The following is a 72,089-nucleotide window of genomic DNA, read 5'->3' on the forward strand; positions in this document are numbered from 1 at the left end:
AGAAACTTGGAGATGGGGACTGCAGCAGAGGATATGGAAGAGCATTCCTTACGGAATTGTTCTACACAGTTTTCTCAGCCTGCTTTCTTACACAATCCAAGACCTCCAGCTCAGTGGTAGCACCCATGGACTGGGCCCTCTTGCATCAATGATTTAAAGGAAATATGGCCACAGACTTACCTATAGATCAACTGAGGTTCTCTCTTTTCAGGTAACTCTAGTTTGTGTCAAGTTGACAAAATGAACCTCCACACTCTGCACCATTCAGAAAATTTTCAGCTTGTACATGCATATGCTATGAAAATGAAATCACACAGTACATATTGTTTGAAATAATTTTGATGAATTGAGCATTGGTTTTGTAGACATACATTATTATAGTCAGACAGCATTCTAAGACTTGACAAAAAGTATCAATTATCCAATTGGAGTTTAAATAAAGAACTGCAGGCAATTAAGGAATGCTGAGAGTGGAAGAAATGGTCTTCCCCAGGGGAAAGCATACCAATTCATTATCTAATACAAATGGGCAGCCCAGACAATATACATACAAGTAGTGAAGTATAGGCTGAATAGTCTGTGTGTATATATTTTGAAATGTAACAATATATAATAATTATTTTTAAAAAGAGAGACCATGAATTTGAATTAGAGCAAGTAGGTATACATGAGAGGCTAGGAGGATAAAAAGAATGATGTAATTATTATAATCTCAAAAATATAATGTTTGTGTGCATAATTAAAAGAGTTATGTGAAAAAATAAAATTAAAATTAAAAATAAAAGAGCTATGTGATAAACCTGAAAAGATCTTTAGCTCCTCAAAATGCATTCGATTTAAAACTCATCAGAGATGTGCAGAAATTAGAGCTTTTACCACTGTCCAGAAACATGTAGAGACGATGTCTACCCTAGAGAGTGAGAACAAAGGCAGCAGAAAGTAGCTTTCTGGGAGTATCTCTCTGGCCTTCTTATCAATGCACCTCAGATCTCAGGATAGACCAAGGACACATGCAAGTCCTAGCAAGCAACTGATACATTACCAAGTGTTTACTTAGTTGTTGATCATTTTTATTTATATTTATTTTTAGTCATTCCTTACAAAAATTTCTGGACAAAGACCTTGTACATGATAATCTACTTTAATCAAATATTCACCCAGAAAGTAGAACTTGGGTTTTTGGAATACTGTTGCCTTATTAATGGCATTTCTAAATGAGGTTTAGAATACCTGTACCATCTTGCCGTTCATAAAGGTCAGATCTGTTTTTGCCTACTCATTCATAAATTCTCCTGTAACATCACACACTCTGACAATTCATGTCTTTTTGTGCTTCTGGGAAATCTATCACACAGAAGCACGAGCATATACACACACAAATGCACATGCGTGCATGTACACACACACACACACACACACACACACATGCGCACGCGTGCATAAAGTTCTCTTCTGTGTTCTTGTGGCCCTTTCTAGTACCTCTGTTCAACAAATCAAATTCATCTTTTAAAATGTGTAGGTCTTTCGGATCTAGGTTACCTCACTCGGGATATTTCTAGTTCTATCCATTTGCCTGCAAAATTCATGATGTCCTCATTTTTAATAGCTAAATTGTATTCCATTATACAATTCTGTATCTCTTCTTTGGTTAAGAGACATTGGGTTGTTTCCAGTTTCTAGCTATTACAAATAAGGCTGCTAAGAATATAGTGGACAACATGCCCTTGTGACATAGTAGAACATCTTCTGGATATATACCCAGGAACAATATATTTGGGTCTTCAGATAGAAATATTTCCAATATTTTGATGAACCATCAGATTGATTTCCAGAGTGGTTATACCATTTTGCAATCCTACCAGCTATGGAGAAGTCTTCCCCTTTCTCTGCATCCTTACCAGCATGTGCTGTTGCTTGAGTTTTTGATCTTAGCCATTCTGATTGGTATGAGGCAGAATCTCAGGGTTGTTTTGATTTGAATTTCCCTGATAGCTAAGGATTTGAACATTTCTTTAAGTGCTTCTTGGCCATTCAAGATTCCTCTGCTGAGCTCTGTACCCATTTTTAATTGGGTTATTTGGTTTGGGGGAGCCTAATTTTTTGAGTTCTTTATATATTCTGGATATTAGTCCTCTATCATATGTAGGGTCAGTGAAGATCTTTTCCCAATCTGTAGGTAGCTGTTCTGTCCTATCGAGAGTGTCCTTTTCCTTACAGAAACTTTTCAGTTTCAAGAGGTTCCATTAGTCAATTGTTGGTCTTAGAGCCTGAGCCATTGAAGTTTTCCCCTGTGCCGATGTATTCAAGGCTGCATCCCACTTTCTTTTCTATTGGGTTCAGTGTATAGGGTTTTATGTTGAAGTCCTTGATCCACTTGGACTTGAGCTTTGGGCAATGCTCAAATATGCATCAATTTGCATTCCTCTATGATATGAACTCACTGATAACTAGATATTAGTCAAAAATACAAAATACCCAATACACCCCACAGAACCTAAAAAGTTAAACAAGAAAGCCCAAATAAGAAGGCTTCAATCCCACTTAGAAATGGGAACAAAATAATCATGGGAAGCAGAGGGAAGGAGGGAACTGGGTGGGAGAGAGGAAGGGGAAGAGAAAAAGGGGCAGGATAAGGTATGGGGGGGGGCAGGAAAGAAGTCCAGAGGAGCAGGAGAGTGAATGAAAATATGCAGCTGCAAAGGGTGGTGGGTGGAGGCAACATCTAGAAAGAATCAGAGACCTGGCTTATGAAAGGTTCCCAAGACTCAATGGGGGTGACTTTAGTCAAAATACCCAATAGTGGGGTGATGGAACCTGAAGAGAATTCCTCTTAGACAGGACCCCCAGTGGAGGGATGGGGATACCAACCCACCTTCAAAATATTTGACCCAGAATTGTTCCTGTCTAAAAGAAATACAGGGACAAAAATGGAGCAGAGACTAAAGGAATGGTCAGCCAGTGACCAGGCCAATCTGGGATCCATCCCATGAGCAGGTACCAAACACTAACACTATTACTGAGGCTATGTTGTGCTTGCAGACAGGAACCTAGCATAGCTATCCTCAAAGAGGCTCTTACAACCAAGCATTGAACTGAGGACAGCAAACCCTATGGAAGAGTTTGGAGAACAATTAAGAGAGCTGAAGGGGAAGGTAACTCCATAGTTGAACAGCAGTGTCAACTAGCCTGGAGCCCTGGGAGCTCCCAGTGACTAAGTCACCATTCAAAGAGCTGATGCAAGGCCTCCTGCACATACGTAGCAGAGGACTGCCCTGTCTAGCCTCAGTGGGAGAGAATGTGCCTAATCCTGTAGAGGCTAAATGCTCCAGGAAAGGGGGAGAACACCCTATCAGAGGCAAAAAGGGATGGATGGATGGGGTGAAAACTCGGAGAGAGGGAACCGTGATAGGAGGGGCAAAATATAAAGCATGCACTGATCAAATAAATAAATAAATAAATAAATAAATAAATAAATAAATAAATAGATGTGTAGGTCTATGTACATACATTCAGATTCAATTGGAGGCATGAAGAAAGCATCAGATTTCCTAGAACTAGAGTTACACGGAATTGGGAGTCACTTGGCTTACATGGTAGGAATCGGTTCTCTAAAAAGGCAGCCCATATTCTTAATTCTGGGCCAACTTTCTAGCCCCAATCAAGCTCATTGTGGTCACTGACAGCATTTGCCCAGGAAACCCCAGTGCCAGACACTGTACCAAGCATATTAGGTTATGTTATATCATTTGAATCTAAATTCAGCTTTACAATGTAGGCGCTGAGTCACAGTTTAGTGATTATATGTTGTAAAGCAACTAGGCAAGCTAATTCAGAGGTCAGCTGTTTAGAAACATAATGTTGCTGATGATAGCTGCTTTCTTGCTCCTTACTTTTACTTTTCTTTAAAAACCATGCACAGAGTAGCCATTACAAACCACGTTTGCAGAGTATATCATGACCACCTCGAAATAAATTACTGCATTCTTTCAGCATTTCCACTGATTAAACCATATGTAAAAGATCATTGCTGCTTGATAAATATGTGATATATCATCAAATACAAAGATGCAGCCTGGCACTCTGCTCTGTCTGCATCTATAGTCAACAGCGGGGGGTGGGGGGCTCTGAAACAAAATGGGGTAGGTTGTCCTTCTCTTGCCATTACAAACATCTTGGATATCTCAGGAGAATCTTGCTGATCCATTAAAAATATTAAAAATACAACAGTAAAGATAATAACATAATGACTCAGTTCTGGTATGCTGATCATTTATAATTCCATGCTTCATATTTTCCAAGTCCTTTAGTGATCTGGGAAAGGTAGAAATAATTAGAGATTCAAACTGAGGAAAAGAACATTCACATAACAATTAGGAATCTACATGAATTTAGAATGGAGGATAGAAATTGGCTCAAAACCAAACATGTGTCACTTCTCAAGTTAGGAAAACAATAATAAGAGCTTGTGGTAATAAACATGATGTCATAGTGGAAGCTAGCATAGAAATTAGTCTAATAAAGTGAGAGACAGATTTTTATAGTGATTGAATTCAAGGACATGATGGTGATAATGATGATGATGGTGATGATGATGGTGGTGGTAGTGGTTATGATGATGATAGGTAGTGCAACTGAGGACAAGTAGATAAATAGAGGTGGAAGTTATGATCACAAAGAGATGATGGTGAGATTACTGAATCATTTTCATTTCATGAAGAGAAATACTACACAGCATAAAGTGTATTCTGAGTAGTCTTAGTTTGGTGAGTATTTCCATGAAAGGCTCCGTTCTCATTTCTTTCTTCCTGTATCTTTTCCCTCTGGTGGGTTTGCTATCGGCAATTTAACAGGATTTCAATTCGAAGGACAGGACAGTGGAGAAATTGCCCAGTGGAGACAGAACGCAACTGAAGATCACTCCTCACCCAGCTGAGACTTTAAATCTTGACACATTGGCAAAGAACAAAAACCTTCCATGGTTCCCTTGCCTTCACCTTCGGCAGTCACATTACAGTGGGTAAAATAGATATTGGCCTCCATTGCTTCCCAGCTTCCACCAAAGTCAAGAATAGCCTTCCCTACAAACTTACCCAAAAATTGTCCTCTTCGATGCGGTATTCACTCCTTACTCCAGTGAAGACAGCACTGAGCATATACACCCACGCTTTTGAATAGCCCATAAGCACTGGTTATTTCCATTGCCACAGGCTTTCTCCGCTGATTCAGAGTAAGTCAAGCACATTGCTCCTTCACCGTATGGGTCATTTTTTTAGACTATTGGGTGAGCACCTGTTAGGCTCTTAAAAATTTGCAGTATGCCAAAGCTTTAACCATGTCTTTTCTACATGGAATGTAATCCAAAGGAAAGAACACACCCAAGGGAAGACGCAAGAGTCCGTCACTGTTTGGAAGGTGTGGCAGCTGAGGAAGTTCTCTATGACAGTAGAAGTGAATGACATGGCTTGTTCACACCACGACAAGTCAAGAAGCATAGTATTCGAACCAGAACACATATCAATAAGTCCATCTAGCTATAAATCCCCAGGGAACCCTCTTCTGATAATTAGACATAAAACCAAAATTTAAATACTCCAAAACAACCCTACCAACTGTTCTGTTGGTAAGCAAACTAAGTCTTTAAACATGTCATCCATAGGTGGGCACTACATGTGTATTTAGGCCTTAGTGACATCACCATCCACTTCTGGCTCCATCTTCTGTACAATCAGAACCCACCTCAGAATCTCTCTTGTAGCTCAGATATGCCTTGTGCCTGCTACCCATCTTTGTGTCCCATCCTGCTTTGAATTTAATCCTCACATTCTGATCTTCCTTTACCAGCCACAGCAGTGCAGTTTTCCTCACGTCCCCAGAGTCATAATAGTCTCCACTTCCGTTGAACACCTAAATAAATTGATAGATCTATCGATTTCTTAGTTGTGTATCTTAAACTGCCATAACAATATTTCACTTTTCCTATGACTATGTTCTTTCCTTCCAGTTTTGTTTGAGATGACAAGATCATTGGGAAAGGTTTTGCATCGTTCACAGTCACAAGAACCTATAAGGTGCTCAGCTAAAAGTCTGAAGTGAACTTACGTTTCCTAATTATTCATTTATGATATTTGAAGGAATGATAATGGAAAAGAAAATTTGAAACACATAATTCATCATCCCCTTCATTGTGATTCACTGAAGAATTTTAATTAGAATGACTCTTAGTGTTACACATGGCTGTTCAGAAAATCATAAAGGAATTTTAGTTCAGAGTTTAGTTTAAGACTGAAAGTAGATGACTATCTTACGTTAAAGCAAGCATGTATAGTAGCTAAAAAAACCCTACTTTTGAACTCTGTTCATTAATGCTTATCACATCTAGCTGGGAAGACATATCACAGCAGTACAAATCTGACAGTCCATTTTTCACTACCATTCCCTTCATCTACTGCAAAACAAACAGGGATGTGCTAAACTGAGTTTGCTCTCTCAGTGAAACAAATCTGGCAATAGTGGAATTTCTCAAAAAAAACATCTGTTTCTTCAAAACCTGCAGAACATATCACATCCAAAGTCCTTGCACCTGGGAAATGGAAAATGAGGCAAAAAGTCAATTTTAATGACTGAAATTTCAGAACACTAAAATGCAGCAAAATAAATCAGGAAAGCAATCCGTCAGGGAGGGTTGTTAGAATCACATGATGAGCTGTGGTTGACAAAAGACTACACAAACAGATTCTGTAATATACCAAGCCTTAGAATTTGAATATTTAACAATCATAACTTCATTGCTGTGCCACATTTATGATTCGATACAAATAACATGCAGTCATTCTCATATTCCAGAAGCATATGCTGCATCATAAGTGCTGAAGTGATTGCTGGGATTTGCATGATTTTGTTCAGTTTCCAAATGTCTTTGTCAGATGGGTCATACAACACCTGACCTTACAGCTTTTAAAAATGTAAAAATTTTAAACTATTAATTTGGGCATTCCCTTCCTAGACTTGCCTGCTCTACTCCAATGCCAGTCTAATTCCCAAAGCAAGGCATCTCATCCACGAGCCTTGTTAATGGGACTTTCTCTTGTCTTTGGCTTTTGCAATGATTCATCAAGTTTTCTTCTCTTCCACATGGGTAAAGATTGACACTATCACAGTAGGGGATTCGTGTTATTTTATTTAGGAACAAAGTTCACCCTGTTACTGTAAAGCTGGGATCTGAGTCTCTAAAGTTCATGAGCCAATTTGCATGAAGTGACAAGAAAAGAATGGCAGTGGAGGCTATAAGAGTACTCAGAGAAGGGCACATTCTCCATGTCCAGGCTACTTTGGTTTAGGTAGGCTCATCCAATAAAGATGAACACTTGTCATTCCAAAGACTGCAGATGCTTCTGAGTGACTCTGAGATATGACTAAGAAAACACCTGGAAGAATGCAATCTCTCCAGCTGCCAAGCATAGGTGGATAGTTTACTCTAGCTGGTGACTGGGTAGTGTCTATTGCCCTAACCATACCCACCAATCAGTTTAGGGGCTGGAATTTGAAATCCACTATAAATGAATAAAGGCTGAGATAAGAGTATCATTATTAAAGATGGTGCAAGTTGCTTAAATGATACCAATTATTGCAAAATCCAGATGGGCCTGATGACTACCTGTTCTGACCCTATGTCCCAGCATGAGATAGCACATATAGACATGTGTATTAGTTAGGATTCTGTGAGGAAACACAGTTAATAGAATAAACATGAAGTGCCAAGAAACCAGTAGTTGTTCAGTCCATGAAAGTAGAGGTCTCTGCAGTCCCAATCTGGTGCTAGAATCTTGAAAGATTCCTGGAAAGCTGTAGGCCTTTGGCCTGTGTTGAATACTCAATAAGCTGGATTTAATGCTTACTGCAGCAACAGATGAATCTGCCAGCAAGAGTGAGAGCAGGCAGGCAAAAAAGTAAACTTACCCTCTTCCACGTCTTTTCATGTAGGATGTTACTGAGGTGCACCCCAGACTTAAGATGGTCCTTTTGCTACAATTAATCTGACTAAGAAAATTCCTCAAAGTAATGCCCAGCATCTTGGGTTAGTTTATCCAGATGTAACCAAGTTGACACACAAAATCACATCACAGACATCACAGAATGTGACTCTATAAACAGACCCATTGTCTTCAAAATTCTTCTCTAGAGACTGAGGATCAGAAACAGCCCTCAGAGCTTGGTTAGCTTATCTCCAAAAATTAAACTAATCTATTTCTTTCTAACCAGGCACTTTACTCCACTTTTGTCAGAAAGAGATAAAGGGAGGCTAGGACAAGATTTCATAAGAGGCTGCCTTGGGGAAACCACTTTTCACAGAAATTAGAAAAAGAGAACAGTATTGTTTTGCCACAAATGGGCTTGTCACCTAGGAAGACATGCTGCTTCCCACAGATCAGCCCTCAGCCACTCTACAGCTGTCACCCTATGAAAGGGGATGCATAGTACAACCTGTGACTTTACACCCATCACTTCTGGGTAAACAATAATTAAGAATAGATGTGAAAATTAGAAAATATAGACATCTTAAGACCACTTTACCTGAAGGGGCTTTTATATTTTCTGTTTTATATTTAGTAAGAGTAAGGATGTGAGTCTTGTGTGAGATACTTTCAGTCAAAACAGAAAGAAAACAACTGGACGTGCTCAGTATATTTAGGCATGGAGAGCAGCAACATATAGTTATCAGATTGTGGTGGTTTGATTATGCTTGGCCCAAGGGAAGTAGCGCTATGAGGAGGTGTGATCTTGTTGGAAAAGGTATAGTCTTATTGGAGAAAGTGTATCATTGTTGGGGTAGACTTTGAGAGTCCCCTTGAGGCTGCCTTCTGATCAAGATATACAAGTCTCAGCTCCTCTGGCATTGTGCCTTCCAGCACAGTCATATGCTTCCCACCATGATGATAATGGACTGAACCTCTGAAACTGTAAGCCAGCCCCAATTAAATGTTATCTTTTATCAAAGTTATCTTGGTCATGGTGTCTCTTCACAGCTATAAAACCCTATCTAAGATACAGATACAGCTTATAAAACAGATTAATAAAAAAACATAGACCATTTAATTGAGAATAGGCTTATATTACTGTTCTCTAAGATAATTATTAATGCTAACCCCATCTCTAGGTTTCCTAAAGACTAAGTCAAAAATAATTTTCAACATGTGAAAAAAAGAAACTTCATGGGAATGAAATCCAGTCACTTTATGTATGACATTACTCTAGCTATTAATTTGCTGTCTCGTTCTGAAAGTTGTAATTTCTTAATTTAGAGATTTAAAAGGAGGAAATTTTCTGGATCCAAATTTAATAGTGTTGAATGTCCTCCTTGACTTTAAACTGAAAATCTCTGGGAGCTAAGCTAACATTCAGGCCACCAGGGTACAATTTAGGAAATTATTCCTTCATAGCCTCCAGTTGTACCCCAGTGGAAGAAAAGATTACACTAAGTCTATGCTTTATTAAACTGCACCTTGGAGTTATGTACTATTGGATGATGCCCTTCAGGTGCTGGAATTTACCTGTTTGTTATTGGTCTCTATAGGGCTGAAAACAATTATCTATTAGGACAAGCTTAGAAGACAAACATTTTTTAAACAATCTTGAAGAAGGAAAAAAGGTTAAGTCTATGAACAAATATTGTGTTCCTAATTTGCTTCTTACTGTGTAGTATTTAATGAAGCTAAGTATAATAGATTAATTTCTAAAAGTGAGTTAACATTTAATATACACAAATGATTAATTGGTAAATTGAGATGGATTTTGTTTTGCATTTTAAGGACCTTGGGCTAATGAGATCAATTTGCTTCCTGGCTCTAGGATTCCACAGTATAACCCTTAAATCTACATGTGAAACTAACATTCCTAAGACTAGAGATGGATTTTTCACTACTAATATTGAGGATCCAGGAAATATGTTTTTCAAATTTAACTAAAAATTAATTACAGTTATATAAGACTTAAAACCCCAGTTCAGTTGTCACTATGCTATCATTTCAGGCTCTCAGCAACCTTAAAAACTATTTGGCACTATATTGCACAGCATAGGTGTCACCATTATGAGGTTCTGTTGACAATATTATGAAAGTCTGCTCTGTGTTTTAAAAGTAAATGCTTTTTAGAACAGAGGCAGAAGGAACACCCATTCAGAGCCTGCCCCACATGTGGCCCATGCATATACAGCCACCCAATTAGATAAGACAGATGAAGCAAAGAAGTGCAGGCCGACAGGAACCGGATGTAGATCTCTCCTGAGAGACACAGCCAGAATACAGCAAATACATAGGTGAATGCCAGCAGCAAACCCTTGAACTGAGAAGGGGACCCCCGTTGAAGGAATCAGAGAAAGGACTGAAAGAGTTTGAAGGTGCTTAAGATCCCATATGAACAACAATGCCAAGCAACCAGAGCTTCCAGGGACTAAGCCACTACCCAAAGACTGTGCATGGACTGACCCTGGGCTCCAACCTCATAGGTAGCAATGAATAGCCTAGTAAGAGCACCAGTGGAAGGGGAAGCCCTGGGTCCTGCCAAGACTGAACCCCCAGTGAATGTGATTGTTGCGGGGAGGGTGGTAATGGGGGGAGGATGGGGAGGGGAACACCCATATAGAAGAGGAGGGGGAGGGGTTAGGGGGATGTTGGCCCAGAAACCGGGAAAGGGAATAACAATCGAAATGTAAATAAGAAATACCCAAGTTAATAAAGATGGAAAAAAATAAAATAAAAGTAAATACTGATATATTTAACAATGAAGCAAAAGTGAATTTTATCTGTTTATTAGCTCTTAAAGACTAGAGAATTTGTTTTAATTAAACATCATGTTCAGAATTCTAAGTTTACATTCGTTCATTCTGAATTTATAAAGATCTATCCTGGAAAACATACAATGCTCTTGATTTTATGCTAAGTGATATAGGAATGAGATCAGTCTAGTGGCAGAGATGGTCCAGAAATAAGTGAGTACAGCCCCACTTAAACAGAAACTACAAAAGAAAGGTGCAGATGTATGAACTGTGAGGGAGTGGGGGTGATGAGAAAAGTGATATTCAAACTAAATATTCAATAGGATTAGGGTTTCCTGTATTCAGTAAGAAAGGAATTAGAGGAGAAAACAGTCTGTGCAAATAATGGAGATACCCATGACTAAGACACACTTGAGGACTATGGGAGCCTTTCCTTGTCACAATGAAAAACACACATGAGAAAAGAACTGGACAGAGGATTTGTTTGGGTTCAGATTGTACAGATCTCAGCCTGTAGACACTTGGCTCAGTTGTTTCCCATTTGTCATGAGACAGAGAATTATGACAGAGTGCGTATGATATGGTCAAAGTGGTTCATGGTGGACCAGAGAGAAATAAAAGAAGTGCTGTCTTGGACAAAATAGAGGAACATATCAGAAACCCACTCCCTCCTCATCATACTATAATGCATTCAGCTATGGCTCAATCCACTGGTGACACGACGGCCCCTCATGATCCAGTCAGCACTGCCACCTGTGTCTGAATCACATGAGCCTGTCTAAAACCACACAGGGCTAAGCAGAACAAAGGCCCAGGAGCAAAGCACTAAGGGAGAACAATGTGGAATTTGACAAAATCGGAACTGATACTGATGGTATCCTAGTTTGTACTCTGTTACTGTGATAAAAAACCACTGACTTAAGACAAGTTGGGGGAGAAAAGGGTTATCCAGCTTACAATCCCAGATCCCAGTCCACCACTGAGCAAAGTCAGGACAGTAACTCAAGCATGAAGACAGGGGGTAAGAAGGCACACTGCTCGCCGGCTTGCTCTCCAGGCTCACATTCAACCACCTTTCTTATACTCCGGAGGACCACAGTGTGCTCGACCCTGCCACATAAATCATAATAATATATTTTTTAAATGCCCCCACAGACTTACCTACAAGCTAGTCTAAAGGAGAGATTTTCTCAGGTGATATTGCCCTCTTACCACATAACCCTAGTTTATGTAAAGCTGCCAAATAAAGAAAGTAAAGAGCACAGAGTGGAACAGAAATCTGTGGCACCATGAAGACAAGACTTGCTTGTCAGGGACTAAGGAACCGGTGAAGCTCATGACATAGTTTAAACATGCCCTGAAAAAAAAAAACGCGTTTATGTCACATAACACCTAACTAACTTAAGACCCACCATTTTACAAACATGGTTAAATGATAACATAAAAATTTAAAGGAAGTACAAAATTTGAATCTGGAGAGATGGCTCAGGAGTATATAATATATATGAGTATATAATGATCTTGTAGAGGAACTGGGGTTCAGTTCCCATCACCTACAGCTCAAGCCACATGACTCTAGCTCCAGAGAATCTGGCTCCTCTGGCCTCTGTGGAGACCTGCACATGTATTGTGCATATGCATGTATGCACACATACTTAAAATATAAGAAATGAAATTATTATAATTTTTATCTAGAGAAAAGGCTCTGACACTTGGTGATTTTATGTTTGAAGTATATGCACCCGACAAAATATTTAAAATAATTTAAACAAAGACACATCCTTCGAAAAGGATGGACTTCATGTTCTGAATTTTAACTTTCTTTCCAAAGCCCTACCTAGATGACATGAAAGTGAAACGATGCCTTACAGATTCTTTTCCACATTCACTTCGTTCAGCCCCCAATCCCACCCAGAAGGCAAAGAAACCTCTAAAGTCATTGTGCCTTCCCTTCAGGACTTGATTGCAAGAGCAAAGGTCCCTTAGGAACTCTAGTGAAGCACCAGGGGTCCCGAAGCATCAGCTCTGCGGCTAATTAGGGCAACCTGAGGATGGCCGTCAGCTCTGTGGGGAAAATTAATACAAAGTAGCCTGGGAGCTGGAGGATGGAGTGGTGGTGAAGAAAGAAGACATATAAGATAGTGTGACAGAAGGATTCCACAGTATAACCGTCACTAGCTGCTCAATTTTAGGGACTAGGACTGCAATGGTTTGGAAAATTTGTTGCTGTTGTTGCTGTTGTTGTTGTTGTTGCTGCTGCTGCTGCTGCTGCTGCTGCTGCTGCTGCTGCTGCTGCTGCTGCTGCTGTTAGTGCTACTGCTGCTGTTGTTTTTTGGGTGTAGGGGGTTGGTTTGCTTTGGTTTGCCTTATGTGAAGCTGCACAGGAAAATGTCGTCGAAGCGTGGCTGAGTACTGGCAGCACATTGGCAACTGCTCTGAGTGACAGCTTGTCTTCTTCAGTAGTTTTTCGGTAGTGAGGAAGGTCGTGCCTTTTGAGATTTCCTCACTTCAGAGTTAATTATATTGAACCAGAACTTGGTCCGGAAGACATCTAGGTCCTCCTAGATATCAGGGGATTTTATCACCTCTTAGACATCAGGGACCCTGCCACCCATATGTCCAGGTACCTTGCCTCATCAGATGGTAGAACTCAAACACAAATATCTGCTCACCAAATTGCAGCTCCGCGATGCTAGAAAGGTACGTCAGTAGAGAAGCTGGGTACTACTCCCAGGTGCAACCCCTTGTAAGACAAAATTCAATATACCTTGTTATTGGCATTTTGATCTTGTTCTCATGCGCACAGCCCTTCCTTCCTTGGATTGTAATAATCCAGCATCTCCATGAAACTTGGGATAATTCATCATCATTAATCAATTCTGACCTCACTCCTAGGGAGAAGAATTAATGTATAATAATATTCCTATACCTGAACCAATTATAGCCCAACACAAGAATCTTAGCTAAAGAAACACATAAGTTCTGGAAGGAAAATAAGTTTAGAAGAAGGAATGACCATTATTATAAATTCCTGTGTGTAGATATTCACACATGCGTGCATGCATGCACACACATATACAAAGGAGGGTGAAGTTTCTTTGGTATAGGAAATGTTATTTCATAAATGGCTTTGTATTAAATCTCTTCCAAGATAGACCTCAAATCCCACACAACCTATTACTTTGATTTAGAATTAAATGTCTTTTCATTCTCTCCTACACAATCAGCAGTGTTGCTGGATATCCTACAGTGTGCCATGTACCAGGAGAGGGAACGAGTTCTTGGTGAGAGAGAAATGTGTTAAACATTGGTCCACAGTCCGATGACTAGAGTGCAGGGGAGAAGAGAAGGAAGCCCAACAGTTTCCCAGCTTTCTGCTTTCCTATTCTCTCCATCATATCACACCGTCCTGAGCAACTTAGGAAGAAATCACTTCCAAGAAACAGAAGTGTAGCTAACAATGCTCTCAACCAAGGGTCGTATCTAACTAAAGTTCTGGAATTAGGAACTATCTCACCAGCTCGATGCTCAAGGCTAAAGTTGGATTTCTTTTGCTTTTTTCGTGTTGATTACAACAGTTCATCCTTTCCAGAGCAGACACAGGAGTGGAACTAAAGAGCCAGCTGCACATGCACCATCATCTGGAGCAGAAGCGCTCCTTCAGGAAGGCTGCACAGCCTCCCACTCACCAACTCAACACCCCCCCACTTCACGGTGCAATGTTCGGGCATTGTGAGTACAGTAGTTCCATAGTACCAAATCCCTCAGAGCTCCGCCTCACCTGTACAAGGGACAAGACACAACGAGCAATGGTTTTAGTTGCCTATTTTGTTTTTGATGAAAAGTCTCAACAGCAGACCTAAAATTTCAACAAAATCATATCCTATTTATCCCTCTTTTCCTGTCTCTTTTCCCTCCTCTAAAAGTTACTCACTAATGTGTGGAAAACCCCTTGCTATAGAATCAAGACAGTTTTTCAATTTTATAAGGAGGTAAATTTATTTTTGTGCGTGGATTTATGCAGGTGAATGTGTGTCTGTGTTCACATGTGTGAGGATATGCATGTATGTGTCTGTCCACACATGTGTGTTTTCATGTTTTAAGGTAGAAGTCAGCCTCCTGAGGAATCTCTCTGTACATACAACTTTCCTTTTGAAATGATGTCTTTCATTGGCCTCATTGATTATATTAGGCAGGCTGGCCCTTGAGCTTCAGAAAGCCTTCTGTGTCTGCAGCCCTAAAACTGGAATTACAAGCTTGTACCACTTCTGGTTTTAAGGTGGATGTCAAGGATCAATCTCAGGTCCTCGTGTTTGCATGCCAGGGATTTACAAACTGAACCAGTTCCCAAACCCTGGAGGCTTATACACCAATTACTATGTGTTTGGAAAAGAAATGAGTTGGCAAATTGGTCTTTAAAACAGTAATCAACATTATGATAAGAATCGATAAAGTCACCCATTTCTGCTTTAAAGTTAGAAGAAAACAGAAGGTTATGTACAGAAGGTTAGGCCATCTGCAGGCTTAAGGAATGGAAGACTTGTAGCCAATTGGCTTTTGTGGCCTTATTAAAACCTGATCCACCTCCCACAGAAAGCACTTTCCCACCAGCCATATAGTCTCCCTTGATGACTTTAGTATCAGTGACATTATTCAATAAGAGAGTCAGCCAGTTCCTTGGGTAATCAGTTACCTAGTGTGTTGAGAACACAGAGCTTTTCTAGGAAATTGCAAGGGAATCTGTAACCAAATTGCAAAAGCCCAGGGAAACTGTGTTGAGTCAGTCAGTCTATCACACCCTGGTCCGTGGAACCCCAATCTCAACTCCAGTTCTACCCACTGTCCCCAACCTTACTTAATGGACAAGGGTTAAAGGAGAGGGCTTCTGATATATTACCGAACCCAATGAGCCCATTGAGTGCCTCAGACGTGCTTGCAGTTTTTATAATGGTTTCTTATACAGCATCTGTTTCCAAACTGAGAAGTAGAAAAGTCATTCTTAAGATGCATGTGGCTTGAAATTGTCCTTCAGTCTGACCACCTGCCTCATCGCAGCAAGTCACATTTAAATACATTCACCCTGTCCTTTACCCCAGCAGTCAGAAGACAGATGTGCCCAGTGCATTTGATTTGTTTTGGCAGTTTGGGCACAAACTTAATTATGATATACCCATCCATATTTTTTCTCATCCACCTCCCTTCTCTGAGTGGATCACACTGATAAAGTGTGATTTAAGTACGTTTTTCAGTAATTCTAATAATTGACCCGGGGAAATTAAAATAATATTTTCCTGTTCTACTTGTCATAACCTGTTGAGATATCTTTCAAAATGTGCTACTGTGGGAAAAGAGAAATTTCATACACATATTATTGCTGAAATTTCCTGGCTCTTGGCCTCCCAGAAGAGCAATGCATGAAATATTTATTCAGAAGTGGAAATATTAAGAATTAAATGAGTTTAAACCATCCTAATTATTTTATGGGCATTTCTCCACTGCTTAAAGACTCTCCAAATTCTCTTTAGTTCTACATAGTCTAGGTAGACTAGAATATCTTTCTGGAAATGGAAAGAAACTGTTAAACTTGACTGACTTACTCTATTTAAATAACTGTCAGGACAAAGTCACAGGTTTAGGGATGAACAAACAAAGTCAAATGAACTAAGAAATTTAAGCTTTATGAGACCAGAATTCATCCAGTCTTTCACTGAGCAAGTGTTTACTGAACACTTACTATACTTTGAGAACTCTTCTAAGTGCTCTGAACAAAGGATGCTACGATGGTGTCTATGCTTCATGGGCGTCCTGTTCTAGCAGACTTACAGATGATGTCCTGCTCAAAAGGGATAATAAATAAACTGAAGAAAACAGTCAATGGGAGCAAACTTTTAATGTCTTTCTAGGACTCCGACTACTACACCAGGGTCTTAATTGACAAGTGAAAACAATCTTCTCCAACATCATTGTCACCTTTTTTACAGGCCTGTTGGTTTACATTTGTCATGGGTTCTCACTGTGAAGCCCCAGCTGACCTAGAGCTCATTAGGTAGCCCAGGATGACTTCAAATTCACAGGCTCCCTGTCTAAGCTCCCTTAAGCACTGAGATTGCAGACATGACTCTATCATCATCGTTATATGTCAAAACAGTGGTGCTAAAAGTATGCCTACTGAGATCTATGATTTCATACTCTGCAGCTGCTAACAGGACTCTGGAACTTTGGCCCAATAATTTTTTCTGGGAATTAGGCTTTCAGGAAATGGATGCAGGCAGCACTGTGATTGACTGCTTCAGCATTCCTGTCCTTTAAGTACTCTTGTCTTCCACGAGGCCTTCCTATCTCTGAAGACTTGCACTAAGTTACAGACAGCCATTGAGAGGGGTTCTAACTCCACTCTTTGTCTTATTCTCAGGTTGGCCATGCTTTTAGAGACTCAGTTTGTTTCCGTTTGTCATCTTCCAGGTAGAAATGTGGCAACTGTTTCCTCATACCCCACCCTGCCCGCACAATGCAGTATATTCCGTGATACAAAGGAAACTTCCAAATTAAATAAGGACATGATACTGAGTTCAGACGAGATCGGGCGCATTCAGGGTGGTATGGCCATAGACGTGATACTGAGTTCAAACAATGATCACCAAAGACATTGCTGAGATTCCAAAACTTGAAAAAATGTAAATATTGCCACCAGTGAAGTTAAGTAACAGATGTAATATAGAATATGCAGGGTTGTCAGAAAGACACTAAATGAAACACATGCCGTGTGGCCATGGAGACAGAATGGCCTGGTGCAACAGCACAAAAAAAAAATTACAAGAAGCAGATTCTAACCTAGAGCATCAGGGAAAGCACAGATTTCCTGACATGTTGGTTCAGCCTATTGATACGCACTTCAAATGTCTGGACTCCAAAAGTGGGAGAAGCAAAAACACCCATTGTTTGAAGCCACCAAGACTGTGTCTATTTGCTGTAACAGCTACAGGAAAAAATGCATATAATTCAGCAAGCAAATGAAGAGAATCTTTGAGATGATGCTTTGGTCAGGTTGGAGTGCCAGTTACTCAGTCAAATGCAAATCTAGGTCATGGGATGAAGGAGATTTGCAGACGTAACTTAAAGCTCCAAATTGGTTGAATTTTAGTACAGCTATTACTCTGGCTAAATTAGCTCACCCAGTTGGAAGGATTTAAAAGCCCAAATGAGGATTTTTCAAGAGATAGGAGAAATTCTGCCATTAGGCCTCCATCAGCCTTTGTCCATGAAGTTCTGTGATCTTTCTCGAAACCTCTGAATCATAGCTTCAGTTGACACATGTGAGCTCCAGCTTCCGCTGGCTGCCAGTGTGAAATCCTGACTATAATCAGGTGTCCAACATTCACCCAGCTGGCAATCTGGGTGTCCCGTATTGTCTAATCCTCACAACAACCTTAATAGGTAGGTAGGATTATGACTATTTTATAGGGAAAAGTACATACACTTAGAGGGTCAACTGAACTGTTCAAGGTCACAGAGCTGAAAGAAAGTACAGCTGGCATTCCAACCCAGGCTATTTGATCCCACAGCTTCCCCTTAAATTCATGCCATGAGTCTGTACTAGTCACAGGAGAGAATAATTGCAGAATTTCTGACCCTCTTATAGGGGAGAAATAGCAAGTAGTGACTTCGTCTACAATGAACACAAGCCCCATCAATTGAGATATTCAAGGCAGAGCTTCATGCTTCAGAGGGATCTTATTGTCTAACTTGCTCAAATTAATCTTAACCCTTCTCCCACTAGTAGAATCAACCCTCCTGTTGCACTTGCTTCTGAGAATGGAAATCAAAACTGGAAAGATGTTTGAGACAGATAGGGTTTGAGACAGTCAGCTGATCAGACTCTGAACTTCAGAGGATACCTTAGGGCTCCCAGATACCTACTGCTCCTTCCTATTCACAGAGAAATAAAACTTTGTTAACATCATCTTCTGGGTATTCCTTAACCATAATTCCATAATCCATAATTCCATAATTCCATAATCAAAGTAAGATTTTCACATCTGGCATTATGAAGCTGAAGAGAAAATTGTCCACTATAAAAGAAATGTTTTGTCCAGTTGAAAAGCTAGTAAAAACTCACTCAATATCCTTCATGTTACAGAATTCTGTTAGGTGGTGGGTTCTAAGGCAGTCAAAAGTGAGAAGGGAAACTTCCCAAGGAGTCAGAAGGGCCTTAAGTGGGGGAGTTTCTTCTCCAAGTCAGTCCTACCTGCATGATAGCAAAGAACATATACTTGGGAATTAATCAGAGCAGGATTCCAGGCTCAGCTCATTAAACACATGACTTTGGAAAATTACTTTACTTCTACACACGGAAAATAGAGCACTCGGTTTTGCTTCTACATCATTACATAATGTAGCTTATCTAATCAATTCAATACACAAAAAAAAAAAAACCCAAAAAATTATTAAGGTTATCTTGGACTCTCACAGCCCAAAGAGAACTGACATTGATGTTTGCTTGGATAAGTCTGCTAACCTGTTTCCTTCCTAAGTAGTCTCATCAATAAAATAGATCTGAAAAAAAATTGAGTCTCCTCAGAAGTGATGGGGCAGACGCACAGGATCAGTCAGGCAAAGCATTCAGCATAGGATATAACAACACTCTCTCACACCAGTGTGAGCAGCCATTGATGTTCGCTGGGATCTCTCTTTAGCACAGACAGTTCCACGTCCCAGGAAACAATTTGGCCTCAGGCTAACTAGGATGGTTAGTCAATACCCATGGCATAACTCCACATGAAAGAGAACAGAACACTGTCGTATTCACAAGAGTGCCATAATTCTGGGTAGTGCGTGGCAGCTACCTTACCCACAGGAAGCCATTGTGTGGATTGCTTTAAATTCATTTTCATTATCTAACATGGGCTTGTTTGGTGTGGTTGTACTAAATGGGAAAATCTCAAAGTCCTCAATGAGCTCTAGAAAGCCATTGTCCTTGCATAGACCTGTCATTCACCTAGAAGCAGTTCTATGCTTCTGTCAAACTACATCTCCTTTCTTCTCACCTTCATCTTTAAGTTGAAGAAAGGAGCACGAGCTTTCTTTTGGACTCCCTGAAGTGCCTGCCTCTCTTGTCAAGCCAAAGAGAGACTGAGCACTTAGGAGCCTGAGAACTGCCCTGCCAAGAACCACTGGCTCCCACCTACCTAATCAGGCCAAAGGTATCTATCGGGCTCCATTTCATTTCAGCCTTTTAACTGCTGCCCTTTCTGTGCTAGCACAGTAGGACACAAGTTCCATCATCATGGTACATGTTCTGCCCTGGAAAATTACTTCTACACAAAGAAAATAGAGCACTTGGTTTTGTTTTTACATCATTACGTAGTATAGCTTATCTAATCAATTCAATCCAAAAAACAAAAAATGATTAAGGTTATATTGGAATCTCACAGCCCAAAGAGAACTGTCAGAATAAGAACCAGCAGAGACTAGAAACGTTTTTTCTTCATCACCACAGAGCATGCTGATCTTTGTTCACCTGGGGAGAGTTCCCTCTTGAGAGCCATATGACACTTTCTGAGCCTTCTCTTGAATAGACTGCTCAGTCGAGACATACCGATAAATGTATAAATGAAATTTTCTTTAGCTACAACGTACCTTGGGCGGTGTAGTTAAAAGCTTGGGCCTTTTACCATCTAAACAAGGACCAGCCAACATCTTGTGAGTTATGGTCCTTCATCTCCCTTGCTTCCCCGTTATTTTTCACTTGGTTTCTCTCAATTACTCTTCTCTGTGCTCTCCTGAAGATCCCTAATTATCTTGCCTCCAGTGTATTCAAACCTTTGGACTAACAAGTGCTCAGAGCTGTTTGCTGCCTCCTGGGAGACCAACTGGAAAGTCATCCAGACATTCAGCTCTAGCTATATTTGCAATACAGGAAAGCTGAGACCAAGCTTAAGTCTCCAAGGTCCAGGGCTGGGGATTTAGCTCAGTGGTAGAGCGCTTGCCTAGCAAACGCAAGGCCCTGGGTTCGGTCCCCAGCTCCGAAAAAAAGAAAAAAAAAAGAGAACCCAAAAGTCTCCAAGGTCCAAAGGTCTCTAGAGTCCTGACTGTATATCCTTGAATTTAATGTACTTACATACACACACACACACACACACACACACACACACACACACACACACACACTAAAAGTCAAAGTATTATTATAGAAATAAAAACAATTTCTTTATCCTGTCCTCATCTGATCATGATAAATGTCAGTCACTGACAAAGACCCCATCATCATTTGTAGGCATCTGTTTTTATAAACATATACAAATCCAATAGAATACCATATAGCTTTTCTGATCCGGACACTAGGCTACTGTTCCTGCTACCTCATTGACACTGTGACCTCTGAGAAGATGCATACCACAGCAGACAACACTGATATACAGTTAGTGCTTCACAGGGTGGGATAACCAGCTCAGCCCTGCCAAGCCCTTCTGAATATACCAAGTAGAAAGCACTGTAGTGAAACAGCTGCCCAATGTCCCTCCCTCCCAATACAGCCAATATGAATCCATGAAAACAGGCTGGCCAGAGATCAGAGGAACTGGTAGCCCATTCAATTCAGCAACATTCTTCACTGCCCTAAATAACAATATATGTGAATGAGTCAAGATCTTCATGTACATCTATCCCTTAAAATGAGCTTTAAGCCTACGTTTTGCCTCAAACAAATAGACGTCTAAAAACTACCTTCATTTTCCAGGCATGGACAAATACAAACATGCAATCTGTGCATAAGTACCACTACATATCTACACAAAGTATCGCTTAAAATCACACTGTCACAATAATTCACTTTAGACACCAAGCATTGTTATATGCAATGGGATTTTTCTAAATGACTGAGCTACAACACATCTTAAAGAATTCTAATTTTATGAATATTTCCCAACACCCAAGTTCCATAAAACCTCCAAATGGGCTAAGGACATATAAAACCATAACTAGCCCTTTGCTGACATAGATGCTTTTGTGAATTTTTCCCAGAGTCTGAATCCTAAGAACTATGAAACCCATAAAACAGAAATCAATCCTAAAGGTACGCATAATTAGTACAATAAGAAAATGGCTGAAACAAATGAATCTTGACAAAACACTAATAGCTTTTTCATAAAAGAGAATGAATTCTGGAGAAAATAGTGGAAATTATAGTATCCTAGGCAAATTCCTCATCTTGCACATAAACAGGTGAAGCTAACAGTTGTTCTTTATCCAAAAATGACGAAGTGTACTATTGAGAATGATGGGAGATGATGTACACCTTGAAGAGGAGGAGACGTTTCAGAAGCCATCAGCTCCAGGCACAATGCATCTCTACACAGAAGACATTTCCCACAGCCTCTACATATACTTATTTTATATTTTAGTGTCAACAATCTATGTCTTTGAAAGGTATTTATTGCTTTAATAGCATTAAGATTTAAGAATGCACTCCATGAGCATCCTGAACTTTTATCTGTTGTGGAAAAGTATTTGTCATCTTGACACCACATTAAGCTGCATCCCCCCCAAAACAATTCTACCTCCCTCAGCTTTCTCCAGCTCTGTAGCTTTATCCCAAGCAAAGCTGGACCAGGAGAAGTGGAGGTGTACTCCCTCTAAAGGAGTAACCAAATTGGGGTGTGTGGGTGTGGGGAGGATGTGGATACCAGGCTGTTCATCCCTTCTTGGTCTAATATATTCCTGAAGTACCAGGTCATCAACCTGAAAGTTTTCCATTAAGGGACTGAAGACATCTAGTGTTATAAAATGAAAACATTCCTTCTCTCCAAACTCCATCTCCTGTCACATTTTATCTATCAATGTGTCACTCACCACAGTATGATGTACGTAAATCATCATCTCCAGATTTCTTTTCCTACAGTGAAACATCCATATGCCAGGGTTTATATCTGGTTTTATCACCAGAGCATCTCCAGTGCCTACTAAGTCTGAGACATGGTAGATTCATGAAAAAAAAATTGAATAGAGAAGTGAATGAGGAAGGGTGAAGAATGGATGGCAACAAGAGTGAGATCTGAAGGCAGAAAGAGAGCTGCAAAGACCTGATGCCCAACCTCCTTTCCCTCACTAGCTGCTTCTTGATGCTCAGAGAATGGAACAAGACAGAGTACACACGTGCAGATGGAAAGTTTGCTCCTAAGAACATCTGGATCTTCCTTACCAGGAAAGAAGAGGAAATGGAATGTCTAAGGTCACAGGACACAACCACACAACCAGCTTCCTGTACTGGTCTTCCTGATAAGCAAATCCTGAATGTTCATACACACACACACACACACACACACACACACACACACACACACACTACATCATAAAAATAAATTATGGCATGTGGTAGGCAAGTTAATTTTCTAGAGTGGCAATTATTTCACAGTGTATTATATATACCAAAAAAACACATATTTTTCAAATACAAAATTTTGGTCATCAATAAAGCTGAAAGTCGAAATATAAAAATTTCTTGAAATAGCTAAAATTAGAGAAAATATAAAACTTATGAATGCTTCACTATAGAAAAAGAGATCTGGAGATGATTTATGTGCATCACAGTGGTGGATGCCACATTGATAAATAAAATGTGGCAGGAGATAGGGTTTAAAGAGAAAGGGTGTTTTAATTTTTGTAGCACTAGATGTCCAGTCCTGTTGTTTTTCAAAACGGAAAAAAAAAACAGAGTCCTTTTTCAAAGAATACCTAGAAGGCATGACAAGCAAGGTATAAACTATACCTATAGTGGGCTTGGCCCCAATGTTTACCAATTTTATTACCTTGATCAAGGATTTTCAAACTCTCTGCACTACTATTTTCTCACCAACATGATAATGATAGTAATATCTGCTGCATAAATGTCTGGAGAGTACAAAAGACAACATGTTGAACACTCCAGAGACTTAGACTGCCTGTGGCACAAAAAAAAAGGGCTTAAGATATGTGAACTACCATTATTAAGGGGTAATACATGCATCTTGATGGAAATAGAACTGAGTAAATAATAGGAAGAATACATGGACTAGACCAAAATAAAATGGCATTAAAAAAGTTAGAGCACAAAAATGATTGGAGCTTTCTAAAGACCATTAACTAGAGGTTTGTCTTTAAGTTTAGGACCTCAACATAGAACCAGATACACTCAATTTAATAGAAGAGAAAATGGGAAAGAGCCTTGAACTCATTGGTACAGGAGGAAATTTCCTGAACAGAACTCCAGTGATTCACACTCTAAGATCAAGAATTGATAAATGGGACCTCATGAAACTGGAAAGCTTCTGTAAGGCAAAGCAAATAGTAAGACAAACTGGCAACCTACGGTTTGGAAAAAATCTTCACTAACCCCACATCCAGTAGAGGGCTAACATCCAACACACATAAAGGACTCAAGAAGCTAACCACCGAAAAACCAAGTGACCCAATCAAAAAATGGGGTGTAGAACTGAACCAAGAGTTCACACCAGAGGAATTTAGAATGGCTGAGAGGCACCTCAAGAGATGTTCGAAATCCTGAGTGATGAGAGAAATGCAAATCAAGACGGCCCTGACACTCCGTCCTACAGCAATCAGAATGCCTAAGATCCAAAGCCTTGGGTGACAACACATGCTGAGGAAGGTGTGGAGAAAGAGGAACACTCGCCCGTTGCTGGTGGAATTGAAAACTGGTACAACCCCTCCGGAAATCAATTTGGAGGTTCCTCAGAAAATTAGAAATAAATCTACCTAAAGACCCAGCAACACAACTCTTGGGAATATCCCCAAAAGAAGCCCCACTATGCCTCAGAGGCATGTGTTCAACTATGTTCATAGCAGCCTTATTTGTGATAGCCATAAGCTGGAAAGAACCCAGATGTCCTTCAACAGAGGAACGGATACAGAAATTGTGGTATAATTGAGTACTATTCAACTATGAAAAACAATGATTTCATGAAAATCTTAGGCAAATGAGTGGAACTAGAAAATAACATCCTGAGTGAGGTAACCCAATCAGAACTCAAAGGGGGAACCATAGATGAATGGCCGTACACTGGGGAGAAGAAACTTATAGAGCCCACCTCCAACAGAAAGACAGGGCATCAAATAAGGGATGGGGTTGCTATCCCCTAGTCAAAACTCTGACCCATAATTGTTCCTGTCTGAAAGAACTGCAGGGATGGAAATAGAGAGGAACCTGAGGAAAAGAGGTCCAGCAACAGGCCCAAAGTGGGATCCAGCTCAAGGGAAAGCTCCAAGGTGACACCATTACCGAGGCTATGGGGTGCTCACAAAAAGGGACCTATCATGACTGCCCTCCAAAAGACCCAACAAGCAGCTGAAAGAGTCAGATGCAGATATGGGCATGCAACCAATGAACAAAAGCTGCTGACCCCTGTAGTTGAATTAGGGAAAAGCTCGAGGAAGCTGAGGAGTAGGCCAACTCTGTAAAAGGACCAGCAGTCTCAATTAACCTGGACCCCTGAGATCCCGCAGACACTGGATCACCAACCAAGCAGCATACACCAACTGAGATGAAGACCCCAACACATATACAGCAGAGGACTACTGGATCTTGGATCAGTCAGAGAAGATGCACCTAACCCTCAACAGACTGGAAGCCCCAGGGAGTTTAGAGGTCTGGTGGGGTGGGTGGAGTGGGGACATCCTCGTGGAGACAGGGAAGGGCGGGGAGGAGGTATGGAATGTGAAACAGTCGTAGGGTGGACCAGGAGGGGAATAAAATCTGGAGTGTAAAATTAAATAAATAAATAAATAAATAAATAAATAAATAAATAAATAAATAAGAAACAATAAGCAGAAAAGGCTAAAATAGTGTGCACGGTCCAATTGACAATCTTTAAGCTCTGATAAGAAATTTGGACTTCACTTCAGAGCTATTTTAAGAAAGACAATAACACTCTCTGATGTTCATTACTTATATATACAGTATTTTCTGATGCAAGTCATGGTCTCCCAGGAAACAATGTGAGATGTATATTAGCTTGTTATTTGTTAATGAGTGCCTACAGAATCAACTGCTGATTGAACAGAGGAGGGGATCAGGCTGCAATGCTTTCTGTATATTCCCCCACACAGTATAATCAGGAACCATGTCAGAGATGCCCCATATTGATGCTAGGACATTATACACTGCAACAACCATCCTTAGATAAGATCACCCTGAGTAAAAAGACTGACTTTAGATGAAGCATCCCAAATATTGGGAACAGTAAGTCCGCAATGGAAGGGGATCTGAGCAAGGCATGCGCGTGCCCAATACAACTTTCCAAATAAACAAAAAGGAAGAAAACTGAGGGGAAAGAGTCCTAGACCTGCTAGGATTGTACAGCCAGCTAAGTAATATGTGCACTACCAAAACACACGCGCACACACACACACACACACACACACACACACACACACACACACACACAAACACCAGTGTCTAAAAATAAAAAATTCCTAGGAGAAAACTTCATCCTTTTATTTTGACCAGCTATAGCCTACGGTTCCCCTGTTCCTCCCTAGGCTTTCCAAGCATTTCCTGTACAGACTTTTATTTATGATACCTAACCACACCTGTAAAGAAAAGCAGCCCAGCCAGGGAAAAATGAGAAGCTCAGCTAGGGATCTTCAAGGCTCCTCAATATATTTTTTTCTCATTTTCTGAGGCAGAAATCTCCACTTACAAAATTCTTACAGCTCAATTTGTCTTATATTGGTTTTTCAGTATTCCCATTTTTTAAGTACACACATACAAATGACAAATCGTCATCTTCTCTGATTAATATGTTCAATTAGTGTAGATATTAACTTGAGCTGCCTGACCCATGGCAGTGAGTAAGCAGGTGCTTTCGTCTGAAGTTACCTAAATGTCCCGGTATTAAATTAGCCTTTCACAGATATCAAATGGCTGGCAGGGAGGATGACTTCTTAATGTTTCTATGCCTGTGATATAGAAGCTCAATGAGGCTGATTCACTGAAGTTTGTAAACTTACTACAACGAGCTGCATCACAAGTGACAGTTCTGAGGAGTGGGACACAGCACTAGTGTCAAAACTGGGATTTCAAAGACAAGAATGAATAAGACCAAGGTCCTTAGAAACTTGGACAGGACATTTAAGAGTTGGAAAACTTTGAAGACAAGATATCCCATTCCTTCCCTTTTCAAAATTATGGGAAACTAAGCTGAGAAAGGCAGAGTTAATGGCCCATATGTGCATGCTGTTAGTGGCAGAGATTCAGTAAAAGTTTCTTAGCACCCTAGCTGGGAATCCTCCTCTGCTCTACCTAAGGAGAGTAGTAAAAGAACATCGGGGCATTTGCCACAGTTGGAAGCATTTCAAGATACATCTCAGCAGGAAGTTCTCAGAAATGTACTAAAGTCATTTTCATTTTTATTTTATGACTCACCAGTGAAACATTGACCCCACTACGATCACCCTCTTCTATTCTATGGATTATTTAAGGCTATGACATGAAGGCTCATAAAGGAAAGGCCACTTATGTCAGAGAAGGAGAAATAAATCATTCTGTTCTATCCAAGAGCCCAACAGGATGCATACCCCCGCCACCCAGCCTTATCACTTAAAAACTCACATTAATTTGATAATTCATCACTTCACCCTCTTATTTATTTTTACTTTCACAGATGGTTGTTCCATACTGACTATCTATTCTCATCTCCAAATTAGAAGACCGAAAGGGCAAAGAATTGTGCCTTAGTTGGTCTCCTGTACTCAACACATAATAAGTTCAAGAGGAATTACTTGTTGAATACACAGACAATAATGGAATGGACAATTGGACTTCATGATAATTATTAGCTACTTCATGTACCATATTTCTATCGAACCATGAAGTACATTTGCCTGGCCATTTCCATGTCCACTCTCCACTGTTTCTGCTACTCAAATATGAGAGAAAAACTAAGTTGCACAATATTTGTATTTTTGTCCATTCTTATACAACTAGTCAGAGATATAACTAGACTAAATCACTAATATTTAGGAATTATATCTCTATGAAACCATACTACCTTGTATATCCTTTGAGTTAGCTCCTTTGGACACACATGTATCTTTAGGTATTTCTTTCTATAAACATGTGCTCACAATAATTTCCACAATGGAAAAAGAAGAACACTCTCAAGTACATTTGTTTTGTGAGCCATGAAGTCTTATAAGCTTTACTAATAAAAAAATTTAAAGCCATCAAAGTTTGAGAAATACTACCTACTTTGTTCCCAACGTGGATATTTACAATGTGCTTTAGGACCTTGGGCACCATGTCATGGAACTATTTTCATTTTGTTAAATCCCATTTCTTCAAATTTATTTGAGCAAGGGACACTTTTCAGGAACCAAATATCTATCCATATCACATATAACTAATGTTCCAAGACATAGTTGAGGTAAGACAGAAGCTTTGAAAATGATTTGGCAGCTGTAGTCAAGAAAGTGACTCACATAAATCCTGAAGCTGTGTGCTGAAGGAAATTTTACCCTGTGAGAAAAGTTACCTCAGCTTTCAAGGTAAGCTCAGTATCTGAGTATCTGAAACAAGAGGCCAAACGAGGAAAGATAGCAATTTTGCAGATAGAAAGGCAATACACAGCAAATCCAATACCCTTGATTTTTAGCCACATTCCAGTTGGGATGAAGGTGATGCCTGCCTGGATGCTGAGACTTGCTCCTTTTCCTCCTATTAGCCCTTTGGTGATCAGAACATATCCTGAAAACCCAAAACCAAATAGGCTACCATCTTGAAATTTGGACAATGTACATAATTTTACATTTTATATTAGGTATTATTTTTAAGACCAGAGTTGTCTATTTCCAAACTTCTTGTTTCCTTTCCTAGAATTACAATACAAATGAGTCTCCTAAGTTTGGAACGCTTCACTGCATCCATCTCAGCCTCTGCTCTTCCTATTTCCACCTCTATATGTAACCTAGGATGGGCTAATTAACTTTTATGTGCCACATTTCCTCATCTGAAACATGGGTTATACAAGGACTAATTATGTATTACATGCAAAATGTTCATACTGATGTCTGATGCATGATTACCTATCAATAAAATAGCTGTTAATTTTCCAGCTATCAATCCTCATCATTGTGCTTACTCTCCCTATAAGACTAGGGAGATTATTTCTCACTTTAATATTCTCTTAGCTGTTTAAATAGAAGTAGGAGTATCATACCCATTTTAATTATATATCTAAATATATATATATTTATATCTATATATACACACACACTTTAGGAAAAAAGAGAACAAGTGAATGATTGCTAAACCAGGAAAGGGAATAACAATTGTAATGTAAATAAGAAATGCCCGATTTAATAAAGATGGAGAAAAAAAAGAGAAATTTCTATGGAAGTATAATGGTTCTAATTAATGAATTAATTTGCCTACTGTTCTTTTAAATTGCCAATTTCAGCCCACAAATAAACAAAAATTCATTCTCATTATTAGTGTAGGCATTTAAAAAGAAAGTCACTGGGTATCAGCATGGTTGAGAGCATCAATCTTCTTCACTCAGTCGTCATCTGCAAGCATCTCTTCAAAGCAGAGCAATAGTGTCCAAAAGTCTGCTGGATACCGTCCAGTAACAATTACACCCACCCAGAATATTGCTGACAGTCCTAATCTTCAAAGAGCACATTGATAAGCATAGCTTATGTCTATCTGTATTGACTATTACCAATAATAAGCGAACACCAAGCTAGGCACACAAGAGAACCAAAAACTAGCCCAACATAATATGACTCCTGTGAAGAACAGAGTGTACTCAGAGGGAGAAAGTTAATTAGAACAAGATATTTCAAATGGTGACATGGGACTACAAATATCATGTTTAAATATATCTATTTGTTTAATAAGAACAAGTGTCTGTCTCTCAGAACCAAAAAGGCCAATTATATTAATCTATTCTTAGAATGGCATATGACTTCACATTCTCTATTCAATTTTCTCACAAAAGGACAGAATGTACACTGGCATCCATAAGACTGGTGCCCATATTCTATCTTCTGCATTGATGAAGACTTGATAAGATATGCTGATCCCCCAAAATAAGTCTCCCAAGGACAGATCCAAATAAACCCTGGTATGTTCCATGTAATACAGTATGGCAGTGATGAAAGCTGGATAGGACATACTTGCTCAAAGAGAAATATTGCTAACTTACTGATTTCAACTCCTAAAAGAATAGTGGAATGAGGATATGATGACCTTATTTTCCACACCAAAAATCAGGACACAGAGTCTAACAAAGGATTTTTTTCCACTTCTGGGAATTAAGCTGTCTGAGAGATGTAGCTTAAATGCCAAAATATTGGCATTTCTGGGACATTGATGTTATATGGAAACAACAGAAAAGAATAGTTGAAATCAAGACTGCCCTGGAAAACCTCAAGAAATAAACATCCCCCTATGGGAATGTGCATGAAAGACCAAGCCTTAAGACCTATGAAGACTAATAAACAGCGGTTGGTGGGTATCACAATTTCTGAGTTCAAAGACTGGCCCAATGGAATTTGATCATCATCAGGTGCAGAAAGAAAAGCCAAAAGTGTATTTTACAATATAATTAACTGCTTTATTCCACTCACTGTTCTGAGAGTGCTGTACACTTCATAACAAATGAAACTATGAACTATAGTAATCAACCATTTAAAAGGAAATAAGCCAATATCCCTTTTTTGTGTTAGGCATTTTAGTCATATGCATCAAGGGGCCAATGAGGTTAACTAAACATGAAACATCGAATGTGTGCAGACTGTGAAGGCTTTTCCTTCTGCTTTAGTTTTAGCGCAAAGACAAACTGACTTAGATTAGCAAAGTGGCCCAAGTCTCAAATTCAAATCCTCAGGACAGTATCTGATCATCCTCCTTCTTTTTTGCATACCAGTTCACACCATGGCTTGGCGGTCCAATAGTCACTCTCATAAACCATGCCTAATAATCTGCTCTACATATGTTTGCTAAGAGGGGTGTCTTAGGATTTCCATTGCTGGGAGAAGACACCATGACCAAGGCAACTCTTATAAAACAAAACACTTAGTTATCACTGGCTTACAGTTTCAGAGGATTAGTCCATTATCATCATGGGAGAAAACATGGCATCGTGTAGGCATACTTGGTGCTGGCAAAGAAGCTGAGAGTTCTACATCCTGATCTGAAGGCAGCTAGGAAGAGACTGTTTCACACTACAAGTGACTTAAGCATTTAAGACCTCGAACCCCTGCCTCTTCCTCCTAGGAGACTTAGACATGCCTGCTCTAAAAAGGCCACACCTCCTCCAATAAGACCACACCTTCTAATAGTGCCACTTCCTATGACCAGCCATGTAACATGTGAATCTATAGACGCATCCCCATTCAAAGCAACACAAGGGTACTATAAGGAACTCAGCTCTGTAAAATTGCCCCACATTATTCCTAAGTGACAGTTACAAATGCTTAAATATAAAGGACAATTTCTAAGCTCTTCTTGTACTCTGAATCCACTCAGATATCCCATGGGGGCACCGGCCATTATTTTGAGAAGTGTTTGGTTGTACACCCCTTCATCCTCAGAATGGATGATGAACTATGAACTCTGTAGTTGCAATAAATGATCTGTTGTACCTTCTCTTTTATTCCCTTTAAATTCTTCTTAAAGTGTGCAACCTACATTGTAAGCTATTCATATCAAGTTCATATTATCCCATTCCTTCTCAAAGGCCACCAAAACAAAATTCCCACCTGTACCTATATGTCACTGCAAAGTGACAGTCCCTGGCCTTAGTTCATGCCCAGCCTTTCTATCCTGATATAAGATAGATCACCAAGAGTTAGTACCTGCAGCAATAGTCCCCACCAATCATGTGTATGAACTATTGGATAAATATTTTCAGGAATGTGTTCTCCATAGTCCCACAGAGGGTCCCAGTTGTCTACAGTGGTAATATCCTCGCCAATGCAACCTTCATATTCCCGTTCCCAAGCCTTTCCCCTCATCCCTGACTTTCTTTGTCATCAACACTCTCCCCCCCCCTCTCTCTCTCTCGTCTGAAACAAAGAAAACATTTACATTTGCTCTGCAATTGTCAAGGGAATATTTTATTTGATATCTAAAAATCTGCTGCCATCAGCCTGCCCTTCACCTGCTGCAGTGGCTCTACCCTGTCGTTTTCTTTGACTGATTCAGAACATAATCATGTCTACCCTATTCTATCACAAACCTCTTAGAAACTGTCTTTTCCCCCAACATATTAAACTCTTTAACTTTCCTTAGCTCAGTGCCATCTAGAGTAATAGTGCTAAAGTAGCATATATAGAAAGACGCAGCTGGAGCCCCAATCAGATTGTTACTGCCTGAGATTCCACTCCTTCATTCATGACATAACAGCATCAATGGGTTTGCTGAGAGGCTTGAGTGAAATCACTTTGTTGCATTTAAAATAAGGCACGTTGGGGTTGGGGATTTAGCTCAGTGGTAGAGCGCTTGCCTAGGAAGCGCAAGGCCCTGGGTTCGGTCCCCAGCTCCGAAAAAAAAAAAAAACCCTAAAATAAGGCACGTGTGTGACTTCTTAGATGTTTGGCAGAGAAACTGAGAACTCCCTCCTTCTACAAGTTGGTTTATATAAGAGGCCAAGATGCATATCCAGCCACTGGAAGAGTCACTGTGGGTCAGAAATAAGGGCCATTCAGCTTAAACACTCAAGAAACCAATGCTGCTTCAATCCTCACCTTTCACAGTCTCTTGTGGCTACACCTGACACAGAAGTACACACTCTAGGCTCCTTCTCCCTTCCAAGGCTTGCATGAGATGTCGCCCCCCGACAACTTGCTTCTAATGGCAGAACTATATAAGGAAGGAGCCTAGAAGTAGCTTTCTTGGATCTTCCATGAACTTGCAATGAATGATTCCAGAAGGCAGAGGTAATGCTAGGTTCAGAAACATCAGAATATTTTTACGTACAATGAACACATCACAGGAAACACCAGTCCACACAGAGGAAAAAGAGAAAGGCTTCTAGTTTTGAAAGAATGAACCATGCCTCCAACTTTCAGTTTTCTACTGATAAACATTTTTATGTGTATGTGTTTTGCCTGCCTGAATGTATACGCACCACACGAAAGCCTTGTGTCCACAGTAGTAAAGAAAGCATCAGATCCTTTAGTGCTAAAGTTATGAGCAGTTGTGAGCCACGGTATGGGTGGGTGCTGGAAACCAAATACAGATACTCTTCAAGAACAGCAGGCATCCTTCCACCTCCCCAGCACGAGAATTTTAAAGGATTCAACCAGAAACACCACTATATTAAGTCTAAGCCCAGACAACAGTCTCAAAATGCAACATCTTGACAAAAGATGATACATCGAATGTTTTGTTTCTCTCATTGTTGAAACAAGGTTACCAAACAAATCAGAAGTGGGTGTTCATTATAAAGATCCTTGACTGCACATTTCTTGTTTGTCTTAACAAATATTCTGGGGAGAAAATGGCACATTATGTGTGTATCCTTTTATCATTTTAAAAGAAATACAGCACTCATATTCTTTACTTTCCATCTCTGGTACAAGAAATTGTTTTTGTCTAGGTGGTCTCTCTGTTGTTGACATTGCATCTGTTAGCTATTGAGCAGTCACCATGTGTCCGGGACTTAGGTATTCCATGTGTACTTTATCATTAAACATTTTAGCTGCCTCAGGGATAGGCATTGCTCTGCCCATTTTCTGATGAAGATACTAAGGTTCCAAGAGTTAAACTGGTCAACCCAGGAAGCTACTCTTGTAAGAGAGAGACCTAGAATTTAAAACCAGTCTACTACTGAGTCCAAAGCACATAATTCTAGCTGCTATATATGCAATTCTGATTTTAGCACAAGCAAAAGTCTGTCTGCACGTTCTCATCACAGAGAGACACATGACGGCTCCTTTTCTGTTGTTCTGTTTTTGATTTGACAGCTAGGAAGCTCATGAAAAATTAGTGTGCAATGCCACTCATTCTAGTTTTTCTTTTGTTATTTTCAATTTTACTTTTTATTTCTTTGATTATGCCTAAGAATAATCTACAGTCCTGATGAAATCATTATATATTATTAAATAATTTCACAGAAGCGTACACCATGCTTTTATTTTTCTTAACACTTATCTGTTTGAAATAATGTTAAACAGTCAATGAATATAGAAAGTAATGAGAAAGAAGAAATGTTTTTCTTAATCTCCTGGACAATTTAATGTTTTATTTATTGATTATTAATTTCCCGATCTTGCATATTACCTATATGTATTCCTAGAGTGTGTTGCCTCTTACAAGTATTCTTACAGAAAGAATACGCATGCATGATTCTGGGATAAATAATGCACATTGATCATAAACACCCATTCTGAAAACCCATTAAATATATTGATCTGACTTTAAAAGGGAGTCTGCAGCCAATGGAGCACAGCGATTCACCACTTTCCAGAGTAATGAAGACAGATGCAAACTAAATGAGTCTCCAAGCATTCCAAGGACCAATGGGAAAGTTTGAAAAGTGAAAGATGTCGTGAAAATCTAATTATATCCACTTCTATTACTAAGCTGGTGACTTGAAAATCATTAGATAAACCATTTAGATGGAATTGTATGGTCTCTAGGACACCTTGCCTGCCATCAATAGCAAGTATATCTACAGAAACTGTGTGGTTAAGGAGTGCTTGAAGATATAAGGAGTAGCTATCCAGTGATCTTAGAAAAAGGCATAGCTGTTCCATTCAAGCATAGTTTTTACTGAATGCTCCTGTTGCTTTATGGTACTGTGCCCCTATATTTTAAAACTGTTCTTCCAACATATTCCACAGTGAGCTGCTTTTGGCTATCTCCTCTGTAGCATGAATCATGAACAACTGCTTTTCTGAACTTCCAAGAAACATCTCACCTTAAATTCAGCTTCTTCTGGGTTCCACACTCTAATGTAGTCCTTGTCAGTCTTCCTTGGACCCAGTAGCCTCTTCCTGTCAATGCTTGCTTGCTTCTTACACTATGAACTATCATTTCCCTCACCTTTGGCACAGCACTTCAACAGGAACTTATGCTGTTAGCACCTGCAGCTGGGCCAGGTCCTCATGGTCTGCTTCTGCCTAGGAATCTAGTCTACTGGCAGACCACACACTTCTCTGTCTCTTTGATCATCCATGACCACAAACTCCTTGAATATGACTCCCGGGAATTTTATGGCTGAAACTTCCATTTCATTTTAGGTTTGCCTATGATGGATTTCCTAATCATTTTATGCAAATTGTACCATGTTCAATTTCTAGATGAACACTTAAGTTTTTCAGCAACAATATGGTTCTCCTGTGAGTTTTTTCTACTAAATGGAAATGTGTCTTTCCTGCTGATTGAAATATCCATCTGTGCCCTGGTCTAATAGGCCATATTAGTCACAGTGTGTACATTTGAATTGACTCGTCAAACCTGCCAGGGGTATCAAAGCATCTCTCTGAGACCTGTGGGGACTATGCAAGTTGACGTGGGTCCAACAAACTTGGAAGTTGGCTGCATTCAAGATTCTTTAGAAAATACTTACCTCTAACCTGATCCCTGTTAGATCTAAATTTATGTAACATTAAGATTGGTCCAAAAAAAGTCATATTGAAACCAAGCAGTTTATGAACTTCAAAACACACACACACACACACACACACACACACATGAGAGAGAGAGAGAGAGAGAGAGAGAGAGAGAGAGAGAGAAAGAGAGAGAGAGAGAGAGAGAGAGAGAGAGAGAGAGAGAGAGAGAGAAAGGGGGCGTTGATTAGAGTTACTCTACTTGGAGAATAATGCTCTTCCCAGAAGCCACAAGTTGCCATATAAAAAGCCCAGTGCAATGTGTGGGATGCCCCCCTTTGATTGGTTGGTATCCTCACACAAAAAAAATAGGACACCATTGAGTACTAAAAAGGAGTAACCATCCAGTGAGCTTGGAAAAATCATAGCTGTCTGTCCAAACACAGTTTTTACTAGAGACGCCTGTTGCTTTCTGGTATAATTCCCCTATCATCTAAACTTGTTCTTCCAACACATTCTACAGTGAGCTGGTTTTGCCTATCTCCTCTAAAGCATGGACTCTGAACAACTGCATATCTTAGCTTCCAAGAGAACTCTCACTTTAAGCTCACTTTCTTCTGGGTTCCACACTCCAACGTGGCCCTCGTTAGGAGACAGAGAAGTTTGTAGTCTGCCAGTAGACTAGATTCTCAAGCAGAAGCAGACCATGAGGACCTGACCCAATTGCAGGTGCTAAAGCTCCAGCTGGGGCTGAGTGTCATGTAGAAGGGGACTACAATGACAGTTTATAATAGTCCCCCATAACAATGAAGGCTATTTTTATTTCTCATTTTTGTCTATCAGAATGTGATAGTAAGACCCTATTTCTGAAGACTCCACTTACTTTGGTCATACAACATGGAGTAACCAACCTGCTACTAACCAGTGAACTTCCTTCTACTGGTGAGCTTTCATAACCCTGGAAGGCACTGTGCATGTTGCTAGGGAATAAAGGTGATCAACAGTCTCATCCACCTGTAAATCATGCCAGCTACAATAATGGCCACTCTAGCAAGATTTGCCCATGGCTGTAATGGTAACATAGGTGTGAGAGGTAATCAACTGTCTTCTGATTGGATTTAAGGCTCAGAACATAGGAGAAAGTCATGTCTACTATTATAATCCCATCCAAAAACCTATTACTTGAGGGTTCATAGATTCTAGAGCTGTTGTTTTCCTAAACTGACATTTTATAGAACTACCTTCTAAACATGTATTTTTATACTCAGAGATTAGTATGGCTTTCAATTCTCATCAGAGAAGCTGATGATTAATACAGAGGGTGGTTTATTCAAAGATACATAACTGGTCAAAATAGTCTATGGAATTCCAAAGGTTGGGAAGGACCAAACTAAAAACAGTCTCTTCTGGACATGATAAGACCAATGCACTCATGAACTCATGACAGCCACAGTTGTCTGCATAAATACTACACAAGATCAAGATAGTCAAGCATGGATGAGAGATGGGAACAGGTTCCCCCATCCCTAGTTGAGGAGGTACTGACAGTTAATGGCAGCTCAGGGAGGGAAAGTTGGTTTAACTAGAGTTGTAATCTCTGGTAGATTGATTGTGCTTTAGAGAGTAGAGCCATACCTATTATTGGGGAGTATTAATTAAACTCAGTTGGCTGATAAAAAATTTAATAGAAGACATGAAATTGGAAGAAGGATGTTGGGAAGGGTTATCAGGAAGGAGTTGTAGCAGAGAGTGAAGGTCAAAAATATCAAAATACATGTATGCGTATATGAAATTCTCAAAGAATAAATTAAATACTACATTAAAACTATATACTCTTTCTAAAATACAAGTATACATATCTATATTTTACCAAAACTTTAAAGGAAATAACAGGCCAATGTTTGTAATTGAACAGAGAGAAAAGCGCTAAGAGTTTTACAGATGTCACAGGATTTCTTCTTTTTGAGATCTGCAGGTAGCTTGCTCTTCCTCCATTTGGACACATCATCTTCAGTCTACCATGCAAAATGCACCTGTCTGCCTCCCAGCACTAGCCTCATCCTCTTGCAGATTGTTTCAGTGTCATTCTTGGGCCAAACCAGTGAAATTTCCCTACTGTTGAGCTCCAAAGAAACACATTGCAAAATAACACTTTATAGTAACAGAGAGAGAGAGAAAGAGAGAGAGAGAGAGAGAGAGAGAGAGAGAGAGAGAGAGAGAGATCATACATTTTCTAACTTGTTTTCAGATGTTAGCCTTACAATTTAAAGTGGGATACACTTGATGATGGTGTAGGTGTTGAGCTTGATGATGGTGTAGGAGCACAGGTGTCCTATGGAAATCATTACAGAATGAATAACTTATAGCCACAGGACAAAGCTCCATTGGTTACTTGTGTATGAACCTTCCCTGAAAGCCTGGAAGATTGTTGTAAAAGCCAGGATTGTGGTGTAGTTAGAACCATTAAAGAAAGGCCCATAGCTTGTACTCTAAAGTATTCACCATGGCCAATTGTCTTGCTGGAATACCTGCTACAGCCAGCTGGTAAAGCTGAAGTACTCTTGCTTGTCCCTTAGCTGGACAAAGGCACCCAAGTGCCTCCAACAACTTTGGGTTCCAAGAGCATCACTGACCCTTGATATAAAAGTTCTAATAGACATTTTTACCAAGCCATAAGTCAACAGCACTACCATCTTGTGAGTTATTCCGGTAGACATTTCTATCCTAGGAACGCTAGGCATACATTGACACTATAAAATCTGGCACAAATTCAAAGGTTCTCTTTAAAGAAAATAGATGGAGCTTTTGTGCCTATGGACCGGTTCATCAGGATATATGATTCCATTGTAAAAAAAAATGCCAAGTGAAATTGGTTCCAGGGAATATTCTTTGTGTGAGCCCAACCACAATAAAACTAAAGTGTAGTTCTCCTCTATCTGAGAAAGACACTTCTCTGACAGAGAATGTAGTATGGGTCAAACATACATGAGGAGGGGAAAAACATGGCTGCATCCAATTTAGCTGATCATGCTATTAGTACTAGAGGTCAATCATGACCTTGGCAAAAAGCTTATTACCCTATACACAAATTCCCATTAAATTATGTCTTATTTCAATGTTTGCTAAACATTCAAAGTAATAAATTAACTGGAAGGAAGGTTTATAAATACTGATTCTTGGGGCTAATGTTTGCCAGAAGTATGCCTCTTGGAATAGGCTACAAGATAAAAATTTCTAAGAAAATCTGTTTAATTGTATTACTATCATGCACATATGGGAGGAAGAAGAGTCAATTACTAGGCAGTCACAAAAGTAGGTCATCCAACAGAGGACAAGGAGCTTCTGTGAACCTTTAGAGAGGTTTCAAACAGAAGCAAGGAAGCCAATTTTTCATAAAGGATGGTCAGCCACTGAAAGATGAGGTGTCTCTCTTTAGCCAAGGTCAATTTCCAAAGAAGAAGACACTAGAAGCCGACAAGCACAAACACTTTCAGAAGCTGGGGGATTAGATGTATCATCTTGAAAGGGAAACATGGGAGTCAAGCAGCACACACAGTATGGAAACATCAAAAGGGAGTGGAGAGCAGTTTTCATTTCAGGATTCCAGGAAGGGTTCGGTAATTTTTCTGTCACCATAATACAACCTTAGAACATTTAGGTAGCTTTGGGGCTCTAAAATGAACCAATTAAAAAGGCTTAAAATTGGAAAGTGTACATTTTGCTTAGTCAATACAACTAATTATTTTTCTTTGAAGGAGATTTCTCAAAATACTCTTCTCAAGAAGATGGAAGCAAGCTTGTGACAAGGGGGAGATAAACTGTGAAGCCAGTGCTGTAGGACAGATTCTCCTTCTAATCAGAACTTCCCTAAAAAGGCATCCTCCTGCATATGAGCTCATAATATTTCTCTGCAGTAATGTCTCTGAAATCACATGGCACTGTCCTTCTGCAGACAAAATGGCCAGAAAAAGTAATAATGTTTATTAAACAGAGGCTATGTCTGTTTCTTTGATAAATTTTCTACATGAACCCTAAAAGCAATTTAATGGGATATAGATAATTAATATCATAATCCATAAGAAGGAAATAATTTCCAGAAAAAATAAAATATTCTGCTTAGTCATATAGAGTATATGACAGAACCCAAATTCCAAGTGATTCTAGGCAAAGTATATGTGTAGAAGTTGTCTGGGTGTTCTCCATCTCTCCTCATAGACATCCCCTCTCCATCCTGCTCAGTGTCCACGTAGCTGACTTCTATGGGCTCCATCACCTAAGCTCTATTATCTTCTTGTACCCAGTTCAGTTGACTGATAGACATTATTAGTAAAAAAACTGAAAAGTAAGAAGAGTCTATGGATGGAGTATGCTACCTACTTCACTCTGTTCAAGATCACAAGCGAGCACTCACTTCTTTCCTTTACCAAATGATCTTTCTGTAGCTAGAGATATAACTGGGTTCTTCCAATGAACAGTTTCCTCTAACCACTGTTTCTGATTCAGAAATAATTCCCCATCCTTTCGTTCAGATCCCTTAACTCTCTCTGAAGTTATACAAGTCTTGCCTAAATTTCTTGTCAATCCAGAGCATGGGTGACAGGGACAGTGTCACCCATGGATACTTAAGAAATAATGATTACTATTCTCTTCTTATAGACACAGAACAAATCAAGCGAATAACTAACCTGGAACCTTGTGTTGATTCAAAGGTGAGACATACCACTGAAAAGATTTGGGTAGAAGGATGATGTACTTGAACACAGAGGCATGGGAACTAAGCTGATGTTCAGAGTTCATGAAGCTGCTCACTATAAGGAAGGGTACCCTCCTATACCTCTTTTTTTCTTGTAATAATTCATTTCTGGCTATTTGTTTTTACGAAGAATTGTTTCTTACAAGACTCTGATCTTTTTAGTTTAAAAATGCTTTTCTTTTGAGAAATGGACATTTTTGGTGAGGTTTGCAACCTGTTCCCATTTCCTTCTCTAGGTTTAAGACAGTGTGAATGGGAATGTTTAGATGGTTTATCTGATCCTGATTTAACTTTGGTACCTGGTATCTTTCTAGAAAATTGTCCATTTCCTCCAGATTTTCTAGTTTTGTTGAGTATATGCTTTTGTAATAGGATCTGATCTTTTTTTAATTTCCTTAGTTTTTGTTGTTATATCTCCCTTTTCAATTCTAATTTTGATCATTTGGGTACTATCTCTGTGTCCTCTGGTTAGTCTGGCTAAGGGTTTAATCTATCTTGTTGATTTTCTCAAAGAACCAGCTCCTGGTTTTGTTGTTTCTTTATATAGTCCTTTTTGTTTCTACTTGGTTGATTTCAGCTCTGAGTTTGGTTATTTCCTACCTTCTAATCCTCTTAGGTGTATTTACTTCTTTTTGTTCTAGAGCTTTCAGGTGTGCTGTCAAGCTGTTAGTGTACGCTCTCTCCAGTTTCTTCTGGAGGCACTCAGAGCTATGAGTTTTCCTCTTAGCATAGCTTTCGTTGCATCCCATAGTTTGGGTATGTTGTGCCTTCATTTTCATTACATTCTAAAAAGTCTTTAATTTCTTTCTTTATTTCTTCCTTGACCAAGTTATCATTGAGGAGAGTGTTGTTCAGCTTCCATGTGTATGTGGGCTTTCTGTCATTTTTTGTTGTTATTGAAGACCAGCCTTAGTCCATGGTGATCTGATAAGGATGCATGGGATTATTTCAATCTTCTTGTATCTATTGAAGCCTGTTTTGTGACAGATTACATGGTCAGTATTGGAGAAGGTACCATGAGGTGCTGAGAAGAAAGCATATTCTTTTGTTTTAGGATGAAATGTCTATAGATGTCTGTTAAATTCATTTGGTTCATAACTTCTGTTAGTTTTACTGTGTCTCTGTTTAGTTTCTGTTTCCATTATCTGTTCATTGATGAGAGTGGGGTATATAAGTCTCCTACTATTATTGTGTGTATTATTAAAGTATTCTTTGAGCTTAATTAAAGTTCCTTTTATGAATGTGGGTGTCCTTGTATTTGAAACATAGATGTTCAGAATTGAGAGTGCATTTTGGTAGATTTTTCCTTTGATGATTATGAAGTGTCCTTCTTTGTCTTTTTTGATAACCTTTGGTTGAAAGCTGATATTAGAATGACTATTGCAGCTTGTTTCTTGGGATCATTTGCTTGGAAAAATTTTTCCATCCTTTTAATCTTAGGTGGTGTATATATTTGTCACTGAAGTGCATTTCCTGTATGCAGCAAAATGCTGGGTCCTCTTGACATACCCAGTCTGTTAGTCTATGTCTTTTTATTAGAGAATTGAGTCCATTGATGTTAAGAGATATTAAGAAATAGTGGTTGTATATAAAAAAGACACGTGCTCCACTATGTTCATCGCAGCCTTATTTATAATAGCCAGAAGCTGGAAAGAACCCAGATGCCCTTCAACAGAGGAATGGATACAGAAAATGTGGTACATCTACACAATGGAATATTACTCAGCTATCAAAAACAATGACTTTATGAAATTCGTAGGCAAATGGTCGGAACTGGAAAATATCATCCCGAGTGAGGTAACCCAATCACAGAAAAACACACATGGTATGCACTCATTGATAAGTGGCTATTAGCCCAAATGCTTGAATTACCCTAGCTGCCTAGAACAAATGAAACTCAAGACAGATGATCAAAATGTGAATGCTTCACTCCTTCTTTAAAAGGGGAACAAGAATACCCTTGGCAGGGAAGAGAGAGGCAAAGATTAAAACAGAGACTGAAGGAACACCCATTCAGAGCCTGCCCCACATGTGGCCCATGCATATACAGCCATCCAATTAGACAAGATGGATGAAGCAAAGAAGTGCAGGCTGACAGGAGCCGGATGTAGATCTCTCTTGAGAGACACAGCCAGAATACAGCAAACACAGAGGCGAATGCCAGCAGCAAACCACTGAATTGAGAATAGGACCCCCGTTGAAGGAATCAGAGAAAGAACTGGAAGAGCTTGAAGGGGCTCGAGACCCCATATGTACAACAATGCCAAGCAACCAGAGCTTCCAGGGACTAAGCCACTACCTAAAGACTATACATGGACTGACCCTGGACTCTGACCTCATAGGTAGCAATGAATATCCTAGTAAGAGCACCAGTGGAAGGGGAAGCCCTGGGTCCTGCTAAGACTGAACCCCCAGTGAACTAGACTGTTCGGGGGAGGGCGGCAATGGGGGGAGGATGGGGAGGGGAACACCCATAAAGAAGGGGAGGGGGAGGGGGATGTTTGCCCGGAAACCGGGAAAGGGAATAACACTCGAAATGTAGATAAGAAATACTCAAGTTAATTAAAAAAAAGAAAGAACCTAAATACTATAACATGGACTGACCCTGGACTCTGACCCCATAGGTAGCAATGAATATCCTAGTAAGAGCACCAGTGGAAGGGGAAGCCCTGGGTCCTGCTAAGACTGAACCCCCAGTGAACTAGACTATGGGGGGAGGGCGGCAATGGGGGGAGGGTTGGGAGGGGGACACCCATAAGGAAGGGGAGGGGGGAGGGGGATGTTTGCCCGGAAACCGGGAAAGGGAATAACACTTGAAAGGTATATAAGAAATACTCAAGTTAATAAAAAAAATAAAAATAAATAAAAAAATAAAAAAAAAGAAGAGGAGACAAGATGGGAAGGCAGGGAAAAGATTCATAAAGGCAAGTAAATACCAAAGAGGAAATGTTATGGTCAGCCCTAGATTATAGTCAATTATAACCATTTTCCACATAGTTGGCCTTGACTATCAACTATGTTTAGTGGTTTGACGGTTTAATGTGGGCAATGGGATCTAAAGTTAGTTAGAAAATGTGATTTAAATCACAACACACACACACACACACACACACACACACTATAGTATTCACACTCACTTGTACTCCATGTAGAGAAGCTGATGAAGAAAAGGAAGCATGTGTTCTATGGCAGCAAAGGACTTGAAGAAAAACTAAAGCATTGTCAGAACTCAATTCTCATTGTCCAAAATTTCCTCTTCGTGAGATTGGTAAGAAAAAGAAAAAGATGTCAGCAACATAATCAATATTGCCCTTTATCCACCACACTCAGAGTAAAGTGATGTGAGTGACTATGACACATGAGCTAAGGATACATTGACTAAAACTCTCGAGTAAACTTCTATCTAAATAGTTATCCATCACATCTTGCCTCTGTAAATATTTGGAAAGTAAACTTCAGGTCACTGTCTCCTTACTTAGAAATCAAATATGATTGAATATAACTGTTTGACAATATTTGATAGTTGAAAGAGTCCAGTTTGTTTTAAAGTATTAATAGTATTCATGATTGTACATGAATCATTGTCTTAGTTCCTTTTCTCTTGATGTGATGACGCATCATGACCAAGGCAACTTTAAATAAAGCGTTAATTGACATTATGGGTCCAGAGGGTTAAATTCCATAACGATGCAGCAAAGATAGGGTAGCAAGAGCAGCCTGGAGCTTCCACCTGGATCCACATGTAGAAGGTAGTGAGAAACGTACTGGGAATGGCAAGAGTCTTGTGAAACCTCAAAGCTCACCCATAGTGACAAATCTCCTCCAGCAAGAATACATCTCTTAGTCAGTTCCAATGACTAGGCATCAAGTATTCAAAGATTTAAGCCCATGGGGCCCAGTTTCTTTCTAATCACCATAGTCATGAAAAAGTAATATAATTCTTTAGATAAAATTGCCTTGCAAATCATATATCATTAATAAGAAATGAATAATAGGTTATTCTTTAATTTAGTTATTTGTATGTTTATGTGTGTTTGTCTGTATATATGGTTGGGTACCACTTGTGCACAATGCCCTCAGTGATAAGAAGAAGTCATTGGATCCCTTGGGATTGGAATTATAGATGATTGTGAGCACCATGTGGGTTCTGGAAGTCAAATCTGAGTCCTGTAGAAGAACAGCTAATTCTCTTAACCACTGAGCTATGTCTTTGGTCCAGGAGGCTATTCTTGTAGAAGGAAAAATCAAGAGTGATGAGCTCTCACTTCTGTTCCTTCCCCACCATTGTTACTCTTTTTGTTTTAAGCCACTGCATAGCACCAAGAAGTGTTTGATGAGCATGAAGTGTTGCCACTTCAGCCCAGAGTTCCATGGTCCACCAGCACAGTACTGCTGTTACTCTCATAGTTCCTTTGCTAGCGACCCTGGGAAACAAGACAAGCCCTAGCACACCAAGCTAGGTGGCCAATTTTTAATTAAATAGGACATTTTGGGATTATATAATTTAGATGCCCTGAAGTTTCCATGCAATCTCATTTAGGTTGAGTGTAAATAATGGACTTAAGAGTAACTTGGTCAACTTTCAATTAAAGAATTGTTTAATCAGCTAAAAAAAAAGAAAGAAAGAAAGAAAGAGAGAAAGAAAGAAAGAAATGACAAGACCAACCACGGAAGGAGAAGACTCAACGAAGAAAAACACTAGCTTACCGGTTGTGCATGCCTGAGGCCCACTGTACCTCCCCACAACCCTAAGAAGTCAGAAGTGGTTGTAGCACGTGTATGCCGGAACTCCTGCAGCAAGCTAGGAGACCGAGACAAGAAAATAACCCAGAAACCTGTGAGCCAGCTAGCCTGGAGCACACAACACAGTAGTGAATGGAGAGATACTCGGCCTCAACACACCAATAAATACACTGTAATAAAAAAAAAGAAAAAAAAAGAAATAGTGGTTGTTGCTTCCTGTTAATTTTTGTTGTTAGAGGTGGAATTATGTTTGTGTGGTTTACTTCTTTTGTAGTTGTTGAAAGAAAATTATTTCTTGCATTTCCTAGGGTGTAGTTTCCTCCTGTGTTGGAGTTTTCCATCTATTATACTTGGTAGGGCTGGATTTGTGGAAAGATATTATGTAAATTTGGTTTTGTCATGGAATATTTTGTTTTTTCCCTCTATGATAATGGAGAGATTTGATGGATGTAGTAGCCTGGACTGGCATTCGTGTTCTCTTAGGGTCTGTATGACATCTGCCCAGGATCTTCTGGCTTTCATAGTCTCTGTTGAGAAGTCTGGTGTAATTCTTATAGGTCTGCTTTTATATGTTACTTGACTCTTTTCCCTTACTGTTTTTAATATTCTTTCTTTGTTTTGTACATTTGGTGTTTTGACTATTATGTGACCAGAGGAATTTCTCTTCTGGTTCAATCTGTTTGGAGTTCTGTAGGCTTCCTGTATGTTCATGGGCATCTCTTTCTTTAGGTTATTTCTTTAGGTTATTTCTTCTACAATTTTGTTTAAGATATTTACTGGCCCTTTAAGTTGAGAATCTTCACTCCATTCTATACCTATTAATTTAGGTATCAGTTTCTCATTGCACCCTGGATTTCCTGGATGTTTTGGATTAGGAGCTTTTTTGCTTTTTGCATTTTCTTTGACAATTGTGTCAATGTTTTCTATGCTATCTTCTGTGCCTGAGATTCTTCAATCTCTTGTATTCTGTTGGTGATGCTTACATCTATGACTCCTGATCTCTTTCCTAGCATTTCTATCTCCAGGGTTGTCTCTATGATTTCTTTATTATTTCTATTTCCAATTTTTAGATCCTCCATAATTTTGTTCAATTCCTTAACCTGTTTGGTTGTGTTTTCCTATAATTCTTTGTGTTTTCTCTTTAAGGGCTTCTACTTGTTTACCTGTGTTGTCCTGTGTTTCTTTAATGGAGTTATTTGTGTCCTTCTCAAGAGGTCCTTCTATCACCGTCATGAGATGTGATTTTAAATCCTGATCTTGATTTTCAGTTATGTTGGGATATCCAGTACTTTCTATAGTGGGATAACTAGGTTCTGATGATGCCCAGTAGTCTTTCTTTCTGTTGCTTAGGTTCTTGTGCTTGCCTCTCACCATCTAGTTATCTCGGATGTTAGTTGATCTTGCAGTCTCTGACTGGAACTTGTCCCTCCTGTGGGCCTGTGAGCCTGTGATCTTAGGAATGAGAGCACTCCTGGGAGACCAGCTGTCTCTGTAAAGTCTTTGGGTCTGGAGTGCTATGTGACAGCCTTAGCTCTGGGTGCAGATAGAGACCAAATGCATCCTCTCCCAGGCGGCTTCATAGTTCCTGTGCCCTGTGAGCTCCTGAAAGGCCCCTCTTGGACAGTTAGTGGAGCAAAAGTGTGGTCTCACCTGTGGGCTTAGGAGTGAGAGCATTCCTGGGAGACTAGCTGTCTCTGGGCAGGTTTTGGGGGGCTGAGGAACAGCCTTAGCTCTAGGTGCAGATGGAGACCTACTCAGCCATTAAAAATGATGACTTTGTAGGCAAATAGATGAAACAAGAAAAAATCATCCTGAATGACGTAACCCAGACCCAAAAGGACATACCTGGTATGTACTCGCTGACAAGTGGATTAGCACCAAAGCTCAGAATACCCGTGATACAACTCAAAGACCATATGAAGCTTACGAAGAAGGAATTCCATAGTGTGAGTGCTTCAAACCCCCTTAGAAGAGAGAACAAAATAATCATGGGAAGCAGAAGGAGGAAGGAACTTGGGTGAGAGATGGGAGGTGAAGGACAAATGAAGGGCAGGGCCAGGTATGGGAAAAGACAAGAGAAAAGTCCAGAGGGCCAGGAGAATGAATAGAAATAAGTAGCATTGGGGTGTGGGAAACTTGGGGAACCACCAGAAAGTCCCAGATGCCAGGTATGCAAGAGGCTCCCAGTGGAAAAAATCCAACATCAGGGAGATTGAACCTGACAAGACCACCTACAGTAGATAGACATGGCCCCCAGTGAAAGGATGGCACCACCTACCCATCTAAAATTTTAACCCAAAATTGTTCCTGTATAAAGGAAATGCAGGAACAAAAATGGAGCGGAGGCTAAAGGAAAGGTTATCCAGAGACTGTCCCACCATGCAATCCACTCCATCTTCAGATACTAAACTGTGACACTATTGCTGATGCCAAGATGTACTTCCAGACAGGAGCCTGGTATGGCTGTCCTCTGAGAGGACAGCCTCTAACTTAGACAGATTCAGACACTCATTGTCAACCACTGGACTGAGCCCAGGGACTCCAATGAAGAGTTAGGGAAAAGACTGAAGGAGCCGAAGGGGATTGCAACCTCATAGGAAGAAAAACAGTATCAATTAACCAGACCCCTCAGAACTCCCAGGAACTAAACCACCAACCAAAGAGTAAGCATGGGCTTATCCATGACTCCCACTACACATGAAACCTGCCTCATCTGGCATCAGTGGGAGGGGAGGCGCTTGGTCCTGTGGAGGCTTGATGCCCTAGAAAAGGGGGATGCTGGAATGGTAAGGTGTGTGTAGGGAACACTCTCTTAGAGGCAAAGGGTAGGGCGATGGGATGGCAGGTTCATGGAGAATAGACCAGGAAGGGAGATAACATTTGAAATGTAACAAATAAAATGATTATAAGACAGACAGACAGACAGAGAGAGAGAGAGAGAGAGAGAGAGAGAGAGAGAGAGAGAGAGAGATTTCCTCAAATGTCAATCTCCCTTTGCATCTGAGAGGTTTAAACACCAATCATGGAAGAGTACTATGATTTTATTTACTCAAACATTATCATTTCATCTTATTTTTACAGTGTCTCTATCATTCTTTTTGTTTCTGAAATCTTTGTTTATTTGCTTGCTTGCTTGTTTGTTTGTTTGTTTGAGGAATTTTGGTGGTGGAGGTAGTGGTGGTGAAGGTAATGGTGGTGATGGTGGTGGTGGTGGTGATGTGGTGGTGGTGGTGGTGGTGGTGGCAGTAGAGATAGTGGTGGTGGAGATGGTGGTGATGGAGGCAGTGGTGGTGGAGGTGATGGTGGTCATGGAGATAGTAGTGTTGGAGGTGGTGGTGGTAATGGTGGTGGTGGTGGAGGAGGACGAAGAGGAGGAGGAGGAGGAGGAGGAGGAAGAGGAGGAGGAGGAAGAGGAGGAGGAGGAAGAGGAGGAGGAGGAAGAGGAGGAGGAGGAGGAAGAGGAGGAGGAGGAGGAAGAGGAGGAGGAGGAAGAGGAGGAGGAGGAAGAGGAGGAGGAGGAAGAGGAGGAGGAGGAGGAAGAGGAGGAGGAGGAAGAGGAGGAGGAGGAAGAGGAGGAGGAGGAGGAGGAAGAGGAGGAGGAGGACAAGGAAGAGGATGAGGAGGAGGAGGAAGAGGAGGAGGAGGAGGAAGAGGAGGAGGAGGACAAGGAAGAGGATGAGGAGGAGGAGGAAGAGGAGGAGGAGGAGGAGGAAGAGGAGGAGGAGGACGAGGAAGAGGATGAGGAGGAGGAGGAAGAGGAGGAGGAGGAGGAAGAGGAGGAGGAGGAGGAGGAAGAGGAGGAGGAGGAGGAGGAGATGGTGTGTGGAAGCATAGGGAGTTGGAGTAGCCTTTTCTCAAAGATTCCAAAAGTGTTATCTAGAACAAATATGAGTTTACCATCAAAAAAGGAAACTCATTTCAGTAATAGAATGAAGAAATCTGAATAGCATATGCCAGTGATTGATATCTGGATCATGTCCAAAGGCCCATGATAGAAATCCTTCCTTAAAACCCTAACATTTCCATTATTACCGGTGACAGGAAGGAAAATGTTGCATTTGGAGTCTAAAGTTTTCCACTTGCCAGATGCTATTACCCAAGCTTTTAGCTCTGTTGTTGATTGGAATACTGCCTTCTCTTCCTACACCAAACAAATGGGAAAGGTAGAAGAGGGGTAACTTATAACGGACTGCAGCAGTGTACTGAAGCTAGAGAGGCATGAGTGAGTTCTTAACAATGAGATCATAGAACTCTGAGAAAGCTGAAAGGTATGTTAAAGCTAATGAAGCTGCACACCCCACATCCCAGTGGGTGGATGGAACAAATCTACATGAATCACAAAGGAGAATGCATTTCAAGCACACTTTTCAAGCCACAAATAAAATGTTGGCTTAAAGAACTGTTTCTCTCTGGTTGACCCCAAGAGAATTAGATCCTGAATCTCATTCCTTAAAGGACTGAGGGTAACCAGCTCTCAAAAGAAGGGTAAAATAGATGTATTTCTCCTGGGCATCATGACAGACACCTGGCTCTCTGGAAACCAGCCAGCAGAGCTAATTCCCGACCATATGTTTCTATGGTACGCTCAGGCATGTCACTTGTAACAGAGCAGTGGATTCTGCTGTGTCCTAGGATCAGAAATGCTGTCTAGGCTTCCAGTTCTGTGGGTAGATTAAAAGAAGTTACAGCTTAGGGAAAATTTAGAGCACTAATATACACGTAGAACATGAGGGTTTCCTAGACATTTATTCTCTGTGACACAAAGAAACACATTTATAAAAGACAAAAAGATAACAGTAGAAATTTTATCTAAAGAAATTCTATCTCTTACCACTGATTTGAAAAAAGAAATATATGTTTCCCAGCAACCAAGGTAAAATGGAGAAATGATGTGCTACATGACCTCCCTTGCTTGTTAAAGGCACTTACTCAGATTGCCAGAGAACCAGACCTACTTCCTAGCTTTGAAGTCAGAAGTACTTATAACAAAAGACCATTGAACAACAAGCTGGTGCTATCATTTATAATTATTTAACAAAAGTTTAGAAACATCGCCATTCTATTTATGACCAAATCATCTATCAAAGTTTAAGAAATAATATTAAACTTTAGGTTTGTGATGGCATTTTTAACTTCTGGACAATACATTTCAGTAGGTGGCTGACTCATAGTGTGCTTTGAAACCATGGCAAATCCTAAGAGATCTAATAAAAGATAAATAGTTCAACTGTCTCTAATACAGAAATGCCAGTTCTCTCTGTAGGACGTTTTGATGAGCAACCGTAAGAAACATACTGACAATCTTCTATCCAGGAGGTCTGTGGTACTGATGGCCAAGAGATGCTTAGGTTCTCAAGTGAAAGTAGCAGCCCAGTACTTTACCACTAAAATAAGCTATCGGATGCTGTTGTCTAACTTGAATGCAGGCAGCACACCGCAGAAGAAGGGGGTGCAGAGTTTGTATTCTTCTTCCCAATTGCTCACTGTGCTTTATGCTAAATATTTGAATGAGAATTCAGTGGACCCGGCTGGAGTCCTGAATACAAGTCACGTGATAAGGAAACAAAATTAGACAGAAACAGACAGTCCTAGTTTTCATCCTCTTAGCTAAATTCTGTGACACTGGGAACTTGAACAGTTCACCCAGACCAAAAGATAAAGGGGACAAGGCAGCAGTGACATGCACCTCCTGTTCGTTCAGACACTATATGTTATTTTTTTCTACTACATTTGCAATTTTCCCCAGGTTCTAGTGAGTCCAAACAACACCAGTTATCTCCAAGTTCTTTGGCTCAGAAATTTGGGCAAAATGCTAGTTTTGGGTCTCTGACAAGGCTGAAGTATCCCAAGGCTTAAGTGGAAATGGGTTCACTTCCAAGACCACTCACATTTCTGGCACAATTCATGTCTTCCTGGGCTGTTGGACTGAGAGCTGAGTTCTTTGTGAGTGGCCCATCTAGTGGTTTCCTATGGCTTTCTGCCATAAGTATTTCTCCACTGGCAGCCTACAACACCGGATCTGGATTGATCTGAGTAAGAAGGGGGAAATGGAATGCTATCAACCATGACTTAGCATCTTTAATTGGTTAATGTCAGAAATGACATCTTCTCACCTTTGATTTAGTATTCTCCTTGTTAGAAGTAAGCAGCTAGGGTCATCCCACATTCAAGAGAAAGAATGTACAAGACTGTCAACATCAGCACATCTGTATCACTAGCCATTTCTGAAGCTGCAAACCACAGGCATAGTTCCTACAGCCTGGAGGCTAAAGTCAATCGAGTCAGTAAGGTCAGAGCCATAGTTATGGCCCCAATAAAATCTAATCAGAAGAGTCTTCAAACAAAATATTAACATTGAAAGCATGGTTCCACTCACTTTAACATGGTAACTAGGACACCAGGAGTGGTAGACACTTATTCTTACTATGTCCATCAGTTGTTCTTATACCAACTGCAGTGTAGGCCTAAGAAAGGGTTCTTCCCTTTTGACACTCAGGAACTGGGTCACAAACTCCCAGCACTGGCTATTCATCAACTCACTGATGGGGGATCCTGCAAGTGAAAGGATAGGAACCCACCATTCCTTCCTCAACCCTGTGTCAGACAAAATAGTATGACTTGACCATGTATTTTTAATTCAAGTATTTAGTAAATAAAAGAATCAAGTATCTATTGAAAACTACAACCCTACTAAAAGTAGTTTGAAAACAAGCCACTGTAGTCAGAAGTCACACGACAACCAAGCTGTGTTCTGCTGCTAAGCAAAAATATAAGCCTTCAGATATCAGGTAGGTATAGAGGCATAGACCTTTAATCCCTGGACTTAGAAGGCAGAGGCAAAAATGGTTCACTATGAGACTGAGGCTAGCCTGATCTACTCAGTAAGTTTTATACCAGCCAGAACTACACTGTGTGATCCTGTCTCAAAATGACAACAAATAATTAGTCATCTTTCCAATGACAAACGCAAAGGCAAATTAGCAGTAGAATATGGGGCCTTTGGGCTGAATTGAAACACTGAGACAGATCTAGAGATGAAAAGGCTAAAAGCCAGACTAGAAGCTGATCTAACAATTGTGCATGACCTCATGGCCCATTTGTTTGGAAAAACATTCTTGGATCATCTTTTCGGTATATGCCCAAGAGAGGTATAGGTGGGTTGAACATTTCTTTAAGTGTTTCTCAGTCATTAAAGTTTCCTCAATTGAGAATTCTCTGTTTAGTTCTATACCCCATTTTTGATAGGGTTCTCTGGAGTCTTTGCATATTTTGTCTTCTTGAGTTCTGTGTATATTAGCCCTCTAGTGGATGTAGGGTGGCTAAAGATCTTTTTCCAATTTGTTGGTTGCTGTTTTGTCATATTGACAGTGTCCTTTGCCTTACATAAGCCTTGTAGTTTCAAAAAGTCCTATTTATCAATTGTTGATCTTAGAGCCTGAGCCATTGGTGTTCTGTTCAGAAACTTGTCCTCCTGTACCAATGTGTTCAAGTGTATTTCCCACTTTCTCTTCTATGAGATTTAGTGTGTCATGTTTAAGCTAGGACCTTTAATGGTCAGGGAACAAGAAAAATGGCAGCACTGGATGATGTGACTCTCACTGAGACTGGACTGGTGAGGGTTGATTTCTTTTATCCATTTTTACCCTCATCTTCCTGATATAATTTATTAAGATTTGCTAATCAGTAAATATGCATATCTAAGGTATACATAACTAATTTTTACAAGTTTATATTTGTGATTCTTTAAAAATTACTTTTTTTAGAAATTACACAGTTTTATAGATGTCTCTGTTGTTTCTTTACACACACACAGACAATAATTTCACAATATAACACTTCTAAACAGCTTCTGTAGTTTCAGCTTCTGTGGTTTCAGCTTCCTTTATTATTATTATTATTATTATTATTATTATTATTATTATTATCTTTAATCTTTTAATCTTTTTTTACAGTCCAGTCATTGTCCTCCTTCCATTCTGCTTTCTGACAGTTCCTCATTCCATTCCTCCTCCTCTGTCTCCAAGCAGATGTTCCCATCCACCCCCACATACACCCCCACACTCCACCAGGCCTCCCCACTCCGTAGGGTCTTAAGTCTCTCAAGCGTTAGGTACATCTTCTCTCACTGAGGCCAGACCAGGCAGTTCTCTGCTGTACATGTGTCGGGGTGGGGTAGGTGGAGGGTGGCTCAGAACAGCTAGTGTATGCTGCCTGGTTGGTGGCTCAGTGTCTGAGGGAACTCAGGGTTCCAGGTTAGTTGAAACTATTGGTCTTCCTATGGAGTTGCCCTCTTCAACTTCTTCCAGCCTTTCCCCAACTCAACCACAGGGGGCCTTTACTTCAGACTATTGATTGGATATAAGTATCTGCTTCTGTCTCATTCAACTGCTTGTTGGGTCTCTCAGACAACAACCATGCTAGGCTCCTGTCTGTAAGCACACCACACATCAGTAAGTGTCAGGCCTTGAAGCCTCCCCTTGAAATGGATCCCAAGTTGGGACGGTCAATGGACCTTTTTCCCCTCAGTTTCTGCTCCAACATTTTGTCTCTGCAGTTCAAGATTACCTTTAAAGGTAAATAATAAAATCATTACTCCTTTCCTTATAACCGCAAGTTGCTGTCTGCCAGTAAGAGAAACTGAATGAGGAAATTAGCTTGCTTGCTTACGCTTTGTTAATATATAACAACTTGCTTAGTTATGGATGTATAAGGGTTTAGGTTAATTACTTGTTTTCTTTACCAGTACTCTGTAATGTTATTTCTTATAAAGTTATTGGGGAACACACTGCTTTTTCATAATTGTTTACTAGAAGAAAACTAAAATGTAATCACATTATAATTTGATACTGTTTGAAAGATTTCACTGGGATATATAAGCTATGAAAGGAAGAATAAAGTTTGTAGGACTGGGACATTGTTGATCCTATCCATCAACTATGTGTAAGCATGTATATGTGTAAAGTTTGTATGAATGAGGATTGGAACATTGTTTCTTCCATCCATCAAATATGTGTATATGTGTAAAGTCTGTGTGAGTGGAGAGCTGAAACATTGTTCCTTCCATCTATCTACTATGGGTGTGTATGTATACCTGTAAGGTTTCTGTGAGCCGGGGGCTGGAACATTGTTCCTTCCATCCATCAACTATGTGTATGCACATGTGTAAGGGTTGTGTGAGTGGAGGTTAGCACATTATTCCTTCCACCCATCAACTTTCTCTATGTATGTATATATGTAAAGCTCGTCTGAGTGTGTGTTAGAACTTGTTCCATCTACCAATTGTGTGTATTTATGCATGTGTGTATGAAATGTATTGGGTCTGCTTGTTGGAGTGTTGTCCTAACCATTCTATGTGTGAATGTGTGTCTGTATGTATATATATGTGTGTGTGTGTGTGTGTGTATGTTTGTGTAAATGAAGGTATTGTACTCTGTCTTTTGTTTTATCCACTCAGTGTGTGTGTGAGTGTGTGTGTGTGTGTGTGTATGTTTGTGTAAATGAAGGTATTGTACTCTGTCTTTTGTTTTATCCACTCAGTGTGTGTGTGAGTGTGTGTGTGTGTGTGTGTGTGTGTGTGTACGTGAATTTTTTTCTTTTCCCTTCTCTAGCTGCTATAGCCCTTATAGGTATATGGATACACCAGTGTCAGCTGCTCTCAACACTGACCCCCTCATCAACTGCCTACCTCAATTAACCATCTGTTGCCAAAGCTTGTCTTTGGAATTCAATAGCAATTTTCTCTTAGCTCAACTCATCCCATTGGCAATCTTCAATCCAATCATTTTGTAGCTCAGAGAAACAATATCTCCTCACCAATACATGTTCTTGTTTTTAAAATCATTCTACTTAAATGAGTTAGTGACTAATCACATTTTTGACTTGTGCTTCTTGATAACTATAGATATCAGTCATTTTTCACATATGTATTAGCCATTTTTATTTTTCCTTTCAAGATAAGTCTATTCCAGTCACTTGCCCAACTACTAACATTTTTAGATGAAATTGTCCGCTGTCATTTTTCTGATGACTGATGTTCTTCTATCATCCAACTAAAAAGAGACTAAAAAGAGACAGTCTTTTTCTGTAGGTTTTGGTTTTAGGGTTTCTGTTTTTTGTCTTTGTCTTTCTATTTATAGCATCATAGAAAACAAAATCATGCTTGTTTCTGACAATATTAGGGTCATTTTAGTACCTCTGCTTTAGCAATTTTAGTATTAAAATTTATTACTTAGAAACTATAGAGTTTAGCTGTGTGAACAACACACCCATGAAATTATAACTTTATTTCTTCATCCCTCCTTATAATTAGCAAGCAGAAGCCATGCAGAGAGCTCCCTTAAACAGAAGCATACCCAAAGGAGATAACAAATGGTACATATTTTGATTCTGGAAATCCATATGCAACTTTGAATTTTTCTTTGTACAGGAAATATTGAAAAATGATGCTTTCCCATTGACAAGGGAAACAAAATAAGAACCTGGATTAAGATAGAGATGGTCTATAAAGAGATTAACAGTGAGTAACTTGGCCTAAAGATAAAAAGCTAGGTTTGAGAACCAATGTCATCAAAATTTAGTAAACATAAATTTGGTGATTTAAAATGTAAGCAATGAGTGGAACTTCTCCATTATAAACTTTTCCTGTTAACCATAATTTAGGTTGAATAAACAAACATAGACTTGGAAATTCTGTGCAATAACTCCAGAAATGAGATTTGGTTAGACAGTGACTGGTAAATGTTAGGGGATAAATGCATATATTTCTTGATTCCTCTATTACTTAAGAAGGAAAAAATGATGAGAAAAATAAACCTCTTAGGATTTGTCAAATACCTAGAAGTTAGTGTGGCTCCTGGGATTATTTAGTCAACATTTTTAGATGTCTGTTCTGTTCCATGATCTGTGATTAGGTGCTAAGATTATAACAATAAAAGCAAATAATAAATCATTGTTGTCTGATTGCTCTGGCTAAAACTTCAAGAACTATATTGAATAAGTAGGGAGAGAGTGGGCAGCCTTGTCTAGTCCCTGATTTTAGTGGGATTCCTTCAAGTTTCTCTCCATTTAGTTTGTTGTTAGCTACTGTTTTGCTGTATATGGCGTTTACTATGTTTAGGTATGGGCCTTGAATTCCTATAGTTTCCAGGACTTTTGTCATGAAGGGGTATTGAATTTGTCAAATGATTTCTCAGGACCTCGGTGTGATTTTAATCAAGCAAGTAAAAGGTCTGTATGATAAGAACTTCAAGCCTCTGAAGAAAGATATTGAAGAAGACCTCAGAAGATGGAAAGATCTCCCATCCTCATGGATTGGCAGGATTAACATAGTAAAAATGGCCATTTTACCAAAAGCGATCTACAGATTCAATGCAATCCCCATCAAAATACCAATCCAATTCTTCAGAGTGTTAGACAGAACAATTTTAAAATTCATTTGAAATAACAAAAATCCCAGGATAGCTAAAACTATCCTCAACAATAAAAGGACTTCTGGGCGAATCACTATCCCTGAACTCAAGCAGTATTACAGAGCAATAGTGATAAAAACTGCATGGTATTGATACAGAGACAGACAGATAGACCAGTGGAATAGAATTGAAGACCCAGAAATGAATCCACACATCTTTGGTCACTTGATTTTTGATGAAGGAGCCAAAACCATCCAATGGAAAAAAGATAGCATTTTCAGCAAATGGTGTTGGTTCAACTGGAGTTCAGCATGTAGAAGAATGCAGATTGGGGCTGGAGATATGGCTCAGCTGTTAAGAGCACCCAACTACTCTTCCAGAGATCATGAGTTCAATTCCCAGCAACCACATGGTAGCTCACAACCATCTGTAAAGAGATCCGATGACCTCTTCTTGTGTATCTGAAGAGAGCTACAGTGTACGTATATAATATAAATAAATAAATTTAAAAAAAAGAATGCAGATCAATCCATGCTTATCACCCTGTACAAAGTTTAAGTCCAAATGGATCAGGGACCTCCACATCAAACCAGATACACTCAAACAAATAGAAGAAAAAGTGGGGAAGAATCTCGAACACAGGGGACAGAAAATTTCCTGAACAAAACACCAATGGCTTATGCTCTAAGATCAAGAATCAACAAATGGGATCTCATAAAACTGCAAAGATTCTGTAAGGCAAAGGACACTGTTGTTAGGACAAAACAGCCACCAACAGATTGGGAAAAGATCTTTACCGATCCTACAACTGATAGAGGGCTTATATCCAAAATATACAAAGAACTCAAGAAGTTAGACCGCAGGGAGACAAATAACCCTATTAAAAATGCCTGTGGATCCAGCTATACCTCTCTTGGGCATATACCCAAAAGATGCCCCAACATATAAAAAAGACACGTGCTCCACTATGTTCATCGCAGCCTTATTTATAATAGCCAGAAGCTGGAAAGAACCCAGATGCCCTTCAACAGAGGAATGGATACAGAAAATGTGGTACATCTACACAAAGGAATATTACTCAGCTATCAAAAACAAGGACTTTATGAAATTCGTAGGCAAATGGTTGGAACTGGAAAATATCATCCTGAGTGAGCTAAACCAATCACAGAAAGACACACATGGTATGCACTCATTGATAAGTGGCTATTAGCCCAAATGCTTGAATTACCCTAGATGCCTAGAACAAATGAAACTCAAGACGGATGATCAAAATGTGAATGCTTCACTCCTTCTTTAAAAGGGGAACAAGAATACCCTTGGCAGGGAAGAGAGAGGCAAAGATTAAAACAGAGACTGAAGGAACACCCATTCAGAGCCTGCCCCACATGTGGCCCATACATATACAGCCACCCAATTAGACAAGATGGATGAAGCAAAGAAGTGCAGACCGACAGGAGCCAGATGTAGATTGCTCCTGAGAGACACAGCCAGAATACAGCAAATACAGAGGCGAATGCCAGCAGCAAACCACTGAACTGAGAATAGGACCCCCGTTGAAGGAATCAGAGAAAGAACTGGAAGAGCTTGAAGGGGCTCGAGACCCCACAAGTACAACAATGTCAAGCAACCAGAGCTTCCAGGGACTAAGCCACTACCTAAAGACTATACATGGACTGACCCTGGACTCTGACCTCATAGGTAGCAATGAATATCCTAGTAAGAGCACCAGTGGAAGGGGAAGCCCTGGGTCCTGCTAAGACTGAACCCCCAGTGAACTAGACTGTTCGGGGGAGGGCGGCAATGGGGGAAGGGTGGGGAGGGGAACACCCATAAGGAAGGGGAGGGGGGAGGGGGATGTTTGCCCGGAAACCGGGAAAGGAAATAACACTCGAAATGTATATAAGAAATACTCAAGTTAATAAAAAAAAAAGGCAAAAAAAATGGCGTTCAGAGCTAAACAAAGAATTCACAGCTGAGGAATGCTGAATGGCTGAGAAACACCTAAAGGAATGTTCAACATCTTTAGTCATAAGGGAAATGCAAATCAAAACAACCCTGAGATTTCACCTCACACCAGTGAGAATGGCTAAGGTCAAAAACTCAGGTGACAGCAAATGCTGGCAAGGATGTAGAGAAAGAGGAACACTCCTCCATTGTTGGTGGAATTGCAGACTGGTACAATCATTCTGGAAATCAGTCTGGAGGTTCCTCAGAAAATTGGACATTGAACTACCTGAGGATCCAGCTATACCTCTCTTGAGCGTATACAGAAAATGTACATCTACACAATGGAGTACTACTCAGCTATCAAAAACAGCGACTTCATCAAATTCATAGGCAAATGGATGGACCTAGAAAATATCACCCTGAATGAGGTAACCCAGTCACAGAAAAACACACATGGTATGCACTCATTGATAAGTGGATATTAGCCCAAATGCTCAAATTATCCGCACAGACCACATGAAACTCAAGAAGGATGACCAAAATGTGGATGCTTCACTCCTTCTTTAAAAGGGGAACAAAAATACCCATAGGAGGGGATAGGGAGGCAAAGTTTAGAACAGAGACTGAAGGAACACCCATTCAGAGCCTGCCCCACATGTGACCCATACATATACAGTTACCAAAACTATATAAGATGGATGAAGCTAAGAAGTGCAGGCTGACAGGAATCAGATGTAGATCTCTCCTGAGAGACACAGTCAAAATATGCCAAATACAGAGGCGAATGCCAGCAGCAAACCACTGAACTGGGAACGGGACCCCTGTTGAAGGAATCAGAGAAAGGACTAGAAGAGCTGAAGGGATTTGAGACCCAATAAGAACAACAATGCCAACCAACCAGAGCTTGCAAGGACTAAGCCACTACCCAAAAACTATACGTGGACTGATCCTGGGCTCCAAATTCATAGGTAGAAATGAATAGCCTTGTAGTGGCACCAGTGGAAAGGGAAGTCCTTAGTCCTGCCAAGGCTGGACCCCCAGTGTACAGGATTGTTGGGAAGGGCAGTAATGGGGGATGGATGGGGAAAGGAACACCCATGTAGAAGGGGCGGGGAAAGGGTTAGGGGACTAATGGCCTGGAAACTGGGAAAGGGAATAACATTTGAAATGTAAATGAGAAATACCCAATTTAATAAAAATGGAAGAAAAAGGAAACAATCAAATGTTTTCAAGTGAGGAAAAAAAATCTTGCAAAGCAAAAAAAAAAAGATTTGGAAATTAATAAAATAAGATAAAAATAAAAAAGAATTCTGGTCTTCTAGCTCTTACCAACTTTCTCCCACATTTTCTGTGATGTTCCCCAAGCCTTAGGTATAGAAATTGTGTTGTTGATAGATACATTTTTCTATATCTATTTCACACATGAGAAGCCTGAGATTTAAGCAATTCTCTGTGATTACAATATTAACAAGCTCAAAGCCTGAGTTTGATGTTAAACATGAAACTTAGCAGACAGTAACTATTTGCTGTCACCTTCAATGTAGTCTTATACTCGAAAAGTTGCTATTTACAAAGCAAATGACAGTTGGTTTCAGCTGAGTAGAAATAACCAAGGAAGAAAATAACAGACAAAGGCCATAAGCAAAAGCTTAAAATTTGCATTTTTAGCTTTCATATGCCAGTACAGTGTTTTTACTCAGATATGAATGAAACCCATATTACAATAATGTTTAGAAATAGAAAAAAATCTTTGAGTCAAGCCTTAGACATCGTCTTAGTTAGGGTTTGCATTGCTGTGAAAATACATGACTGAGGCAACTCTTTTTTTTTTTTTTATTAACTTGAGTATTTCTTATATACATTTCAAGTGTTATTGCCTTTCCCGGTTTCCGGGAAAACATCCCCCTCCCCCCTCCTCTTCCTTATGGGTGTTCCCCTCCCCACCCTCGGCCCATTGCCGCCCTCCCCCCATAGTCTAGTTCACTGGGGGTTCAGTCTTAGCAGGACCCAGGGCTTCCCCTTCCACTGGTGCTCTTACTAGGATATTCATTGCTACCTATGGGGTCAGAGTCCAGGGTCAGTCCATGTATAGTCTTTAGGTAGTGGCTTAGTCCCTGGAAGCTCTGGTTGCTTGACATTGTTGTACTTGTGGGGTCTCGAGCCCCTTCAAGCTCTTCCAGTTCTTTCTCTGATTCCTTCAACGGGGGACCTATTCTCAGTTCAGTGGTTTGCTGCTGGCATTCGCCTCTGTGTTTGCTGTATTCTGGCTGTGTCTCTCAGGAGCGATCTACATCCGGCTCCTGTCGGTCTGCACTTCTTTGCTTCATCCATCTTGTCTAATTGGGTGGCTGTATATGTATGGGCCACATGTGGGGCAGGCTCTGAATGGGTGTTCCTTCAGTCTCTGTTTTAATCTTTGACTCTCCCTTCCCTGCCAAGGGTATTCTTTTTCCTCATTTAAAGAAGGAGTGAAGCATTCACATTTTGATCATCCGTCTTGAGTTTCCTTTGTTCTAGGGATCTAGGGTAATTCAAGCATTTGGGCTAATAGCCACTTATCAATGAGTGCATACCATGTATGTCTTTCTGTGATTGGGTTAGCTCACTCAGGATGATATTTTCCAGTTCCAACCATTTGCCTACGAATTTCATAAACTCGTTGTTTTTGATAGCTGAGTAATATTCCATTGTGTAGATGTACCACATTTTCTGTATCCATTCCTCTGTTGAAGGGCATCTGGGTTCTTTCCAGCTTCTGGCTATTATAAATAAGGCTGCGATGAACATAGTGGAGCACGTGTCTCTTTTATATGTTGAGGCATCTTTTGGGTATATGCCCAAGAGAGGTATAGCTGGATCCTCAGGCAGTTCAATGTCCAATTTTCTGAGGAATCTCCAGACTGATTTCAAGAATGGTTTTACCAGTCTGCAACCCCACCAACAATGGAGGAGTGTTCCTCTTTCTCCACATCCTCGCCAGCATCTGCTGTCACCTGAGTTTTTGATCTTAGCCAATCGCACTGGTGTGAGGTGAAATCTCAGGGTTGTTTTGATTTGCATTTCCCTTTTGACTAAAGATGTTGAACATTTCTTTAGGTGTTTCTCAGCCATTCGGCATTCCTCAGCTGTGAATTCTTTGTTTAGCTCTGAACCCCATTTTTTAATAGGGTTATTTGTTTCCCTGCGGTCTAACTTCTTGAGTTCTTTGTATATTTTGGATATAAGGCCTCTATCTGTTGTAGGATTGGTAAAGATCTTTTCCCAATCTGTTGGTTGCCGTTTTGTCCTAACCACAGTGTCCTTTGCCTTACAGAAGCTTTGCAGTTTTATGAGATCCCATTTGTCGATTCTTGATCTTAGAGCATAAGCCATTGGTGTTTTGTTCAGGAAATTTTTTCCAGTGCCCATGTGTTCCAGATGCTTCCCTAGTTTTTCTTCTATTAGTTTGAGTGTGTCTGGTTTGATGTGGAAGTCCTTGATCCACTTGGACTTAAGCTTTGTACAGGGTGATAAGCATGGATCGATCTGCATTCTTCTACATGTTGCCCTCCAGTTGAACCAGCACCATTTGCTGAAAATGCTATCTTTTTTCCATTGGATGGTTTTGGCTCCTTTGTCAAAAATCAAGTGACCATAGGTGTGTGGGTTCATTTCTGGGTCTTCAATTCTATTCCATTGGTCTATCTGTCTGTCTCTGTACCAATACCATGCAGTTTTTATCACTATTGCTCTGTAATACTGCTTGAGTTCAGGGATAGTGATTCCCCCTGAAGTCCTTTTATTGTTGAGGATAGCTTTAGCTATCCTGGGTTTTTTGTTATTCCAGATGAATTTGCAAATTGTTCTGTCTAACTCTTTGAAGAATTGGATTGGTATTTTGATGGGGATTGCATTGAATCTGTAGATTGCTTTTGGTAAAATGGCCATTTTTACTATATTAATCCTGCCAATCCATGAGCATGGGAGATCTTTCCATCTTCTGAGGTCTTCTTCTATTTCTTTCCTCAGTGTCTTGAAGTTCTTATTGTCCAGATCTTTTACTTGCTTGGTTAAAGTCACACCGAGGTACTTTATATTATTTGGGTCTATTATGAAGGGTGTCGTTTCCCTAATTTCTTTCTCGGCTTATTTCTCTTTTGTATAGAGGAAGGCAACTGATTTATTTGAGTTAATTTTATACCCAGCCACTTTGCTGAAGTTGTTTATCAGCTTTAGTAGTTCTCTGGTGGAACTTTTGGGATCACTTAAATATACTATCATGTCATCTGCAAATAGTGATATTTTGACCTCTTCTTTTCCGATCTGTATCCCTTTGATCTCCTTTTGTTGTCTGATTGCTCTGGCTAGAACTTCAAGAACTATATTGAATAAGTAGGGAGAGAGTGGACAGCCTTGTCTAGTCCCTGATTTTAGTGGGATTGCTTCAAGTTTCTCTCCATTTAGTTTAATGTTAGCAACTGGTTTGCTGTATATGGCTTTTACTATGTTTAGGTATGGGCCTTGAATTCCTATTCTTTCCAGGACTTTTATCATGAAGGGGTGTTGAATTTTGTCAAATGCTTTCTCAGCATCTAATGAAATGATCATGTGGTTCTGTTCTTTCAGTTTGTTTATATAATGGATCACGTTGATGGTTTTCCGTATATTAAACCATCCCTGCATGCCTGGGATGAAGCCTACTTGATCATGGTGGATGATTGTTTTGATGTGCTCTTGAATTCGGTTTGCCAGAATTTTATTGAGTATATTTGCGTCGATATTCATAAGGGAAATTGGTCTGAAGTTCTCTTTCTTTGTTGTGTCTTTGTGTGGTTTAGGTATAAGAGTAATTGTGGCTTCGTAGAAGGAATTCGGTAGGGCTCCATCTGTTTCAATTTTGTGGAATAGTTTGGATAATATTGGTATGAGGTCTTCTATGAAGGTTTGATAGAATTCTGCACTAAACCCGTCTGGACCTGGGCTCTTTTTGGTTGGGAGACCTTTAATGACTGCTTCTATTTCCTTAGGAGTTATGGGGTTGTTTAACTGGTTTATCTATTCCTGATTTAACTTCGATACCTGGTATCTGTCTAGGAAATTGTCCATTTCCTGAAGATTTTCAAATTTTGTTGAATATAGGTTTTTATAGTAAGATCTGATGATTTTTTGAATTTCCTCCGAATCCGTAGTTATGTCTCCCTTTTCATTTCTGATTTTGTTAATTTGGACACACTCTCTGTGTCCTCTCGTTAGTCTGGCTATGGGTTTATCTATCTTGTTGATTTTCTCAAAGAACCAACTTTTGGTTCTGTTGATTCTTTCTATGGTCCTTTTTGTTTCTACTTGGTTGATTTCAGCTCTGAGTTTGATTATTTCCTGCCTTCTACTCCTCCTGGGTGTATTTGCTTCTTTTTGTTCTAGAGCTTTTAGGTGTGCTGTCAAGCTGCTGACATATGCTCTTTCCTGTTTCTTTCTGCAGGCACTCAGCGCTATGAGTTTTCCTCTTAACACAGCTTTCAATCTGTCCCATAAGTTTGAGTATGTTGTATCTTCATTTTCATTAAATTCTAAAAAGTTTTTAATTTCTTTCTTTATTTCTTCCTTGACCAGGTTATCATTGAGTAGAGCATTGTTCAATTTCCACATATATGTGGGCATTCTTCCCTTATTGTTATTGAAGACCAGTTTTAGGCCGTGGTGGTCCGATAGCACGCATGGGATTATTTCTATCTTTCTGTACCTGTTGAGGCCCGTTTTTTGACCAATTATATGGTCAATTTTGGAGAAAGTACCATGAGGAGCTGAGAAGAAGGTATATCCTTTTGCTTTAGGATAGAATGTTCTATAAATATCCGTTAAGTCCATTTGGCTCATGACTTCTCTTAGTCTGTCGACATCACTGTTTAATTTCTGTTTCCATGATCTGTCCATTGATGAGAGTGGGGTGTTGAAATCTGCCACTATTATTGTGTGAGGTGCAATGTGTGTTTTGAGCTTTAGTAAGGTTTCTTTTACGTATGTAGGTGCCCTTGTATTTGGGGCATAGATATTTAGGATTGAGAGTTCATCTTGGTGGATTTTTCCTTTGATGAATATGAAGTGTCCTTCCTTATCTTTTTTGATGACTTTTAATTGAAAATTGATTTTATTTGATATTAGAATGGCTACTCCAGCTTGCTTCTTCTGACCATTTGCTTGGAAAGTTGTTTTCCAGCCTTTCACTCTGAGGTAGTGTCTGTCTTTGTCTCTGAGGTGTGTTTCCTGTAGGCAGCAGAATGCAGGGTCCTCGTTGCGTATCCAGTTTGTTAATCTATGTCTTTTTATTGGGGAGTTGAGGCCATTGATATTGAGAGATATTAAGGAATAGTGATTATTGCTTCCCGTTATATTCATATTTGGATGTGAGGTTATGTTTGTGTGCTTTCATTCTCTTTGTTTTGTTGCCAAGACGATTAGTTTCTTGCTTCTTCTAGGGTATAGCTTGCCTCCTTATGTTGGGCTTTACCATTTATTATCCTTTGTAGTGCTGGATTTGTAGAAACATATTGTGTAAATTTGGTTTTGTCATGGAATATCTTGGTTTCTCCATCAATGTTAATTGAGAGTTTTGCTGGATACAGTAACCTGGGCTGGCATTTGTGTTCTCTTAGGGTCTGTATGACATCAGTCCAGGATCTTCTGGCCTTCATAGTTTCTGGCGAGAAGTCTGGTGTGATTCTGATAGGTCTCCCTTTATATGTTACTTGACCTTTTTCCCTTACTGCTTTTAATATTCTTTCTTTATTTTGTGCGTTTGGTGTTTTGACAATTATGTGACGGGAGGTGTTTCTTTTCTGGTCCAATCTATTTGGAGTTCTGTAGGCTTCTTGTATGTCTACGGGTATCTCTTTTTTTAGGTTAGGGAAGTTTTCTTCTATGATTTTGTTGAAGATATTTACTGGTCCTTTGAGCTGGGATTCTTCACTCTCTTCTATACCTATTATCCTTAGGTTTGATCTTCTCGTTGAGTCCTGGATTTCCTGTATGTTTTGGACCAGTAGCTTTTTCTGCTTTACATTATCTTTGACAGTTGAGTCAATGATTTCTATGGAATCTTCTGCTCCTGAGATTCTCTCTTCCATCTCTTGTATTCTGTTGGTGAAGCTTGTATCTACAGCTCCTTGTCTCTTCTTTTGGTTTTCTATATCCAGGGTTGTTTCCATGTGTTCTTTCTTGATTGCTTCTATTTCCATTTTTAATTCCTTCAACTGTTTGATTGTGTTTTCCTGGAATTCTTTCAGGGATTTTTGCGATTCCTCTCTGTAGGCTTCTACTTGTTTATTAATGTTTTCCTGTGTTTCCCTAAGTGTGTTCATGTCTTTCTTGAAGTCCTCCAGCATCATGATCAAATATGATTTTGAAACTAGATCTTGCTTTTCTGGTGTGTTTGGATATTCCATGTTTGTTTGGTGGGAGAATTGGGCTCCGATGATGGCATGTAGTCTTGGTTTCTGTTGCTTGGGTTCCTGCGCTTGCCTCTCGCCATCAGATTATCTCTAGTGTTACTTTGTTCTGCTATTTCTGACAGTGGCTAGACTGTCCTATAAGCCTGTGTGTCAGGAGTGCTGTAGACCTGTTTTCCTCTCTTTCAGTCAGTTATGGGGACAGAGTGTTCTGCTTTCGGGCGTGTAGTTTTTCCTCTCTACAGGTCTTCAGCTGTTCCTGTGGGCCTGTGTCTTGAGTTCACCAGGCAGCTTTCTTGCAGCAGAAAATTTGGTCTTACCTGTGGTCCCGAGGCTCAGGTTTGCTCGTGGGGTGCTGTCCAGGGGCTCTCTGCAGCAGCAGCAACCAGGAAGACCTGTGCCGCCCCTTCCGGGAGCTTCAGTGCACCAGGGTTCCAGATGGTCTTTGGCTTTTTCCTCTGGCGTCCGAAATGTGTGTGCAGGGAGCAGTCTCTTCTGGTTTCCCAGGCCTGTCTGCCTCTCTGAAGGTTTAGCTCTCCCTCCCACGGGATTTGGGTGCAGAGAACTGTTTATCCGGTCTGTTTCCTTCAGGGTCCGGCGGTGTCTCTGGCAGGGGTCCTGCCGCTCCTGGGCCCTCCCCCACGGGAGCCCAGAGGCCTTATACAGTTTCCTCTTGGGCCAGGGATGTGGGCAGGGGTGAGCAGTGTTGGTGGTCTCTTCCGCTCTGCAGCCTCAGGAGTGCCCACCTGACCAGACGGTTGGGTCTCTCTCTCACCGGGTCTGGGAGCAGAGAGCTGCTGCCAAGAGTTGTTTTTCTTAAAGCATGTATTATAGATTGCTAAGGCTCTAAGATATGCAATATGAAGATGTCAACCCATGAAAGAATCAATAGCAGTGTCTACCCGGAGGGTTATTATGAGGATCAAATGAACTCAGTGAAGGGTTTTCCAGACATCCGAAAATACTTGATTTTCACTAGAGCTAGTTCAGGAGATAAAATAGTTGACAACAAAGAGCATATTCCTCTACTGATGAACCTTACAGTATAGTCTAAAGATAAACGAATACAGAGGAATTGTATTCACTTAAACATGGCTAACTACTAAGAAGGGGATATAACTAATCTCTATAATGCCTTCTGTGTAGCTGGGGACACAGAACTGAATAGATAAGCCATGAATCAAGGGAATGATGGTTGAGCAGAGTCCTGATTGATATACTATAGAAAGATCTAAAAGCATCACATCCAAAAATAAATAAACAGCAAATGCCATTTTGATCAGGTAAACTCATACATCTGGAAACAGAAATAATCCCACTGAGACTCAAGCACCATGAATAAGGGGGAGGGTTGACAAAAGAGAAACAGAAGGGAACATGAAACTGATCATACCTGTTCTTGTGCCCTGGAAAATAGAACATATTAGATAGCAATTGTCACTGTGACGAAATATCTGGGGAGAACAACCTAAAAAGTTGGAAAGACATGTTTTGCCTCCTTCCTTCAGTTCATGATCTGCTAGTTTCATTGTTTCAGGGAAGAAATAAAGGACTGTGTGGCAAGAGCATGTTGGGAACCAGAGTTGACTACCTTGTGACAGCAAACAAGTAGAAAGTGAAAGTTTTCAACCCTTCATAGTCAATACCCCCAGGGACTTACTTCCTACAAAACCCAACCTTTTAGTTTTCATTACTCTTAATGAAGGCAGGGCATTATGAATCAATCAGTTAGTTATGAAGTCAGAGCCCTGTTGGTCCAATCATCACTCAAGGTTTGAATCTATAGCTGATAATCCAGACTTCTACACATGAGCCTTTGCGGGGGAACCCTTTTCATTCAAACCATCAACAGTGATTAACTACTATACTCAACTCTAGTAGCTGCTGGTGGCAGGCTTTATGCAAGCTTACAGCATAAAACCTATATACATTTTTATAACATCTGTTCTAGTTTCTAGGGGAATGGACGAGGACGAGAAGCCAAAAATGCTAATCAGGCTATGGTGCAGAAGGTCATCTCGGGCATGGGAAAAATCAATAAAACATGAAGGGAAATGGACAAATCCCATCCACACTTCATAGGAGATAGAACAAGGCGGAAAGGGAAACACAGTATCCTGGTTTGAAATGGTAGTAACTTGTTAGTTTGTGACGCCATCTACTTTGAATACATTATGCTGAAGATATTCTATTTCAACAATACTTAAGTGGAGTATAGGATTCTGGAACTCATGAAAAAGGTGACAGTTACTAACAGAAATGAATCTGTTCTTTATGAATAGAAGGTATTAAAATTACTCTCCCGTGTCACTTTATTTCTTTTTCCTATGTGGTCATTTTAATAGTAGAGTCACAAATGATAAGAAATTAGGACAGTCAGAGTTAATATTTTAACACAGCTTTTAAAAAACAAACTTGTTCAACCATATACTAATAATGTGTCATTATTGTATTTGTTCAATCACAGTTACATGTTTTTATTTGTTTAAATTTTTTCTTAGTTCTAAAAGAGAAATCTGAGATTACTTTGACTGAAATGTGTCAAGTGATAAAGTTTGTTCTATGTATGGAATAGCATTTAATCTCTTTAATTTTTTCTAAACAGCAAAGTAATAGATAGCTAGCCACGGAGCGCTGTTTACTCATTTGAGGTTTGCTCTCAAGTCAGGTTGAAAAATGAGTGAACGAGTCACGATTTTTATTGAATTAATTGACTGTTTAAAAGTTTAGCCTCTATGTCATGGAAACAACCTGGCATAAGAAGAAAGAAAATTCTGATACTTTCCCATAACGTTTAGCTCTATGATTTTATAACTGAGACATTAAAAGCCTGTTATTGAAAGTCATGTGCTCCAAGATTTGCAGAAGTCTAGAATAAATCCTTTTAAATAGCTTTATTTTTCTTGGATAATTTGACATAGAGAGGGAGTTCTGTTAAAACAGCTACCATCCCCTGCTGGACAGAGCCCTTGCTACCCTTCATCCCCAAGGAGCTACAGTGGCTAATCTGCACTCTTTAAAGGACAGTGTTCTTGATGAGATTCGAAAATGCATGCGAATTGACACCTACCATACATGAAAAGACAGTTTCTTTCATAAGTCCAAGCCTGGGAAAGAGCTCAGAATCCCAGTTCTTTTCACGGGTACTTCTTTATCATCAAAAAAGATAAAGAGAAAAGATAAAGGCAGCCTTGCATTCTGGTGCTTACTGGAAGCCCACTCTTGCACTTTATAATATGCAAGCTTATTCTTTGTTATTATTCCGTAGCAGGAATTCTACCTGAAAGTCAACAAAGGTGAGGCATTTGGGGAGCAGAGAAACCCAGGCACATGCTTCAAACGTGCCATACTGTTTTCAGATGCTTCTCAGCTGAGCAGTGCACATCTTCGCTTAGCCTTTCCTGCTTTGGGACTCACCCTCTCTTTACCCACAAAAGGAAGGAAACAAACAGCAGAGATGAAAGTGAAGCCAGTGGTAGAAGAAAGGATGGGTTTGGCTTTTTTCCACTTATTTGAAGGATGAACACTCTGAATGTGATGCCTTTTTTTCTACTCATGGTTTCAGCAGGACTGGAGGGAATGAAAATGTGCCCAGATTTTATTTCTTTTACAGAAGAGTCCTATGAAGAGTACCTCATAACCTTACCCCATGAACTCAAATGCAAACAGCAATGTCTTGGCCAGCAATCATGGGGTTAAAAGGCTACCGAGGACAAGACTTATTATCCAATAAGACCGTTCACTCAAAAGAAAAAAAAAATGAGTTTTAAGTAACAGTTTCCCATGCACTTATTTTTGCTCTGCACATAATGAATCTTATTTCCGGCAAAACAGAAACTCTGATATTGTTCTTTTAAAGACATTTTTTTACTCCTTTGAATCTAAGGTATATCATCAATATTACAATATTGCCTCTGCACAGAACCTGGTCTTTTATTTTTATTTTACTTATTCATTTATTTATTACATAAAAATAAATATATTAATATGCACTATATAATAAGAGTGTTTTATTCTATTTACATATGCTCCTAAATAACCAGAGGCTTAAATTATTTCACTTGTATAGATTATGAATAATTTACTATATTATAAAGAATCTTGGAGAATTTAAGGTTAACTCACAATAGGTTTACCAACTTTAAGTTTTTGTATATTGTTATAGTACATTCATTTTTAAAACCGCGTGGTCTTCTTCCATCATTTTCTCAGTAATCACTAAGTTTATTCCAATTTTTGTAATAATTTTTATGGATATTTTATGTATTTATATTCAGATGTTATCCCCTTTCCTCCCTTTCCAATCCCCCCTTCTACTGTTTCTCCCACCCACACACTCCTAACTCACCACCCTGGCATTATGCTACACTGAGGCATCTGGCCTTCACGGGACCAAGGACCTCTCCTCCTGTTGATGCCAGACAATGCCATCCTCTGCTACATATGTAGCTATAGTCACGGGTCCCTCCATGTGTACTCTTTGGTTGGTGGTTTAATCCCCAGGAGATCTGGGGGGCCTGGTTGGTTGATATTGTTTTTCTTCCTGTGGAGTTACAAGTTCCTTCAGCTCCTTTAGTCCTTTGACTAACTCCTCCATCGTGTCCCCAAGCTCAGTTCAATGGTTAGATACATGGCTCCTCATCAGTATCAGTAAGGCTCTGGCAGAGCCTCTCAGGAGACATCCATATCTGGCTCCTGTCAGCAAGCACTTCTTGGCATCAGCAATAGTGACTGGATTTCATGGCTGCATATGGGATGGATCCCCAGGTAGGGCAGTCTTTGGATGACCTTTCCTTCAGTTCCTGCTCCACCCTTTGTTGCTGTATTTTATTCCGTGAGTATTTTGTTCTCCCTTCTAAGGACTGAAGCATCCACAATTTGGTCTTCCTTCTTCTTGAGCTTCACAGGTTTGTAAATTGGTTCTTGTGTAACCTGAGTTTTAAGGCTAATATCCACTTATCAGTGAGAGCATGCCATGTGTGTTCTTTTATGATTGTTACATCACTCAGAATGATATTATCTAGTTCCATCCATTTGCTTAAGAATTTCATAAATCATTGTTTTTAATAGCTGAGTAGTGTTCCATTGTGTAAATGTAACACATTTTCTATGTCCATTCTTCTGTTGAAGGACATCTGGTTTCTTTCCAGCTTCTGGCTATTATAAATAAGGCTGCTATGAACATAGTATTGTTCTTAGAGCATAAGTCATTGGTGTTCTGTTAAAAATAAATTTCCCCTGTGCCTACGTGTTCAATGCTCTTCCCCACTTCCTTGTCTATTAGTTTGGGTGTATCTGGTTCTTTCTGAAGGTCTTTGAACTTGATCTTTGCATAAGAATATAAGAATGGTCGACTTACAGGGGTTGGGGATTTAGCTCAGTGGTAGAGCACTTGCCTACCAAGAGCAAGGCCCTGGGTTCGGACCCCAGCTCCGAAAAAAAAGAATTAAAAAAAAAAAAAAAGAATGGATCGACTTACATTCTACAGGTTGATGAGCCAGCACCAATTGTTGAAAATGCTGTCTTTTTTCCATTGGATGGTTTTAGCTCCTTTGTCAAAGATCAAATGACCATAGGTGTATGGGTTCATTCCTGGGTCTTCAATTATATTCTATTGATCTACCTGCCTGTCTCTGTACCAATACCATACAGTTTTTACCAAGATTGCTCTGTAATACAGCTTGAGGTCACAGAAGGTGATCCCCCGCCCCAGAGTATCTTGAGAACAGTTTTTGCTATCCCGGGTTTTATGTTATTTCAAAAAAAAAATTGCAAATTGCTCATTCTAACTCTATGAAGAATTGAGTTGGAATTTTGATGGGGATTGCATTGAACCTATAGATTGCTTTTGGCAAAATGGCCATTTTTACAATATTAATCCTACCAATCCATGAGCATAGGAGGTCTTTCCATCTTCTGAGATCTTCAATTTCTTTCTTCAGAGACTTAAATTTCTTGTCATTGAGATCTTTCACTTGCTTGGTTAGAGTCACCCAAAGGTATTTTATATTATTTATGACTATTTGAAGGGTGTTGTTTCCCTAATTTCTTTCTCAGCCTAATTATTCTTTGAATAGAGGAAGGCTAATGATTTGTTTGAGTTAATTTTATATTCAGCCACTTGGCTGAAGTTGTTTGTCAGTTCTAGGAGTTCTCTAGTAGAATTTTTGGGATATCTTAAGAAGACTATCATGTCATCTGCAAATAGTGATATTTTGACTTCTTCCTTTCCAGTTTGTACCACTTTGACATCTTTTTGCTATATAATTGCTCTGGCTAGGACTTCAAGTATAATAGTGAATAAGTAGGGAGAGAGTGGACAGACTTGTCTAGTCCCTGATTTTAGTGGGATTGCTTCAAGTTTCTCTCCATTTGGTTTAATGTTGGCTAATGGTTTGCTGTATATTGCCCATATTCTGTATGGGCATTGAATTTCTGATCTTTCTAAGACTTGTATCAAGAAGGGGTATTGAATATTTTCAAATGCTTTCTCAGCA

The sequence above is a fragment of the Rattus norvegicus genome, chromosome 3 (assembly GCF_036323735.1).
Source record: "Rattus norvegicus strain BN/NHsdMcwi chromosome 3, GRCr8, whole genome shotgun sequence".
In the NCBI taxonomy this organism is placed as follows: domain Eukaryota; kingdom Metazoa; phylum Chordata; class Mammalia; order Rodentia; family Muridae; genus Rattus; species Rattus norvegicus.